This window comes from Triturus cristatus, chromosome 4_1, assembly GCF_964204655.1.
Source record: "Triturus cristatus chromosome 4_1, aTriCri1.1, whole genome shotgun sequence".
NCBI lineage: Eukaryota > Metazoa > Chordata > Amphibia > Caudata > Salamandridae > Triturus > Triturus cristatus.
In genome coordinates, this window is record NC_140585.1 from 842,958,630 (window position 1) to 843,030,718 (window position 72,089).

Here is a 72,089-nt window from a genome sequence, read left to right on the forward strand (position 1 = left end):
TTGGTGGCCAGATGTCTGCGGATCTCTCCCCACCCCGTCAAGTCAGCTAAAAACCTTGGAGTCATCTTTGAGAATACTTTGAGTTTCGATGCATGTCAGTCCCATTACTAGGACTTGTTTTTACATCATTAGCACCCTGAAAAAGATTTTCTATACATTCCTTCAGAACTGCCCCAGACAGTCACTATCGCCCTTGGCACTTCACAGTTGTACTATTGCAATGCACTTTACCTTAACATCCGTAGTTCCTCCCTGAACAAACTTCAGGTCGTACAGAATGCGGCAGCTCACCTCATTCTGAACATTTCAAAATAGCAGCCGATTAGAGGCGGTATTTGTTCCCTTCGTTGGCTCCCTATCAGGAGGCAAATTTCTTTTGAGGCCCTTTGTTTAGTTTTTAACACTCTTCATCACAAGGGCCCTAGTCAAATTAATGCTCTTTTTCACTGGTACACTTCCGGCAGACTACTTAGATCTTCATGCTGTAAAAAAACTCAGGATCCCCAGGTTTCTAAAGACTAGATGGGGTGGGCGCTCTTTTTCAGTGGCCACCTCCAAATTGTAGAACATTCTGCCCACCTATATCTCAGAAGCAGATTCCATCATGTCCTTTAAAAAACATCTGAAAACCTGGCTTTTCTCACTTTAGATTCCTTGGGCCTCATTTATGAGGTTTTGACATAGGGCTGCACCCCAGGCCTTCCTGCTGTGCTGCCTTGCAGCAAAAGAAAAGGGCAGGAATGTGCCGTATCTTCCTGTCCTTTTCCCCTGCACTGGTACACAATGGGGTGTCATGCACCAACGCAGGCACCTTTGCACCATGGTGCTAGGGTGCCTGCATTGTGGGGATGATTATAACAATCACAAGAGGATTTTTCCTCTTTCTATGTGTCCAGTAGAATGCAGCACAAATATAAAAAGGAAAAGCGAGAAGAAATAAAGAAATTTCTCCTTGTTGTGCCTCCTTTACGCCTCCCCTGTGGAGGCACACATTTTTGGCGCTGCCACAGATTTACAATTTGTCGTAAATCTGGGGCAGTGTCAAAAAGCCATGGATGCTGCTGGGAATGCCCCCAGCAACACCCATTCCTTACACACCTCTATAATGTAGAAAACTGTGTTAAAGTGAACGATATTTACGAGGCAGCATTAAGCAAAAAAATAGTGGCTTAGTGCTGCCCCGTAAAAATGGAGCAGGCTCCTGCCCCACGGAACGTGACAAAAAGTGACATTTCGATGGCGCAAGGGGCCTTGTTTCTTGGCAGCGCTGCTCTTGCCTACTCATCTGTCGTGCTATAGCACTTTGGCACCTTCGGGTTTTAGTGCACTCTATAACTTTTGTCCTATCCTATCCTACATTGTCTTCTATTTCATTTACAACATAACTCAAGTACTCTCAAGTCACGTGCATCAGCGAGGCCTTCAATTCAATCCTGACTTTTTCTAAGACTTTCAATTTTGCTTTTATCATTCTAACAATAGGCTCAAATATCCCAGCATGTAAAGTGCTGTAAGATATGACCTGGAGTCCACCAGGTAGGTGTGTACTAATAATGGATGCTCCAATAGCATACATTCAATTATGACGTGGTAATAACTGATGTTGTTCGCTTTATAAACTCTCTGAAGGATTAAGGGATTGGCCAACATGTGGAGATTTAAGCCTGTGAAAGTCATATTACAGACATCTACTGAACAGCTACATGAGCCTACAGAGTTATCTTACTACATATAGCAGGCAGAATAATAAATGCATTCCCAAATGTATTTGGCATGTCTATAAAGAGATGCTATGACTTCCTCAGATGAGGACTATAATGATTTGTGTACTGCACTCTAGCTAGGCACCTCAGTCATGTGAGCCTTCCATTAATCAAAATAAAATGTTGAAATACTTGATTCTGTAATTTGTTTTGCATTTTTAGCAAAATTAAGAGGAAATTGTGCTGTACAATAAATGCAATAATGAAATAATTTTTCCAAACTGTTCTTGGGGAAAGAATCGTCTATCCTTCTGTGAGAAAGATGAGTTCACTTGCTTGCCGCAACCCAGCTTTGGCCATTGTCCATGCAGGCCGTGCGCAGAAATGGAGGGGGGATCTCGGAGCCCTCCTAAGAAATATTTTGGGCATCTCCACTTTTTTTTTTGCAAATTAAAAACTGACCACAGGGCTCATGGCTTTCTTGCCAAACATGGTGGCAGCGGATTGCTGAACTTCATCAGTAAACAGAGCAATTTACTTCTAACGAGCCACTGTTAATCTGCACTTTAATGCTCAAGACATTTCTTCATGCTCCACAATATCTGAACAACATTTTGAGCTGGCAGTTATCATTGCTGAGAGTTCCTGTAAGATGTGAGTGGCCACCATTTCATTAGCGCGTCGTTCGCATTGTCAGCCCTCTAATATTTCATCTCACTGTGTTTGGGCTAATGTCCTAGCCATATCTCATTGTGCCCTAAGAACTGGTGCTGCATTTGCCTTCAGCTTTATGCCCCCTGAAGACTGTTTTTATGATTTGGCATTGCAGAAGTGAATGTCTGCGTGCCACTTGTTATTCACATTTTTATTATCTATACAATTCGCCTTTTTCAACGTGCTGCCTACTTGCCAGAATTTTAAATGTATTACTTCCTAATACATAATAAAATGGAGTGACTTTCTTTTGCTGCATTTTTATTCTGCTTCCTTTCTGCAGTTGCTATATCTGTCCACCTCAGTTCCTCAATTCATTGATGGATTAAAGATTACCTAGTGTTTCCTTTCATCCTTGGGTTTTACTAGTGAACTGAACTTTGTGCCATTGTCAACATTTAGGTTTTGAAGTCACTGCACTATGTCTTATTTGCCAATTTATTTATATACATCATCATCACAGTGGATTGGTAGGATTAGACAATTCCAGAAGATTCCACATCATTCCATGCACTGTGTCATAATGGCCGGGATCTACTTGCATCTTCTAAATCTACTTCTTCAGGCATGAAACCAAAAAGGGCAAAGAATGATCCTCCATCTCCCATTATATCTTCTCATAATCCTGTTTTGGACATTATTCTTGATGAAGTGCAATGTCTTAAGCCTTTCACGAGTGCCACTAATGAAAAGCTTCAATAAATGGAGGACTGGTGGATCGCTATGGCGGGAAAGTTGTTTGAAATGGAACAGCATGGTAGCGATCTTCAAGATGTAGTCACCAAGTTTCTTTGCTAGAGCAAGAAATCTAAAAACTTAAACTCCAAACTGAAGACCTTAAAAATAGAAACAGAAGGAATAATATTTGCTTATATGGATTACCAGAGAGTCTTGAAGGGCCTGATAATCTTGCCTTCTTTAAGAAATGCGTGCTCAAACTTTTGGGTATTCAGGATACTCAGTTACTTAATATTCAATAGACACATTGCATGGGTCGTCCTCTACTTCACTCTACTAGACCTAGAGATATCACAATGCTATCTTTGGAATTCACAGACGTGATGCATGTCTTGAAAGCCGCTAAAGAAAAACTTTGCCTTGTTTTGCCCGGCCATAATATTTTCATATCTCAAGACCTCTCTAATGCTACAAACACCAGAAGAACAGAACTTCTTGCCCTTCTACCTCAAATGAGACAGTTAAATATTTGCTATGACATTCTACATCATTGTTTCTGTAAAATTACCTATGAAAACACTTCAAGATTCTTTGACGATACTGTTAAACTGAAATCGTTTATTCAGAGTATTTCGTCTCGTACTAAGGATTCTACTGTTCAATGTTCTTAACAATTTTGTTATGATCATGTTTTTCTCATTTTCATTTTTTTTTTCCTAAGTATATGGCTTCTTTTAATATATTTTTTGTCTCTCTGCTTTTGTTCTTGTTTTGGGTGCTGGCATGTCTCATGCTCACTCTTCATCCTCTTCGCCTTGGATCTGGATCGCTATCCTTAGTCTGCCTCTTCATCATACTATCTATATTCTATTTCTTCTTCCTATTCTCTCACTCTTTTTCTTGTTATTATGAGAGTGCTTATTTGTTTTTTTATTGTTATTATGTTTACATTGCTTGTATGTTATGTAAATAAATGGTGTATTTTTATTTCCTTTCGTTTTTTGCAGCTTGTCATCTATGTTCTTCTTTTCCTACTCCTAATCCCCAATATATTTAACGTTGTTTCGTGGAACGTTCGTGGTTTGAGACATCCAGTCAAAAGACAAAAGGTACTCTCATCTGTCAAAATGTAATTCACATGTTATTTTTTTTACAGGAAACGCATTGTAATGATGTTGAATCACTTAAACTAAAACAGCAGTGGGTAGGCCAGATTGTTTCTTTTCCAGCCGTTGACTGCAAAGGTGGTGTTGCCATTATTTTTTATAAATCGTTACAGGCAGAGCTAGTGTCAACTCAGTGTGACACTGAAGGACGATATGTACTGGTTAATGTTATAATTCATAGCTAACAGATTTCTTCATTTAATATCTATAGTCCTGTCAAGCCTGATCCTCATTTTTGCTATAACATTAAAATAAAATTGGCATCCAATCATAAACCCACAATTATTTTAGCAGGACATTCTAATCGATGGTTTGATCCTTTTACTGATAGGAAATCAAAATGCAAATATAATCTGGGTAAATCGCATAAAGCATTTCTATCACCCATTACCACTCGTCCATTATTTGATGTCTGGAAAACTTGTAACCCTGATACTTGTGAATTTACATTTTCTCTACTGTACATCATACCATGTCCATAATTGATTAAACTTTCGTACTGAGTCCATACTTCCTTCTATTCAATCCTCAGAAATTGGCTCCATTTTTATTGAAAAACATGCCCCTGTTTTATCTTCTTTTGATTAATCTCTCAATAAATTTAAAACTGTTTGTTGGAGATTCAACACTCCCTTCTATCAGACAATAGTTTCATTACAGAAACCACTGCTGTCAAAGCTTCCTTTCAGTCCTTTACTATAGCTTAATCAGCTAAAATGAAAAAAAGCTAGTAAATTCCCAATTCACTACATTACTGCAATAAGTTAAAACACTTGAACATACTTACTTTACCTCTAAATCTTCCTATGTTTTACATGGACTGATTACACACAAGTCTACCCTAAATAAACGTGCCACCACTGATGCCTTTAATATTCCACTTAAAGTTAAATCAAAATATCACAGAGGTCAAAATAAAGTGGGTAAAATGTTGGCTAATTATTTTAAAATTGAATCTGAGCGTAAAAATATTGGACTCATTCGTAATGAACTCACCGTTAACATTGATATCTAAGATTTTTAGGTCGAGCCTGGGAAATGCATATGCTGCTCTACGAGACATGCTGTATTTATGTATGGACTAGAAGCTCTGCCCATTTTCCGCCCATCTTTTCAATTGGCTCCTGCTACTGTCCTTTCTAAATGGTTGCTTTGGTTCATGAATAGGCTTAGTAGTCCCTCCTTAGTACCGCCGTTTCTACATTTGTAACCTCCCATGGGGACTGACACTTTTACTTGTGTTGTTACACAGCGTGTTTTATTTACAGTCTGTGAGCACTATTTTCTTTCATGATTTTCTCCTATTACAGGCACGACAGGCTTTCCAGCAAGGGTGCCCACTTTGCCTCTGGGTGCCGCACTTCGGGTTTCAGCAAGGCGCCTGCTTTTACATTTTTACAACCAACGGCACCTTTTTCATCTACGTTAATTTTTTATTTTTTTTAGCAGCACACATTTAGTATAGCAGTTGCACACCTTTTATTTCCTCTGGCCTTTCTTTATGCGGGCTCGCCGCATTTAATCTTTTTTGTTTGAAAAGCGCACCATGTCATGCTTTCGCTTTAATGGTGGCCACGCCCCTTTCTTTAGTCGCTACTCATTGTATTCAGCTTATTGTCAAGCTCAATACAGTGGGCTGCGCCTAAAGTGAAAGCACATCATGGGGTGCTTTAAAAGAAAAAAAAAATTGTGAAGGTTACAAACAAATGCTTTTATTTGTGAAAGCGCCCTATGCCACGCGTTCACTTTAATGTTGGGTGCGCCCCTTTCTTTAGACACAACTCATCGTATTCACTTTGTCGGTGCCGCTTGCACAGCTGGAACCACCCTTTAACACACAGGCCTCCCCCACTACAGCATTTCCCTCCCACATCCCTTCCTTTTCAATGTGTGCTTTGAGTGAGGCAGCAACAGGCACTGACATCCGGGATACAAAAATACTTATTAACAAGCATTTGCATTGCAATAGGTCTAACATTTGCGAGAGTTTGAGCTATTGGCATTGTAAATGACAATGCCTTTTATTAGGTAAATAAAAGTCCTTGTCATTACAATGCCAATAGCTTAAAATAGGTCTCGCATTTGCTAGAGTTTGAGCTATTGGCATTGTAAATGACAATGCCTTTTATTTATGTGTTGGTTTTCAAAACAGATAAATAAAAGGCATTTTCATTTACAAAGCCAATAGCTTAAACTCTCGCAAATGTGAGACCTATTGCATTGCCAATGCTTGTTATATTTATGTCTTCCAAGATTACTACAAATCATTGAATACAGAAGACACCAATCCCTCAAAACATGATATAAAGACTTTTTTAATGGTCTTCCTAATCCTCCTTCCATCCCTGATATTTAAACCATTAGAAGCTGACATGACTCTTCAAGAAAATATAGATGTGGCAAATCCTTCTTTTCTTTTAAATTCAAAGGCTAGTGGCTCTTTCCTGGAAGCCTTGATTTTGACCATCCATAAACCAGATATGGATTTATAAAAACTATCATCCTATTTCATTAATTAACTATGATTGCAAAATATTTGCCAAACTTCTAGCATCTCAACTTGAAAATGTTGTTCCCCTTCTTGTCCATTCTGATCAATCTGGTTTTATTAAGGGTATTCTTGCTGCGGATAATGCCAGAATGTTCTCTTGCATTTTGTAAGAAATATCACTCCCCCTTGCGGTCTTATCTCTTGATGCTGAAAAGGCATTTGACCGCATTAATTGGCAATTTTTGTTTACTACTCTGCACTCGCCTGTCTTCGGCCGTAAATTTATTTCATTCATAAAATTATCCTACTCTGACCCTATTGCCAGTGTTTATGTCAATGGAACGTTTTTCCCCTTATTTTAATTTACATAGAGGTACCAGAAAAGGGTGTCCCCTCTCCCCTTTGCTTTTTACTGTTTGTTTAGAACCCAGAACGCATTCGTTGTAGCACAATTATCTCTGGGTTCAAACATAATTCCTTTGAAACTAAGCTAAAGGCTTATGCTCGCGATGTTTTGATATACATGTCTAATCCCCTGTCCTCCTTAAATCCTTTTTTTACAAGAGATCAATTTTATATTCCAACATCTCTGGTTATAAACTAAACTTCTCCAAAACAGAACTTTTACTTCCCTGTCTTATCAATATATGTTTGCTATCAAGTACCTGGATATTGTTTTTCTAGTATTATTACCAGCATAATTTGCCACAATTGTAATACGTTAAAGCTTAAAATTCAGAAATTACTCAAAAATTACTTGGCCTCCCCTTCATATATCATGGTGGACTAAATTAGATACCCACAAGAAGATGATCGTGCCACATGCCACACGTTCTTTATAAACTTTCTATGTCACTTTGTGGAAATGTGGATTTTCCTGATCAGTTATGTCCCCTATCTTGGACCCCAACGGTTCTATATGCATGTTACAAGTACATGTATGTTCCCTCCAGTTCCAGTTTCTAAGACGCAAACATATGTGTGTCTACCGTCAACATGTTCTCTGTCAGATCCGCCATCAATGGGCTGGATATTCGATTCCTAAGTATAAAAGGCCACCGACTTTATATGGCTAAGTTACTTCATCTTTACAGTTCAGGCGAGTAGGCCCGATTCTGTCCTCAAAGCCTTTCCCTGCTCTCTGTCTCTGACAGCTTCAGCTTGAGCTCGCATCTGTATCCATGAACTTTGTCCTACTCCCTGTGCAGCTAACGGTGCCTGCCTCGGCTAGTTTTCGCCTGTCTACCAAGAAGTTGTATTTCACCTTCGAATTATCTATTTTGCTCTTCAGCCGATGCATTCCTGTCCAGTGATTTAGGTAAACATTTCCTTTAGCTCACAAGCAAAGGACTCAGCCTTTCCGTCCTCCTGCAAGTGATTCATAGCCCTGTTGCCATGGAAAGTTTTCTGCCCCTCGCATCTCATATAGACACTTAGACGCTTGTACACGCACACAGTCAGTATAGAATAGATTCTGTCCGAGAGTCTCTTCCTTGTGGATAACATAGTTCTTTAAACATAGGATGTTAGATATGATTTGGGATTAGGATGACTTGACCCCAGACTTCTCGTCTCCACATGTAGAGCTAAATGTCAAGTCCCCTTCACCCCCTAGTTGCACGTCAATTACACGTCATGCTGCCGCGCGCGCATCTATGCCAAGTATTATCTTATAGATCCACCTATGTCTGATAATTCTAACCAATCATGTTTCTTTTATTCCTTATTACGCCTAGTTTCGATTATGTCACTGTCACGTCATTTTTCTTATCAAATGTTACGCCTTCTACATTCGTTTCATTGTAATGTACTTATTATAAAAATACATGTCTGTTAATAAATTATTGTACTTCACTTCCTGAACCTTCGTGGTGACGGAACCTGAGGGCCGCGACTCGAGTCGGCCATTTTGAATGGAATAAAGCCCATTAGAAACCTCTTATACCACGGATTCTGCCTCTTGTTATTTTGAGCTATTTATTTTAATTTAAGATTCCGCATGAAATTCAGTCCGGTAATATTTATTTTATTTACCACATAATGGCGCCCGAACAGGGACACTTTCTCATCTCACGCGCCGGCGGTGCGTTGCAGGCCCGGTCTCCTGCCACAGCTGGACGGACCATAAACGCGTACCAGCAGGATTTCCTGTAAGCTCCCTCCGGTCAAGCGGGGGCGACTGAGGCTGCGATCAACCCAGACGAGGCGGTGAGAAGTGCGAAGTATCCCGACCAGAGCCTAGCTGAGAGAGCAAGATCCGAGGTATACAGAGGCCCACCAGGTTTTCCGAAATTCCGACGTCCAGAGGGTCCGATGTCCGCAGTTATCGAGTCCTGTCCATTCTCTGAGGCCTTCCGTTTCAAGGAGCTACTCGGTGAGTACCATCGCCGGGGAGGCGTGTTGACGCGCACATAGGTTGTGCCGGTCAAGACGGATTTGGGTACACAAATCCGGTCTGCACTGTTTAGCAGTGTATATGTACTGTTTAGCAGTATATCAAGTATTCCGAAGTATTCAGTTATTGTCAAGAATTCAGCGTGGTGATTAGTTAAGCAGACTGTCATCATTGTCGATCATTGTTATAATGTTTAATGTTTAATGTTTAAAGTATTCAGAAAATGTCTTGCATATTGTGGTATGAATGACTGTTCATTGTTCACTGTTCATTATTGTGTTTCTCGTATTAAGTAAGTTCAAGAGTAAGTATCAGATCAGTTGTCAATATGCCGCTCTTCTCGAAGTTAAGACAGATTACTACCAGAAAAGGGGTGCTTGAAGAAGCAGTTCCTATTCCTCCTAGAGACACTCCAGGACATTTCATGTACCATAAACATGGCTTAGATGCCATATTGTTTCTTGATCTATGGGCAGATTATACCAAAGGATTACCGGAAAGTCAAAGGTGGCCCATAGCGGGAACCTGGGATGCAGAGTGCATCATGAAAGTGGAGGAAGAGTTATGGAAAAGAAAGGTCAGACAGTCACAGAAAGACGCTGTTGAGTTATGGCGTAAAGAATCTCATAGACGAACAGAAAAAGCACGTAGACAAGAAGAGAGGAGTAAAGAAAGTTCAAATAAAGTTCAAGAAAATCTATTAATTGAGGAAGGTATCCGAGTGAAATCAGAACAAGTAAATAGACAAAGAAATGCTCTTATGAATGGTATGTATCCCCTTCTAGCCGAAGGACTACCTAAGGCTGTTACGGAGGTGCCAAAAGACTTGCCACCCCCATTATTTCCAATTAAGGTACATCCAAAGGGGCATCCCAGAACCGCAGAAGATGTTTTTCTTTCCTCATATCTAGACGATGCAGCCCCCGAGTATGCTAACGCCACACCACATAGAACGTCTGGCGGAGGGGTCCAACGTCAGGATCAGGTATCTGTCCCCGTGCAACAGCAAGTCCCGATACAAGCTTCGGCAAGCACATCTGTTTCCGCATCTGTCTCCGCAGTCGACTCTACAGGGGTATCGACACCCATAGTTGCTGTGTCACGTTCGACGAACCCATTCACACCCGACGCCCCAGATGGGGCCACGGGAGGTGCTAGCAGTACTTTTACACCACCTAGAATAAATAAACTTGTCTTTCAAGAGTCAGCGCATTCACGTACACCTAAATTCGTAAGTGAACGTACGCTTAAGGAACTCCTTGTAAATTGTAGATATGACCCAGTGGTTGGTAAAGAGGACGAAATGGTCCTGGCATCATTACGTATCAGACGAGCCGCAGAGTATTTAGCAAGGTTACCAGGAATGACTACGCATCTGGATAACATATATCATTTTGTTCAAACAGGACGAGATCCAGGATGTATTAACAGAGCTATGGAATTCCAGAAAGTAGAGATACAGGGGGAACTGTTACGTTTCCTCATAAACTGTGTGATCAGAAATCAAGACCGTCCGGGGGTAGACCCGAATGCAATGCTTATTCTTACAAGATGGAGTCAGAATATATCAGAAGGGAGACACGATAAGCAAAATTGTATAATAGCCATGTGCCGAAAAATACGTAAAGAAATAGAGCGTATTCATGAAGAGAGATTGGGAACAGACGAGTTTGAGCAAGACGAAGTGTCCGAATCAGGGAACTCCGCAAGACAGTCAGAGACCATAGCCTATGTAGGCAAAGGAAGATACTGTGAAAATACTAGATGTTTTTCTGATCCCATACACCCTGTATGTCCAAATAATAGCAGAACGTATCCGACGCCTGTAATAAATCTGAAATCTCCTGAACATTTGTTTCAAGCCGCAGATAAAATACTACGAGAACGAAGAGGTTACCACCTCCTCGATTCCATGGATGAGCAAGAATTAGCCAGATCAGCCGTTCATTGGATTGACAGTCCTGAAAAATACGGTGATGAGACCGTAGCACACACGTTTTTTAACCTCAGTACAGATGAACAACGTTTAGCTGGAATATATATGATTCGGCAACTCCTCATATTATATAAGAGCCAACATGCTGACCCTGGTCCTTTACCTGATATATTAACGGAACTACTCACGAACAGATGGAGAGGTTCTAGTAACAAGCTAATTAAAGAGATATTAGTGTCACGTAAGCAGTATGTCCTTTTTGTAAGTCCGGATTCTCTCTCGCTGCCCCACAGAGAAAGAACGCCGTACTATATGGATAGACAAAATCCTTTACGAGAAGTGCACCCAATAAAAGGCGAAGACAATGAGTTTCACCGTGTATTTGTTTACACACCCATATCAAAAATGGAATTATTAGAAATGAAGAAAGTAGTACCTAGTCATGACAAAGACCCAGCGGGTTTCCACCGAGAAATTAAAGACATGTTACTGATGGGAGAGTACACCTTTCCTGATATTATGACGATATTAAAGGTGCTTTTGCCTGCTGGCATATATGAAAAACTGAAAGAAAAAGAGTGGGAAGTGGGAGACCAAAAGATAGACTGGACAGCATTAGCAGAGGAAGAAAGGGGCCGAGCTGCAGGTTCAGGGCTCGGGGATAAAGTTAAACTATTACCAGGTTTACTAGTACAGGTACTGCCACGTTTATTAACTACAAAAAAGGAAGATTGGGGTGCAATCACAGCCTGTAAACAAAAGCAAGATGAAGACACAAGCGATTATTATGCTCGATTTGAAAAATGTTTTGGTATAAATAGTGGTATAAAAGCAAGTAGTGACTCATATCCACATTTATTTGTGACAAAATTAGTGGAAAATGCATTGCCCCCAGTGAAGAATAGAATACTGAAATTCGAGAGTACCTGGCAAAGTAACACTCCGTCGCAAATGCTACAAATGTTACAGTATCATCACAATAGAATTAGGGATGAACAAGAACACGAGCATAGACGCATGAAGGATACAAAAATGAAAATGCTAGTTTCTCAGACAGTACCAGCAGATGGTCACAAAAAGGGTGTGACACATTCTGGTGATTCTGCAGTTCCTGTAAAAGGAACCTGCAATTACTGTAAACAACTAGGCCATTATGTACATGATTGTCAAGTCCTGAAACGAAATATAGCTATAGGTATTGCAAAAGAGAGACCACGATTAGTTAGACAAGATCAGGATGAAAAAGGAGCTATGCAGCATGGACAGTCCGTGCCAGTTCAGCAACAGTCTATGCCAGCCTCACAGCAACCCATACAGTTTGTGCCAGCTGCACCACCGTTGCCTGCTACTGCCACACAAACCACAACACAACAAATGTATCAGACTGCACAGTATGAATACCCTGAGTATCAGCGTTACGCATGAACCAGCCTAGAGAGGGAAGTTGACTTACCGCTTATCGAGATTCCGGTAGATCAAGAAGGACCTTATGTACATAGTGAATTATTAGGTCAAGATAGAAAATTCTTACTCGATACAGGGGCAAGTCGAACAACCATAAAACGTAGTGAGGTTCCAGGGGCACCCCTCTCAGGCTCTCAAAATGTTTCCCTTGGTTTTTCAGGAAAACCTATTGTTAATGAAGTATCACAGCCTCTACCACTTACGATAGGACCTTTGACACGAATTACAGATTTATTGCTTACTAAATCATGCCCAGAAAATTTGTTAGGAATTAAAACTCTGAAAGCACTAGGAGCCATAATATGTTGTTCTCCGGAAGGAGTAAGGTTGTTTTTGCGTGATTTTAAAGGTCACTATGTGTCTAGAGACATGGATCCCCGACTACAGATTTTACCAGCACATCTATGGGCACAAGGCCCTACGGATGTTGGCTGCATGAACATTACACCCTATCGAGTTACATTGAAAGCAGGAGTGGTACTACCACGAATGCGACAATACAAGTTACCGCATGATGCTGTAGTGGCTTTGTTGAAAATCATTGATGAACTAATTGCCCAGGGAGTAGTTGTAGAAACAGACTCCAATGTATGTAATTCACCGATAATTCCGATTCTTAAACGAACTGATCCTACTGCTTCACCAGTGTACCGATTGGTTATTGATTTGCGTGAACTAAACAAGTGTATTGTACCACAATTCCCTGTGGTCCCTGATATATCATCATTGTTGACAGCAATTGATTCCGAAGCAACATTTTTTACTGTAATTGATCTCAAGAATGCCTTTTTCAGCGTCCCAATAGATCCGGAAAGCCAATACTTGTTCGGATTCAGTTTAAATGGGCGCAGCTTTAAATTCTCACGCGCTCCCCAAGGATTTACAGAAAGCCCCAGCATCTACAGCCAAGCACTGAAACGAGAACTTGACAGTATACACATGCCAGTCAATACTGCACTGCTTCAATATGTCGATGATCTGCTGATCACCGCGAGAAGCGAGCCAGAATGTGAAAAGGCTTCTCTGACAGTTTTACATTTCCTAGCCGACAAGGGGCACAAAGTGTCCCCTTCTAAGCTGCAATTCTGTGTTCAGCGAGTTATTTATCTTGGTCACTCGCTGTCCAAGGAGGGAAGGCAGCTTACACCCGATCGCATCCAGTTAATTGCTAATATGTCAATACCCCAGACACAAAAGGAGGTGCGGGCTTTCATAGGCCTCACTTCATATTGTAGGCAGTGGATCCCTCAGTACGCATTTCTAGCAAAACCACTCATTCAGTTAACCACACAGGAGGCAGCCACATCGACTGTTCTCCCTTGGACTCAGGAACATACACAAGCTTTTGAAAGCCTAAAGGAAGCTTTATGTCAAGCACCTGTTTTAGCAACACCATGTTATAGCAAACCTTTTACACTCTTTGTTACAGAACGCGAAGGTACTGCCTTGTCAGTACTCACTCAGGATCAAGCAGGATCACGCAAGCCATGTGCTTATTTTTCCAGTACATTAGATCCCGTAGCTCAGGCTTTGCCTGCATGTCTGAAATCAGTGGCAGCGACAGCTTTAGCAATCAGACAAAGCGATGCCATAGTATTAGGACACCCATTGACAGTTCAAGTACCACATGCAGTAGAGGTTCTTGTGAACCGAACACAAACGCAACACTTGACCATAGCAAGACTTACCGGTTATGAACTAACATTGTTTCAACCACACATAGAGATCCGACGGTGTAATACATTGAATCCTGCTACATTATTACCTGTAATTGGAACAGACCCACTAGCTCATGATTGTGTTGAAATCATTGAAATAAAGACGAAACCTAGACAAGACTTGACAGACGTTCCATTGTTAGATCCAGACCTGACGTTGTATGTAGACGGATCATGCATGAGAGCAAGTACAGGAGATTTAGTGGCCGCGTATGCAGTCACAACAGACACTGAAGTTATTGAGACACATTGTATAGATACTCTGTCAGCCCAAGCAGCAGAACTTATTGCTCTAACGCAAGCCTGTATTCAAGCCACAAATAAGAAAGTTAATATATACACTGACTCACGTTATGCATTCGGAGTTGTACACGACTTCGGTGTGCTGTGGCGAGAGAGAGGTTATCTAACGTCCCATGGTGCCCATATTCAGCACGGACCCCTCATTCATGCCTTGTTAGACGCAATACATCTACCCACTGCTATATCGATTATGAAATGTAAAGCACACACGAAGGTTACTGATACCATTTCTCAAGGCAATGATTTAGCTGACAGAACAGCTAAACAGACTGCTCAGAATCGCACATTAGACATGACAAAGCCAATAGTTCAGACACCAACACAGTGTATGACAATTAAGGATCCCACACTTGACGTAATTGACATACAGACACATGCCACAGCAGAAGAAATAAAGAAATGGACTGAACTAGGAGGGATCCAGACAGATCAAGGATGGATGACGAAGGAGAAATCTGTATGGTTTCTCCCCGATTCCATGGTTCAAGCCATTATAGCTACAGTTCACAGTCCAGCACATTTAGGAGAGAAGGCTATGCTAGACAGCATTCAGCACATTTGGTTCAACAAACATTTACGAGCAGCAGCTAAACAAAAAGTTCGTACCTGTATGATATGTTGTCAGTTTAATCCAGGAAAGAGTGTTCCCGTAGAGCAGGGTGGATTTCAGCCTCCTGATCATCCTTTTGAAGTCCTCCAGATGGATTATATTCAGATGAAACGTTGTCGAGGATTCAAATATGTCCTTGTAGTTGTCTGCGCTCTCTCTCGTTGGACAGAGGCGTATCCCGTATCAGATTACACTGCCTCGACTACTGCCAAGCAGCTAGTTCGAGAATTCTTCCCACGGTACGGTTTACCACGTGTTGTATATTCAGATAACGGTCAGCCTTTTTCATCCGAATTAATGAAACATGTCTCACTCCTGTTGGGATATCAGTGGAAATTCCACTGTGTCCGACACCCCGAAGCAGCAGGTCTCGTAGAAAGACATAACCAGACACTGAAAATCAGACTGTCCAAAATATGTAGAGAGAAAGGTGTCGACTGGATAGTAGCATTACCAGTTGCACTCTTTTACATGAGAATGGTAGCACACTCTAGAACAGGGCTATCCCCGTATGAGGTGATCTTTGGTAGACCGCCGAATATGTGGGGGACGCCTATACCACGTAAAATAACTGATGTTGACTGTAATATGCTGACAGATTACCTGGCTTCCTTGATGTCTGCACTACAATCTTCTCGTTCACAGGTAGCTGCAGCCTTTCCCGACAACACTGAGGCGAAACCCCATGACGTTGTTCCGGGTAATCTTGTCTTTGTGAGAAATTTCGACAGGAAGAGTCAATTGGAGCCCAGGTGGAAAGCACCCAAGTTGGTCCTGTTGACCACAAGAACAGCCGTGAAGATCGAGGGACGAAAAGGGTGGATTCATTCCAGTCACGTAAAAAAATTTCATGGACTACCTTCAGATATAGACACTGTGCCCTGCACTCCCTCACAGACTGATTCAAAACTTCCTTTTGTTGAACTGAATGACTCTCAGTGCTATAAACAGAAACTCAGGTCCAGATCTAAACTGTCGGACGATTTGATTGTTTAAGTCCTCTCCAAGGTGAAGCGGTTGAATCTGTCCCGACATGTACCCCTTAGGTCTGAATCATGTAGAGTCCAGAATCATAATGAAACGACATGCTTATTGTAAATTACTGCGTAACCACTGTATTGTGACATTATTAATTTTGTTTTTATTGAGTTTTTTAATAGTTACTGCAAGTATATTGTTGCATATGTATTATCCTGTTTCTAAACGTGTTTTCAATATAACTGATGAACATTCTTTTAGTGACCTACCGCCACATGAATTATCCTATAGACTTGCGCTGCGCAATAACACATTCATTAGTATGTTACATCATTCCCATCAGACTAGTAATGCGACCAATTGTTGGGTGTGTGGCCGACTCCCTCCCTATCAGAATAACAAAGGAGTTCTGCCTTTCTTTCCACATCCGTTCACACACAATGGCTCCTGTGGAGCATGGTTTAGTTTATTAAATTCCATAGACCCAGACACAGCAGTTTATCAACAACATTGGATATGGGGAAATCTGAATCTAGTTTTATTCAAAGTCTGTCACCCTAATAAGGAGGGTCACCTCAGTAGAACAGGAACTGATCTAGAAAATGAAGTGTATAAATTAGGTAATTTTACACCTAATCTTATGATTTTGAATGTCAAATCCGAAGTTGAACTAATTCTGCCCACTATGTCAGTATTTCCAGTTAAGGGTGAATTATGTGTTAGAAAAGTTGGTTCCAAACACATGGGCCATAGCCAATGCGTTACTACAGTAGAATATAGTGATCAAGGTAAATCTTCATTTAGAGCTTCTCGCCATTCCTACTTCATATGTGGTCAGACTGCATATATGCGTCTGCCTCTAGATTGGGATGGTACCTGTTACATAGCATTCCTTTTGCCACCTGTTTTCCTAGCTCCCCCTGATTATTATCGAAATGTTCATTTAGTACACAATAGAGAGCAAAGAGATCTCCCAGTTGTCGATTATACTGAGACATCATGGGACAAGTATGTAGATTTCAATAAAGGTATCTTTCCCTATATAGGTACTATATCAAATAGTAAGCTGATACGCAGACTCACCAAGACTCTTGAAGCTGTAGTAAACGAGACTATAGCCGCCCTAGGCAATCTGACAGAGGAACAATCAGTGATGAGAATTGTTGTTCTCCAGAATCGTCTTGTCCTTGACGTCATCCTGGCCGATAGGGGCGGAGCTTGCAGGGTCATCGGATCCAGCTGCTGCATATTCATACCAGAAAATTCGCCATCTGTATATAAAGCTATAACACGCCTTCATAAGATTGTAAGCCAGATACACGAGAATCCAGGCACTTGGACGTGGTCCGGGTGGTTTAGGAGTGTGATATCAGCCTGGGGATGGAGAGTTCTATCCTTCCTAGGTATTGGCCTTCTTATGCTCTTCAGTTGTTGTCTATGCCTGCAATGTGGACCAGCGATTTGTGGTCTGTGTGCCACATCGTGTATCCCACATCAAGGTTTTCGCTCGAGATCCCGGAAGAAGAAAGAAGAAGAAATGATGCTCCATGAGCAAATCAATGGAATGATGAAGATTGATGTCTCGTGAAGGGCAAGAAGGGGACAAGGAGGGAATGTGGAAATGTGGATTTTCCTGATCAGTTATGTCCCCTATCTTGGACCCCAACGGTTCTATATGCATGTTACAAGTACATGTATGTTCCCTCCAGTTCCAGTTTCTAAGACGCAAACATATGTGTGTCTACCGTCAACATGTTCTCTGTCAGATCCGCCATCAATGGGCTGGATATTCGATTCCTAAGTATAAAAGGCCACCGACTTTATATGGCTAAGTTACTTCATCTTTACAGTTCAGGCGAGTAGGCCCGATTCTGTCCTCAAAGCCTTTCCCTGCTCTCTGTCTCTGACAGCTTCAGCTTGAGCTCGCATCTGTATCCATGAACTTTGTCCTACTCCCTGTGCAGCTAACGGTGCCTGCCTCGGCTAGTTTTCGCCTGTCTACCAAGAAGTTGTATTTCACCTTCGAATTATCTATTTTGCTCTTCAGCCGATGCATTCCTGTCCAGTGATTTAGGTAAACATTTCCTTTAGCTCACAAGCAAAGGACTCAGCCTTTCCGTCCTCATGCAAGTGATTCATAGCCCTGTTGCCATGGAAAGTTTTCTGCCCCTCGCATCTCATATAGACACTTAGACGCTTGTACACGCACACAGTCAGTATAGAATAGATTCTGTCCGAGAGTCTCTTCCTTGTGGATAACATAGTTCTTTAAACATAGGATGTTAGATATGATTTGGGATTAGGATGACTTGACCCCAGACTTCTCGTCTCCACATGTAGAGCTAAATGTCAAGTCCCCTTCACCCCCTAGTTGCACGTCAATTACACGTCATGCTGCCGCGCGCGCATCTATGCCAAGTATTATCTTATAGATCCACCTATGTCTGATAATTCTAACCAATCATGTTTCTTTTATTCCTTATTACGCCTAGTTTCGATTATGTCACTGTCACGTCATTTTTCTTATCAAATGTTACGCCTTCTACATTCGTTTCATTGTAATGTACTTATTATAAAAATACATGTCTGTTAATAAATTATTGTACTTCACTTCCTGAACCTTCGTGGTGACGGAACCTGAGGGCCGCGACTCGAGTCGGCCATTTTGAATGGAATAAAGCCCATTAGAAACCTCTTATACCACGGATTCTGCCTCTTGTTATTTTGAGCTATTTATTTTAATTTAAGATTCCGCATGAAATTCAGTCCGGTAATATTTATTTTATTTACCACAACTTTTCAAAATACCCAAAGGTTACTTTTCCAGATTAATTATATTTGTACCACATTCCTCTGGAATAACAAGCATTCACATGTTGCCTTGTCTAAACTTAAACGTGGAAAGAATGAAGGAGGCATCTATTTCCCTGATTTTATTTTCATTTAATTATATCACTCTGCTTTTTGAATTCGACAATTTTATGCCTCAATTAAAGACTTTGAAAACTCTTCTATACCACAATGGATTATATTTGAACGCTCCTTATTTAAGAATTTCTCATTTAATGTTGTAGTTTACATATCTAATAGCACTTTTATTTCTAAAAACCCCAATTTTAAAAGGCTCCGAACATTTGTTGCATAAAATATTTGCAGTGTTTTCTAGCCTCTTCCATTTGGTATAATAAGTTTATAAAATTTTGTTGCAAATCGTTTTATTTTAAACATTGGAAAGAGAAGGGTTTTCTATTTGTTCATCAACTGGTAAGGCATAATTCTGTTATACCTTTTCCCCAACTATAAACACAATATAACTTACCAAGCTATTTTTTACAGGAATATAACCTAATATCTCTGTTCTCAAATCCTTTTTAATGGCTAATAATTTTCCTCCTGACCCTGCACCATACACACCCTTGACACCATAACAAAATATTTATCATGATTTCACTCCCAAAGTTGTTTATATATGCAAAATGTTATTATTACCTGCTTCTGTATGATTAAAATATTCTATTGAATTATTACAGGAAAATTGCCCTTCTGTGTCGTTCCCTGTTCATCTATATGATAAAATATGGCTTAAAGTGTTAAAGACCTACAAAGCTGCACGTATCACACAATCTCTATTTTTTGTTTAGAATTGAGCTGTTTTTACACATGAATATATCTCTAAATTTGATCCAACCACTTCTCCATTATGTTGGTCCTGTTCTACATCTAATGGTACTTTAACTCATTTACTCTATTTACTATTGCTCTTATGTGTTTAATTTTTGGAACGTTATTTGGTGAAAATGTTAAAAAAAAATCTTCCAATGTAATATACAACTATCAATTCAAAATATTTTCTTTGGCTCTATGTCACCTGACTTTGATCATATTTCACACAAAGCTATTTTGTTTGATCTTTTTATTTCACTAGCTTTTAAGGTTATACTCTCCTTTTGGAAAGCTACTTCTAAATTAGCTGTATCAACATGGTGGAATACTATTTGTGATGAACATAGAATATCCAATGTTTCTTCATTACCGTAATGCCAGAAGATTAAATTGGATCTATATTTGTTACACTTTAGTGCATATCTATCCTCTCACTCACCAGCATCTTAATTCTCATATTTCTTCTTCTCTCTTTATTTCTATCTTTCCTCTCCTTTCTCTTCCTACTGCCTCCCCTTTTTCTTCTCTCTACTTTATTCCCCATTTTATTTAAACTGATATGGCTATGATATACTCATACGTTTCTTTAATTGGTTCTAACTTACTTAGTAATTGTAATACTCTGTAAATTCTATTGCTAATGTTTTACACATACTATGTATATTGTTATTAATTTGTGAATCTTCAAATAAAAAATATGTAAATAAAAGAAACTGAACTGACCACAGCTACTTACAAAGGTGACAAATAGAAGATCAAATCAGTTTTGTGAAGACCATCACTCCATTACTTGTGTATAAAACGTTTGTGCTGAAAGCTGAGTAAAGTGTGTTAAGGCTGATCTATAAGTAATAGCAGGATCCTGCTGTGTTGCTCTAGATGCAGTAGCATGAGGTGGAGCACATTTTAGCACATGCCGTCAGCCATCACAAGGAGTGAACTGATCACAAGATAAGGGGTACATGCTATTCCCAGAACTATTTTTTAAAAAAGATAGAGGGACTTAGTCATGCCACCAATTTTCCATGGCATCAGAATAGGTGAGTATATTTTAGCTTGATCCACAGAGTAAAGAGCATTTTGGAAATAATGAAGAGAAAGACACAATTCTTCATTCTAAACTAATATTTAAACATGATGAACTTCTCATTTAAAATAGTGAGCAACATTCGTTCCTCACCATCTCGCTAGATAAGGCATTCCTTTATAATGACTATTATCTTTTCAGATATGATAATGACATATATATTATGTTATCGGCATTTGTATAGTACATATCCATCATTGGTGTCTCTATGTTGCAGTATGAGCTCTCAAAGATGTGTGAAATGTTGCAGTCGTATGAGGGTGTTACACGGTGAAAGCTGTCAAACTGGTGGAAGATCTTACGAGAATACTACTAAAAACAGGTGGAAAACACAGAAGATATTTATGCCGAAACCAGACGTCAGATCAACAGAATTTAATCTAGTTTATTCTCAAATAAGGGAAAAAATATTATGAAAACAAAAAGCAGTTCTTTACACTAGCAGTAAATAAATTTTTACAACCATTCAGTCTGTATAATAAGATGAAATAAATCTACAGCTTCGTTATTTTGGTGCTTAGAATTATACATACGAACGACAATTACAGGGACTTGTTCACAATGCTGTCAGGCCTGGTGCACACCCTTGTGGCAATATCGGCTTGGTAACACATCTTTCCTGGGACCGATAGTACTTCCTCCACAGAGGCCTGTGGCCTGGATGAATGATGAAGTTTACAACTTTTAATGCATGAAACACCTTCCTCCTTCGAAGAACGACAACATTGCCGGCCTTGCCCGCAACCTTGTGGGGAACGTGCCTCCTCTTCCAGCTCTGGCTTTTCTGAGCTACGTTGCTTGTAACCTTTCCCTGTCGTCCATATTCACTCCTGAACAGCTGCCCAACAGGCAATAAAGTCTTCATAAGATGTACAGAATTTCTTACAGTTTAAGTTATATGCAATGTTGAGCATTTTTTCACAGCACTAAAGACCCTGGGAATTAGGGCACATGAGTCAAAATTGCTTATTCACAAAATGGGATCCGGCTCCAACAGATGACAATGCAGGCATCATAGAGAGTTCCTTTCCATGGTGAAATAAAAAATGGCCACCTTTGCATCAGTCTCCAAACGAGTGGTCCATGGTTTAGCCATTATGATGCCGCTCCTGCGAAAATGCAAGCATAACTGGAGGACTTACGAGGAGTTTATGTCTTGTTTTTTGGACACACTGAACCGTTGGCCCCTGATGGAGCCTAGCCCATGGCGGTGACCATACTGGAAGGGTGGTGAGGTCCAAAGGAAAGGCTGGAGGAGGGATGCATGGGTGTGGGGGTACTCAGCATGTGGCCCGAGTGGCTGAACGGTGGTATGTGACTCAACGACGACATATGTCTGGAGAGGGTGGCTGGGCTGAAAGAACTGCTCTTGGGGTAGTCGTCGAGGCCATCATGGATCTTTTTGCACTTCTTGGACTTGCTAGACATTTTTCGGTTTCTCGTCTGGATGCCTTCTTTCTTCATAGTCAAGGGTCTGTTAATCTAAACAAAAAGCCATTATTTTTTTTGTGCTTTCGCTGTTGTTTCTCAATATCAATGCCCACCCATTACTCATTTCAAAGCATTCATAATTTATCATATCCACTGCTGTCCTACGTAATGGAATCCTGGCACATGGAAGAAGAGCAGAACTGACATCTGAGACACACAAGGATGGCATGGATTACGTATACTACCTCCCTTAAGGAAAGCGGCACATGGGGATCTGCCCACCATCAGTCATAACAAAAGTGTGTATACACAGTCTTGGCAACATTGTTTCTATGGCTAAAACAAATGGTAACTTACAACAGACAATCGAGACAGTCATTATAAGGCTACAAGCAGTTATGAACAATCAGAAAGTAGCAACCAAGGAACTTCGAGTCCATGTATTAAAAAATGATGCCATGAAGGTAGACACCTGTTCACTTTTTTTTAAATAATCTGTTGTGCAGCTGTTAAAGAATGGCAACCATTTTAGCTCAAATCTGCCAATTTTACCTAAAGAGAGTGTTAAACTGATTCCACGCAGCTGGTTCTGGGTTTCTTTGCCTGTTTAACAGGACATTATTTTACGTGCAGGTTTTGTTAATCTTTGCAAGAAACTCCAACTATTGAAACATCTTCTTTGCTTGGGGGGCCGAGTTTAATGCAGGCAGCAGATGCCAATATAAAGCAAACCTCAATTCACCTCCACTTGAGAGCAGTCCAATAAACTGGGCGAATCATTTGGGGGGCTTTGGGCTGCCTGACGCATCCTCAAACTCCTTTTTATCCAATGATTCCGACACCGAAGTGGCGCAGCCAAACAGGAGAGGGGTTTCAGTGTAAATAGCAGATGCTCAAGTCTTTTAACTGAAGGTTGGGTTTGAGAACTACAAACGCTTGCAATCTTTGAGAAAAATATGTTAGCAGATGACCATGATTGAACTGTGCGCTTTAATACGAATGTGAGTTTGTTAGATTTTTCATTGTCTTTTTTATTTATTTACATTTTTAGTCATTTTCCACTATTTATTTTTTTTACTTTTTTTGTATTATTTATACATATTTCGTGATTGTGTATTTGAAAGACAATGTAAATAATTATGCATAACTGTACTAGATGTTTATTGTGTCAACTTGTGTTTAATAAAATAAATATCGGTGGGTAAAAACTGACGAAAAAGGAGCAGAGTAGGTTGACCTGTCCTTATCTGAATCAACGCCTGTGACATTTCACCTCCAACCCTCAGACAGAGAGAGGAGTCAGCAGAGCTCAAGCGAGTTATATACCGGGCTGTAATTTAAAGGCACGATGGGGCACAGTGAAATGATGAAGTGTTCTTGTTTCTTCCACAAAAAGGCAGGCTGCACAAATATTGATGCAGTTATCGCATAGGTGTCCGGAAATCCGTAATTTCCCATGGGAATGTGGCCAAAGGAGGAGGAGCATTTCTCTTCTCCGCGGTGCTTTTTTTTGCCGTGCAGCGCGTGCTGTGGCGTCTTCGTAGACTGCGTCAACAGACGGGAGTTCGTGTGAAACGTCCCGATATCTAAAAGCGCGATGATCACGTTTCAAGGGGTGCAATCATTCTCTTGGGATTTTTCCCCTGGCGTGTTCGCCAGTTTTCTGTAAATCTCTGCCGCAGTGTCAGTGCGTGTTGCTGCTAAAAGGATCCGGTGGCCCGTAATTCTCCTTTCACCCTGGAGCTGGGGTGCCAGAACTGCCTGTGCAGCGCTTCCGAGCCAGGGGTCCTGACCCAGCAGAAAAGCCCTCACACTTCTAGGAGTGCGGGTGAAAGGAGGGGGGGGGGGGTGCCTCCACTGACAGCTGTCCACTCCAGGCAGAGAGCACAGCGCTGGAAGCCTGTCACCTCACACACTCTCATAGACCCCTCCAGCACATTAGCTGATTAAATTAGACTGGCGCCGGCCACATAACAATTAACACATTCTTGCCGACCCCCCTTGTATAAACTGACAACCGAGGTGGCCTCGGTTTGCAGGAGATAATCCGATCCGAGCACATATTTTAGAGAGTTTCTGAACTTTTAGTCGTTACATTCCAGACCAGGGGATGTCTTATAGCGCAGAGGATGGCTATATGGGCAGAATTCGGTGATGTCATTACAGGAGGCCAAAGAGCTTAGGGAAATCACCTGAGGGATCGAATGCGCCGCCTCAAGTCTCAGTGATCGAGTGGTATCACAATAAGGGATCAAAAGAATCCACTGTGATTCCAGCGAGAGACTAGCAAGGCTCAATAATATCACACGTCTTCTCACTGATATTGCACTTACGGTCGATGGCATCACATCAGAGTTCGCTAATAGTATAGTATAGGCCATCAGAGCTCAGTGCTAGCACAACAGTCAACTTCACTATAGCTCTTAGCGGTGTCAGAATGTGTCAGAGATGTGACATCCCGTGACACTCAGGAATCTCACAGTAGTTTCCACTGGTATCACAATGCAGGACAATGACACCACAGGAGGACTCAGTGATGGCACAATAGGACTCTAATAACGAACAGCAGGGTTTACTGATCACACAATAGGTTTCAATCACTTAACAATAGTATTAAGTGACATCATAATAATGGACTAATACATCACCATGGAGGTCAGTGACGCAATGGTCTGGCTCGAGCACAGGACCCGAGCTCTGTGGGGCATCAAAGTGAGGCTCAGTGGCAATACCACTGAAAACAGTGACGTCTCTATGGTGAAACTGTAGCACATCTCTGCAAGGCTCAGTGATGACAAAAAATGGGTTAATTTCATCATACTTGGATGCAGCCATATCCCAATGAGGGCCAGTTATATCGCAACAGCACCCTGTGATGTCACAACAAATGTCAATTACATCACAGGAGGAGTGAGTGATATCACAAAAGGGGTCAAGCACATTAGCTTGGACATAGTGATAGCACACTAAGGGACAAATATATAATAACAGTACTCAGTGATGTACCAATAGGCGTTGAACAAATCACCTTGCGATTCAGTGACACTACAATACAGATCAGTAAGTTAAGAATAAGATAGCACAAAAGGGCAGCGACATCACATTAGGACATCACATACAGTGACATCAAATAGGACTTAATAACATCACAAAGGGACTCATTAGAAAATACTACTTTTTCTTGCAGTTTTTTATTTCTATTTTATTTCTATTTTAGTTAATCATCGACTGCATTTTAACTTTGACTTTATAATCAGCACTTTAAATCTCTGCAAAGCTCTGCAAAGTTTAATGTACTGTAGGGCCTACATTATTGGAAATTCCCATAATATCAGACGAGGTTACAAGTCAAACATGCCATTGTATGGCTAGAGACTATATTGTGAATTAGTGAAACAAAATTCCATACCCACTGACTTAATGGCTTTTATATCTGACCTCTAATATATGCACATCTGTCCTATGACATTTGAAAATGCTGATCCAACATGTGCGTGTAACCTTCAAGTTACAGCTGCATATCTCAACAGACAACTTTAATTGTTGATAAGTTGGTGATAAAAAGAATATCACTCAATTTGATGACAGCAATTTCTTGTTATTTACAATTATGCAAGAAGGTAACAGCAACCGCTACATATATACAATTAAGGAACTTTAAGATCTTAGAAAGAAAGTGAAAGATTGTGTTAGCAGTTGACATTTGGGCTAAGCTATCAAGCTATGGATTAGACGTAGATCAGCCTGATATACTGATGGCCATTTGGCTAAGGATGAATATATATATACATACATATATATATACATATGGATAAACAAAGTGCCCGAAAGCTTCAGGAAGGCACTCCGCTTGAAGTCGACCATCCGGCCTGCATTCTTTCTTTCCTCGACCACCCACGAGATATTTCCTGCCTGACGCGTTTCGATGCATGAGCATCTTAATCATAGGCTGCACACAACTTCGGCTGGAAAGAGCTCAACCTTTTTATTCATTTGCGCATGCGTTAATTAATTAATTGCCCTGAGTGGGTGTATGCTTAGTGCATTTAGTTCAGTGCATGCTGGGCATTATAGTTCCCTCGTTGGGCCTCAATATTCCCTGAGTGGGTATCTTGCCGAAATTGTAAAATAAAGCACATTAATTCCTTTGTAGGACTCCGGGCATCGTGAAAAGCAACTTTTCCTTAGACCTCAAGCGCTGCATGGCAATTGAACAGTTCATGAATAAAAAGGTTGAGCTCTTTCCAGCCGAAGTTGTGTGCAGCCTATGATTAAGATGCTCATGCATCGAAACGCGTCAGGCAGGAAATATCTCGTGGGTGGTCGAGGAAAGAAAGAATGCAGGCCGGATGGTCGACTTCAAGCGGAGTGCCTTCCTGAAGCTTTCGGGCACTTTGTTTATCCATATATATATATATATAAATATATATATATATATATATATATATATATATATGTGCTTTCTTCAGTGCCAGGAATTATCAGGAGGTGTAAACGCCATCGTGAATTTAAATGTCCTGCCACAAGTTAATTGGTTGTGGCCCGCTCCGCCCCAAAGTCAGTGCTTTCGCTCACCAATTGCTGCTCACTTATTGTGTGTGAACTACAAGTCCCACAGACGCCATCACAGACTTCATGGCCCCACTGGCCAGTCAGTCCAAACACTTCATCTTCCTCAGAGACCTCAACTTTCACCTGGACGACCCTACAGACACTAACTCCGCCAACCTCCTGGAATGAATGGACAACATCAGCCTCACCCTGCGGATCAAAGACCTCATACACAGAACAGTACACACACAGGACCATATCTTAACGTCCAGAAACAGAGTCAAATACAGCCACACCACGGAACTCACCTGGTCCAACCACTCCATCATCCACTTCACAATCACAGGATCACACCACCCCCAACCCTCCCAGAACCTCATTACGAAGCTGGAGCACAGTGGCACAGGCCCAGTGGATGGAAGCCCTCAGCACCACCCAACCCAACGTCGCAACCAACCTGGAACAGGCAGTCATATCTTCAACACGTGGATCACCAACGCCGCCGACCTAGTCTCCCCATCAACCAGCCAAAACCCACAGATCCACCAAACAAGCCAGCTGGTACACACCAAAACTCATCACTATGAAAAACAGCGGCAAACTACTGGAGAGAGTATACCAGCATAAACGATACAGACCGAGCCACCTTCGAGTCAGCCCTCAAAAAACACCACCAATGGCTCAAAGAAATGAAAAAGGACACCCTTGCAGACCACATCAAGGATAATACCAACCACGCCAATAAACTCTTCACCATTGTCAGGAAGTTCTCCTGCCCAAAAGCCACCGTGAATATTATCCTTCCCTCAAAGGAACTGTGCGACGCTCTAGCAAATCACTTCCACCATCCATAAACTACAGGAACTTTGACCCTCAACCCACCGACCTCCTCAGCCTCCTCACTCCAACACAGGCCCCGACCAACATCTCACCACACCAGACACCACTGCCATCATGAACTCTATCCCCTCGGAAGCACCCACTGACCTATGCCCCCACTGCCTCTTCAACCTAAGAAACAACGAGATCAGCCAACAACTCACCACCATCTTCAACACATCCATTGCTACAGCCACCTTACACGACACATGGAAAAATGCAGAGGTCAGACCTCTTCTCAAGAAACACCGCACACCCCAACGAACTCCAGAACTCCCGCTCCATCTCACTGCTCCTGTTTACCGCTGAAGTCCTAGAGAAGTCTATCAACAGACTACTCACCGAACACCTGGAGAGAAACAAGTTGCTAGAGACCTTCCAATACAGTTTCTGGGCCAGCCACAGCACCGAGACCACCCAGATCACTGCAATGGATGACATCTGCACCGTACACAACAGAGGAGAATTGGCGGCCCTGATCCTCCTCGACCTCTCCGCAGCTTTCAATACCATCTCCCGCCACTGCACCAGATTGGAATCCAGGGAGATGCACTCAGATGGATAGCATAATTCCTCTCAGGATGCATGTAGAGAATCCACTTACCGCTCTTCACCTCAGAACCCACAAGCACCATTTGCGGCGTCCCTCAAGGCTCAAGCCTCAGCCCCTCCCTCTTCAACACCTACATGATGCCTCGAGCAGACTTCCTCAGAACCCGCAATATGAACATCATATCGTACGCTGACGACACCCAGCTCATTATCTCACTCTCAGCGGACCCCTCACCACCAAGACCAATTTCCACAACTGCATAAATACCATCCCAGCCTGGATGAGGGACAACTGTCTGAAGCTCAACACAGACAAAACCGAAGTGCTGATCATTGGCAACCATGCCTCTCTCTGGAACGACACCTGGTGGCCTACTGATCTCGGATCCACCCCCACACCAAAAGACCATGCCCACCTCAGCATCATCCTGGTCAGCAAACTCACAATGAAACAAGAGATCAACACAGTCTTCTGTGCCTGCTTCCCCACTCTCTGCATGCCCTGAAGAATCTTTAAATGGCTCCCCATAAGCATGAGAAAAACTGTCATGCAAGTCCTAATCACCAACCGTCTGGTGTACAGCTATGCCCTGTACTCAGGAAACACCGCAGATTTCATGAGAAACCTCCAGACAATACCGAATTCTGCGGCAAGATTGATCCTCAACCTGTCTAAACGGACCCACATCATCCAACACTTGAGGAACCTCCACTGGCTGACCTTCCTGAAAAGATGCCAATTTGAGCTACTGACACATGCCTACAAAGCCCTTCATGACTAAGGACCAGGATCCAGGAACCACCGCCTGAACTTCCATCAACTACCCAGAAACCTTCGCTCTACCTCCCTTGCCCTGGCATGGACACCACGCATCCACCGTAGCCCCAGCAGAGGCTGCTCCTTCTCCCACCTAGCCACCAAGTCCTGGAACGCCCTCCCTCTCCACCTCCGAACATAACTCTAGCTAAAAGACTTCAGGAAGAGACTCAAGACCTGGCTGCTTGACTAGCCCAGCAACCCTGCACCTGGATACCCTCACTAGTGTTAAGCAGCGCTCTGCAAGTACTGACTGATTGATTGATTGATTGATTGATTGATTGATTGATTGATTGATTGATTGATCCAGACAAAGATGGGCGCAGAGTCTGTGATTCATCATGGATCACTGTGTTTGCTCCTTGTTAGTTTGACATGGAATGACATCCACTCGCAAGGCCACTAAGTTTCTGCAAGACTCTGCTCTGCCGGTTTATGTATTTTCCAGCTTTTCCTGTCATTTTTATCAAAACTGGAACAACCACAGAAGTAAGCCCCAAGTAACTGAGAACCCGCCTAGTTCACTTTGCTAGATGTTGCATTTTGCACTTGAACTAGAATACAACTTAAAATTCTGAGTTGGAGTATTCATTTTGCACTGTGAAATTCCACTCCCCCCACCATAAGTGGGCCACTATTCCTATATCTGCTTTCCCCTGATTCTGGAACACCAGACCTGATTTTACCAGGCGGTAATACCGCATGTAAAAATCACACAGCTTTGACTGCAGCAGCAGCAGTCAAGTTTCAGTCGCCGCTTTTTATTCCTGGCAGGGATAGCATACAATCGTCCCGACTTCTAGCGCTTACCTTTCATTTCTTTCCCCTACTCTCCGTCGCCTCCTCACCTCCCCACCCCAACGTGAGGCAGAAGTATACATTTACCACCTGCGCCAGGCAGACAGATGGAGAACGTATGTGTTAAACTTCACGAAACTGTGAATTCCGTATGTTTCGTTTTTACGACTGGCAAATCCGACCCCACATGGTAATTCTTCATCCATTGGAGTTTAAAATGTAATTGCAGGGTACTGAGGTGGATCTACCTCACACCAACAGTAAATTAAAATATACAGTTCAACTTGAAATGATGGCCTTACAGTAGGGAATGCAACATTCATAATTCATGACAATTATTTCATGTCCATGATTAACTTTACATAAATCACAGGAATGACGTAATTCAGGTTAATTTGTAATTTTCATGCATTTTTAAACTAATCGGAAGCCTAGAAAAATATTACTTTTTACATATAATGTAAAAACACATAACAATTAGCATGTGTATTATGGTGAGGTCTCACGTTTTTATTATAATTCTGTTTTTTTAACATTTCCGTCTGTATTTATCCATATTAATTTTTTGTTCATTGTATTGGTATACACATCTATTATTTGGGGGGGAAATGAAGATCCAATTACAATATCTGCGTATTCATTTAACTGATAAATGTACATTCGGAACTTTCACCTGCGGAATTTTGGTCATATGAAGAAGTCACGAACAGCACAAAAACATCTGTAAACAACATTTTACAAACACATATCAGCTACAACTCTAAGCCGCTTTTTTGTAACTGCTTATGATGTAATGTGCACGAATATTGGAATGAAAGTCATGATTCACAGCATGGAGAGTCTCCTAAATATGGTTTTCTTTCTGTAATTCTTCTGTTTTAAAAACAGCGAAACACGTTGTTTTCTGTCTGTAATCATGTAGAAATCAGTAGCAGAGAAAATTGTGAGGTTTAGGTATGGTCCAGTAATATTGCTTTGAATTTATGGCTGCATTTCAAACAACTCGACCTGTGACGTCATGGTGTATCATCGTGTAACCAGAACGCACTAGTGCCATTATTGCATCATAATATACATACATGATGCGTGGTGTAAAACACTACTCATGAATGTACCGTGGATAAACATGGACCGACAATAAATATGAACTAACTATATATATATATATATATATATATATATATATATATATATATATATATATATATATATATATATATATATATATATATATGCGAAAAACAACACCGCCCCACTCCTTTGCTCTCTGCAGTGCGGGTGCGCCAATTGCGCGGGCGATAGCGCAAATAATTCCTGCCAAACACCACGTCTCTGGAAATATATATATATATGGATGAACGGCTGGATGGATGTATAGATAGGAGGGTAAATGGGTATGTAGCCATATACACAGATTAATGGGTGGGTGGATGAGTGGAGAGATGTGGCTGCTGAAATGGGATGGATACGGGAAACGCCAAATTAATGAAACCAGCCCCTAGTAATTATTGATCACTCACATCCCTAACAATTAACACCCTTGAATACTACTGTCTATTTCATCTAATTTTGCTCTCAATGTACATTACGTGGAAAGGAGAAATGTTGACCAACTGAGGATCACTTGTCAAAGGGAGGCTAAAAACACGAATCCACAAAAAACAGAACCTGCAAAAATCAAGGGTTGTTACTTTGAGACTAGGCTACCTACATTGAGACAGACAGGCTGATGGACCTACATAGGAAGCAATGGAGAACTGGCCTACTTTTGCCACTTGGACAACAGGACATGAAGATGTAGAAAGAGAGAGACAATGAGCAAGACAAGACACACAGGCAATGCCTACTTATTTGTAAAGGCAACTTGAAGGCTATTCAATTATTTGTAAGTTATTCTATTATCAACTTATTTTGCTCAATGGCTCAGTTAAGATGCTACCATAATGAAGGCAGAGGTTTGAGTGCCTTGGATTTCAAAACATGTCCAACAATGCATTAAAAAACATCATGGATTTATTAAAATTTGGAGTTATACTATTCTATATATTATGAGCTTATAATACATTGGAGCCTGCAATTCCTGTATAAAAGTGTGTCTCTAATTGCCATATTACAACAGACTTGTGACATCCCTAGTCGCCTGTAATAAAGTAATGATGTAACTACTCAAGTAATAACTAATTACTGTTGAGTTCTGACATCATAACGCTTACCACCAGAGCCTTCGGTCGAGGGGAAAGACAGATCATATTTAACATTTTAGCAAATGAAAACAAAGCATGGTTTTTACTTCTTCTGCTTTATTTTTGTAGATGAACAATGATAAGCAGAAAGTAGAAATCTATGGCAACATGTTTACGGGAAAAATTGAATCCCTCTACATCAGAGGTCTTCAAACTGGAGGGCAGGCCCCCCTTGGGGGACCTTAAGTGATCTCAGGGGGGGCACCAGTTTCTGGCGAAGAGAAGCATCATGTTTTGTTTTAAGTGGTTAAAAACATGAGTGGCAGTAAGTTGACTTGTAATGGGCAATCACTAACAACTGTTGTAATTTATATGCTGACTGGGAGTATGTGTAAAAAGAGTTACGATAGCTTAACTACAATGTTTAAATATGTTTGGACATATTTAAACACTGCCAATTTAGCAGAATGCAGAATAATTGTGGAAAAATTGAGGGGGTGTCCAAGGATTTTTTTTTTTTTTTTTTGCAATGGGGGGGGGAGCAGCATTAATAAGTTTGAAGACCACTGCTCTGAGAAGTGTACTGAACTGATACCAATATCTTTTTGTAACAACAATCCAGATGTTTTTTGGTGTGTTTAATTTTGTACTAAATATTCAAACTTTATTCTTCATATTTACAGGCATCTTAGCTCCTTCATATGAAAAAGGATCACTCCAAGGGTATAAGTGATTTGTGGGAAGGGCTATGGTGTGACCAAGTGCAATAAGGAATAATGTACCACCTTCTGTATAATATAAGGTATTGCAAGTCACCTCAGAGTTCCATGACCTTATAAAGGAACTCCTACTCAGTGACTTGCATTATCCTTATAATGTGCAGCAAGGGGTACTTTATCTTGTATACTACATAAAGAATGTTATCATTACTGTTATTAATATTATTTATGTACTGTGTTTGTAATTATTACTATTACTTATTATGATTATTCTAGTTGTTGTTATTTTGTTTGTAGCACCGCTGAAAAACAGTAGCTATTACTATTAATCACCTCAATGTTACACATTTTATAGGCATCAGAAGGATGAAAAGCTGTTTGAGCCAGCCAGCATTTTTCCTCTAGTCCACGCCCAATGGCCAAGAGTTGGAATTACACTTACATTGTGCAGTTTGTAGTAAAGTCCACAGGCGTTGCAGACAGGATCCCCGTTGGCATTTCTCCTCCACAGGGTGGTGGTGGTCGTCTGACAGTTGGCACAGGAAGTGCCTGCTCTTCTAGCTGCAGACTGCGAGTGAAAAACACAAACATTTCAAATATGCAGAGTGGAGGCATTAATGTAAATAGAAACAAACGCCAAAGCACAAACACTAACCCACAATTCGGATGCCTGCTTCTTCCTACTAATATGCATCCTTAAGCACACAGGAAATTGCTACTTTATCATATCTACTTTGCTGGTAGAGCGATATTAGAATTGTTATCTTTATATATTTAGTAATGTGGTCATTATTATAACTACTATTAGTATCATATAATTAGTAGTGTTACTGTTCTTATTGGTGTTTTTTGGTATTACAAACTTCACGAATGTGTCTTCAAATAAAACAAAGAGAAAACCAAAAAGCCAAGAAAACTCTCTTTTAGATGTAAAACTTTCTAAGATGTACAAGTAATAGTGTTTTTACTGTCTTGAGGCGTAATGCTCAAGTGCACTGATGTGAAAACGCTTTCTACCAACGCTCGTTCCGTGTATGTGTCTTTCAGCCTTTTGTTGAGAATCATGGAGTTAAATATGTTGCCGTGTTAAAACAAGAATAAGCGTTGAGGTGAATGGTGATGATTTTGTCACCTATAAAATTAATAACGCATATAAAAAATTCTGCCAGAAGTGCAACGCCCTGTAAATCAGCTAACTACTACCAAATATATAATGACGTACGGAATGTTAAGTATCAACGAAGAATTTATTTGGAAGCTTTGAGACTGAGTAAATTAATGTACTAAGAAAGTCTGGCATATGAGTTGGTAATGTAGATAAAAAGTGCTTATTTCTAAACAGCGTCTAGACATTATTTAAATGTACAATGTACTAGGTAAGAGCAATTACTATAAAGAGCGTCTGTGAACTATTTTTGCATTTTGGTAGCTGTATAAAGAACAAGTGTTACTATTGCTCAATCAGGGCTCACGATGCCCACATTGGAGGACTGAAAGGCTGAGTCAGCCTTGCTGGCATCCTAGCCTGTGCCCTGGGGATTGCCAAGGTCCCTGCAGCAGATGCATTAACCTGCTGTGTTAGCACACCGACTCCAAAGATCCCAATGTGGCCAACAAACTTGGGCTGTTTTAGTTAACTCTGGAAAACAGATTCCAAATAGGAATAAGATAGACGTGTGGAAGTCCCTGGGACGGCACTGGAATGCGTTTTTGTACAAACTTTGATGTTCAGAGTTGGGTGGGCTTCCCTGGCTCGTAGCAAGTGACAGCATCACGCCGATGTCTCACCGAGTGATGCGAGGGGCACTGCGCCTCAAGCAGACTGTTTATTGTAGCTCAGGATGCGTTTTAATTGTGATTACTTTTATACTTTGCAGCTCGCCGCCAGAAAAGGGGGTTCCCCATCCACGTACTTTGTGCTTCTGAATAAAAGAGCCCTTAATGGCTCTGCAGGGGAGACAGGCCTTCGGCGTGCACGACTTATCTGCAGCGCTCAGACATCCGGCAGCCTTTTCCTAGGAAGTTTGTCTTTCCCATTAAGAGAGGGAAAGCGAGCTTGAGAAGCCAGAAATGGAGGCCCTGGCAGAACTTCCCTCGCTAGAAAGACTTTTCCTTTTACTAATGAGGGTGTGAAAGATGTCAGTCCCATGAGTGGGCAGTAGGCACCAGGGCCAGAGCTGTCTGAAGAAGCTGGGACAGCTCTGTCCGGAGGGTGAGGCCTACACGGACTAACTTCACTGTAGCGTCTGACATCCTCCCGTTACAACAGGTTAGTCCACACATTTTATTTATTTTAATTCGTATTGTATTGTAGCTGGTGTTTTTGTAAAGTACTAGCCCTGCTTTAAAGGGATCAAGAAGAGTGGGAGCGATATGAAGCAGCGAAACATATTGAGAACATGTGTGCGAGCCCATATCAAAATCTAGACAGACTTCCATGTCAGAATATTTGTGTGTGTGTGTGTGTGTTTATCATTCCAGTAATACACAGTACGGATTTACATTGATGTGAAAAACACATATTTATTTTTGTTTTTTATCGCTTAAGACACATTGTGAAATAATACATAAAGAGTCTTATACATCTTAAAGTCCTGTAATGTCATATAGTGGTTTTGGAGACATTTATAAACCAATCTGTTTTCATTCTTGGGTACATGTGTTTTTCCTAAAAGTCCTACCTAGACATTGCAGTTTTGTATTTGTGTTTATTGGGGCACCAGTAGCCCTCATAACAGCGGTGCTGTAAATGGCGCCAAGCATGAATAAGGACAATTTGGGTGGGAGTGCAGAGGTAGATCAATTTTATACGTGATGGTTTGAGAAATGAGATACACACTGGTACTTCAGTGCCCCCCTCTTAGAACTGAGACTTCTATATAGATGTTGGCATTTATTCTATAACACAACCGGGTTTATTAACTGCAGCACAAGAATATGAATTACAAATGTGAACACCCATTTCAAGTAACATATATAAGAAGTAGCGTGTATAATTGTATTGAAATAAGTCCTGTCTGGAGTCAACAGCTATATAAGTTCCCCAGAAATCAAACAAATCTAAAACGTGTAGATTCATGCAGAGACAGAGGAATCCTTTTTCAAGCATTAAAGACCTGCTTGTGCTGTGCGGGGGAGACTTACACAGCACCTATGAATCTCAAAGAGCGCTTAATCAAGAACTTTGCACATTTACAGATAGGAACTCCTTAGGTCTGTGCCTATGCGGTCTTACCCTGAAAAACATTGTTCATATTCTTCTGACCTGACCTAATCTCCCACCTACCATTGCTCATCCCCAAAAAATATTTTCAGTGATGGCCGCCCTCCGTCCCACGATTATATGAAAATGGAAATAAATAACTAGTGATGGTTCTATAACCTTAGCAGGCACATTGATAGAAACGTGCATTATGGAACCGATAGTGTCTGTTCGGTCTTACTTGAAAACACTTCTTCGGTTGACTATAACAAGTCTTTTGACTGGGCTGCCAAATCCCCGGAGAAAGCTTCCCTTCCTGAGCTGAGGAAATTAAAGAAAGAAAGAAAAAAGCGTTGGTGCGTTGGGTCAGAAGGAGCTACTTACCAGCCTCCGCTTGGGCTTGATGAGGGGCCGGTTCTGGCCATTCATTTTATGGTAGAGCCCGCATGCGTTACACAGGTAGTGCCCCGTGCCGTCTCTCCTCCACAGGGGTGTGGACGTGGCCCCGCAGTTTACACACTCCCTGCCTTCTGAAAACAAGAGGGCACATAGTTCACTTTAGGGACCACAGACTGACCACCAGCTACCTCCACTTGGGCTTATACATGCTATTGCTGGGCCAGCCAGCATAGTGTAGAATGCAACCCAATTCCAACCAGCAGTCACACATTCAGCCACACACCAGCTAGTTTTTCTTCATGTGTTTAGACACTGTAAAGTAGATTCAGACACCTATTAGAAGCAGTGAAACATCCTCGTGCATTTCTCTTAACATGTCTTGATACACCTCTCATCCACAAAGGCCTTGATGGTACCCTCCAGTATAAACACTCTATGCCATCTAAAATCTAAAGGGCAAAAGTATAACTATGGGAGCAGCTGCTCCCCACCAGCCACCTCGCAGTGGTTGGAGGCTACGAAGGATGTCCTGAATTGTATATGTTAATGGTCAATCAATTTATCGTTTGTTGATAGGGGATTGCGGCCAAACAGAAACAAAATAAAATCCACATTTGATCAAGACTGGCTATAAAAACAATAACTAAAACTTCCTCAACTGTGTGTTCCCGTGATTTATTTTATTTCCCTCAATTCATTCATAAATGTGTCAAGAAGCCATTAGATCAAAGAAATATAAATCTAAGAACAAGCAACATTTTTGAAAATGCTAATTTCTGAAACTAAGTCCTTTTCAAAATCTGAATCCGCTCTTAATGGTTAGACTTGTGACTAGAAATATAAACAAGTATTCAATTGAAGCTGAATATCTGAATGTTTAAATCAGCCCCACTGGGTACCTATTTAAAGGCAGTCTTCGATACACCCCTACCTAGCTGAGCATAGATCCTGAATTCACAGAACCAGACAAAGATAATCAATTAATCCATCCATTGAACAATCTCCATAGTCACTAGTGTGGGGCAGGGAAAACCTGAGGGCCTCTGAATGGTACTGGGTGAATCTGACTTTATTGAATATACAGAGCATTTTTGTGGTGTTGCTGATTATCTGTGCACATGTAGTCAATTTATGTTGATTCCCCAACGCCTAACCATATCGCTTTTACATTGTGGTCGTTTCCACAGGACTGTGTCTTCGCTATGAGGTAAGTTACAAGTATTTGGTGGTAGAGCTGAGGGAACACCAAGGAAGATTTTGTGGGTGTGCCCGCTGTTCAAAAACCACCCTCCACCAATATTCCCGATTCAGAGGGTTCCACAAGTATCCGTTCAATTACAAAGGGTGCATTTGGAGCAGAAGCCAAGCTGGAATGTATATTGATTTGTCTTGGCATCGGGCACCCTCCAAGCGAAGTAGCTGGTTGCTAGAGAGAATCCTAGCTTTTTGTTTAATGCTGTACAACTACAGAATAGTGCATTCGTGGGCAAATTGTCCAGTAAGATGATAATCAAATGATGCCACCTGGAAATATAATAGGAAGCTCTTGCAATCTGGAATACAAGGTGGTGCATGGGCCCAGCCCACCCATAGGCAACACCTTTGGAGTTCATGCCAGGCTGGCATCTGCTAATCTGCACCTAGGAGTGGTTCTTAAAAAGACTCAGTGCCTTGTAGTTAATTGAATGTTATTACAAAAGGGTGTTGGTTCAAGAGCTGCATCATGTGGGCAAATTGATCTATGATAAAGCAAGCTGGCTGCGAAACAGTGTCTCCTGCGGTGGCCTTGTAGCATCTCCATGATTCTAAACAAAAGTGGCAAAACATTTGTTAGCAGACCACACAGAAAAACGTCATGCTGTTATGGCATCTGCAGCTCTTCAGTGGCTTTCAGGGCACTTCTTGGGCGACGACAGTCAATAAAACTACTTGTGGCGTAAAATGCGGTGCACTTTTAAGTGTTTCTTGTTGGCACCAACATGTTTCCCTCTCTTGGGGTTGCACTGTTAGGTGTTGTCACAAAATGAGTATGCCTAATCTACTCTGCAGCAAGCGGATGCAGCATTTCCTTTTGAAAACACATTTAACTCTATAGAAGCGGAGCAGCCTCCCGACCCCTTGTGACATCACAATGTGTTTTAGACTTTTGTGGCATATACAAGGGTCACTTTTGTCAGTGTACCTACTGGTGTCCATCAGTGTGTTTATGATGCCATCAGGATGCCTCCAGCAGTGGGGGGGGAGTGATATTGAGGACTTAATCGCTCGGGCCAATAGGTAAATGTTACCTTGCAAAATAGTTAGATTACCAGAACATAGACAGCATCTTTTTGAACAACCACACCTGCTCGCAGTAGATCCTTGCACTTGTTCTGTATGTGATTTGTTACAACCATTGCGTCAGGTAGGGATTCACTTGTCTGTGGATCCAAATTAGAGATGGCAATTTATGCTTTTAACTGAATTAGTTATTTTTCTTTATCAGCAACATGTATTAGCAATTGGCACCAACAAGGAAATACCCCAATTATCTAAAGAAGATGGCAAAGTCTCTTAAGAGTGGTTACAAAAGACCCTGCTTCTAGCAGCCCTGTCCTTCAGCATGCTCACTGCTGAGGTGGAAGGGCCAGATGTATTTGGACTCTGCTTTGAAGAAAGGTTTCCTTAGGTTTCCATGAGAGACACCTGCACTGGCACCTGCTTCACAGTATGTGGAAAAGATGCTGGTCACGCTAGCAGTTACAACCAGTCTAACAAATACTGAGTATTCTTTACTTCCCTATCTGGCAGGTACAACTGAGGAATTCAGACTGCAGGGTTAAGGGGACTGCGAGCGGGAATACAGAGACTGATAATAAAAATTCAGAATAACAAGGGAGTACTATATAATGCTACCGTTACTACTACTGATAATGATACTTGCTATTTTACGGCTTCTTATTTTTTTCCTTCTTTCTCTTTTTCATAGGGACAGGGCAGTTTTATTTTTTATTATATTTTTTCCCTTGCTTGTTTTCTACGGATTTTGCCTGTGCTTCATCACATTTTGCTACGATATTTTATATTGATAATTTCATGTTTTTGTGTAGTTTTACTTTATGGCATACAATGCCCTTTTCCCCTTTCTGTGTCGAGCGTTACATCTTTTAAAAATACCACAAAAAACTACTACAAATAAAGCAAACACCAGTATTATTATTATTATTGTTGTTGTTGTGTTGTTGTTTGTTGTTATTGATATTTTAATAGTAATATCCGTGATAATACAGTCGATTATCCCTGATAATAATAAAACGATACATGTTATAATACATTTTTTAATTGCAGATCATCCTAAAAAACGATTGTAAAAGCACGCTAGAATCGACCTGGAAGGAGGAATGCAGCTAGTTAAGCAGGCACACCGCCTAACTTTATTAAATGAATCTGCGGCTTTCTCGGAGCTGAGCAGAATTCCTCCTCGAGCAGTTTGAAGGTGTGTGAAAGCCCCTCGTGCCTGCATTCATGTGCTCAACTCAGGGCATTAACTTCCATCTACCTTTGTCTCATTTAGTCCTGTCAGAAAAAAACGACAGGTTGACTTTTCACAATAACTGTCCCCGTTGGCAGAAACTGCCATTTTAGGAGCATTACTAATTTGTGGTAAAGACATTCCTTCATCCCACAGCCGAGGGAAAACCAGTTTCTCTTCTCTTCAAATCTTCGAACTAGGAAAATGTGTCTTTTTCCACCTCAACCCCTCGCTTGAGGTTATTTTCTTGCAATCATGACTTGCAAACACTATAAACCTTCAGAAATGTGACTCAAAAATACTCTATCGACGCAGCAATAGCAGAGACTTAATACCTGGGGCTGGTATGGAGGGGTCGCAGTTTTCTAATTCTCATATGTTGTGGAGAGGCAAGAGACTTGGAGCCTCCGCTCTCCCCCGAAGAATACCTACCTACCACCTCCCAGTTGCAGGACTTAAAATGAGCCCTTCATTCCTAGTAGTAAACACAGAAATATGAACGCAGACAGCCCTAATTTGGCAACCCAAGTGAAGAGTAAGACACAACTTCTCACAGAAAAGGCATGGTCCGCCGGGCCCGAACAGTCGATGGAAACTGTGTCAGATGGGACCACGGCCTGATTTCCATAGCATATGTCCACCAAAGCATGAAACTCCTTCTCATCAAGTGTCGTCCATTTCAGAGATAATTGTATTGTTATTATCCATTTCAAGGAGATTTGGAGTCAAGTACTTTTGTCGTAAGGGAGGCTGGTGTGAAAGAGGGACATATGCACAGGTCCTGAGAGACAAGGGGTTTTCAGTCTGCAGGAAATGCATTGCACAGGGCAGGCCAGAGCCTGGTTTCTTTACAGTGCATGCAGGCCTGGCTTTGGAAGGGACGAGCGGTCATTGAGAGGGGACAGGATGTTCCAAGCATGTGCCTCTCTAGGCCTAGCCACGAGTGCATACACTGCACAGGCTCCCTTACTGAGTTGGGGGTCACTCAAGCTAACAAAATTAAGATCATATCCTGAGAGTACTTAATGGTAGAGGACAACTCTGTCTAAAGAGAAATATTGGGGCTTGACAAATCTGCTTCTGCAGTCCACCAAAAGAGACTAGGCCCCAAAATGAGTGGTGGAGTAGCCTAAAGAAACTGAGAGAAATCAACAGAGGCATAGATGTCCGAAAATCAAGCTGGTTCTGATGCACGTAGGACTTCGAAGACCAGTGGTGCAAGATTGTGGAAGGATCTGCTTGCTCCTTGAGGCCCAAACAGAGTCACTCGAAGGATAGAAAAGACCCTTGTGGAAACAGTTCAATAGTGCAGTATCCCTTTTCTCACAATTGGCACTTACAGCACAGTGGCCTTCTGACATGGCCTGTGGGGCTCATGCTAGGGTGTAAGCCAATGGTTCCCAACCTGTGGTCCGGGGACCCCTGGGGCCCCCAAAGCTTCATCAGGGGATCTGTGATTACTTAGAAAATTAAATATTAAGAGATTAATTAAGTGTATATAAATAAAGAAGTTAAATGTACCACTGGACATTTTTAAATGTACTTTATATGTGAAGGAATTTGAAATTGGAGACTAAAAATTAAATTAGTATCCTCAGACTGATTTGTGCGAGCAGTCTAAGTGCATCAAAAAGAATATAGTATGGATGAGTGGCCTCAATTGAATTTAGAAAAGCTCCATCATAGTAAAATAAAGATTTGTTTTTTTTTTTTTAATATCTATGTGTTTGCGTTTTAAATTAAATGCATCATCATTTGTGTATTTGTTTGAATGGTTTTTTTCTCTTTTGTTTTGTGGTTCAAATAATCGAGAATGCTTAGGCTGGACCCTCGGCTAGCAGTAATGACTCAGTGGGGGTCCTATATTCCAATAATGATTCAGGGGGCCCCCGGAAGTTATAAGGTTGAACGCCACTGGTGTAAGCAATACAACTCTCATTACGTCGCACAACAGTTTGCTGTCTCTGAACTGTTGTTAGGTCTGGGCAAGGAGGCCCCAGCCTGCCTGGTGGTCTTTCGTTTCTACGCAGGCCAATGGACTATAGGTGTTAAGAAAAAAGCATTAGCACAAACAAATCAGCATGGAAAGGGAAAACTCATAACTGTGACCACTCCATCTTTTCATATAATCCATTATTTTGGCAGTACCAGCCTGGCCTGTCTACCACTCCAGTATCATGTATTTTACTGTACTGTATTGCATTGTGTTTAGAACTGTATGGTGCTGTACTGTGTTATATTTCTTTTTATTGCAATGTGTCGAGCTGTAGTGCTGTGCTCTGTGTGGGACAGCTGATTTCAGATCCTTTATACTGAACTCATGTCTGAGTTTTGCTGCCCACTGGTAGCTCAGTTGGTCGAGTCTACTATGTGTACAACCCATAGGCCACACACTGAAGAATCTCATGCCCCTGCTCTTAATAACCTGAGTAAGCAGCAAGGAGTTGGGTATGGTTACCACACTATGCCGAAGCACCAAATGGAAAAATCAGTTTGTGCCGTTCTGTACGTAAGGGTCAATATAATATTATTCTGCTCCCGTGGGGTGATGTCACTGGCGGAATTTCCACTTCCAACACATGATGGTAAAATGTCTGCATTATTGGGGATGATGTCTCTGCATTATGCAGAAGGGTGCAGGGCCGACTTTATACAAATTATACAATGGCAGCATTGGGCTGGGGGTGCAGCACCACATTCTACAAAAGGAACTGCTCCCAGTATAACACAGCGAGTCCAGTGCCTTACAAATGGCGCAGTGTCGGAATTATGCTCATGGTGGGGTCATCATTATGAAGAAGGCGAGTGCCAGCATCAGGCAGTGTGCAGTGCCAGAATTATGCCTGGAATGCTGTGCCTACATTATACTGTAGAAGTCAAGCCATCACCATACACACGGTGCCATGACAGTTTTGAGCAGAGGTGCAGTGCCCGCAATATGCCAAGCATTCAGTACCAGCTTTATGAAGGGTGCACTTCCAGAGGTATAGGCAGGGTGCAGTTCTAGCATTATGCAGACAACACAGCAGTAACATCATGGATGTACTAAGTGTATTTTTTTAGCAAACATTAAAGGCATACAATCCCTAAGACATTTCAACGTATTCCACCCTTCGAAGTGAATCTCACATGATAAGACGGGAGTGGAGAAAAACACTTCCTGTTTACAGGGCTTTGCATACTCCTGAAAAGCAAAGTGCGCTCAAGGCTTCTAGAAAGTTCTCAAAGTGTTTCCTACTTGTCTATAACTGTAACATAATAGGGGAGTAGCTACCACTGGTGCAGCAGGAGCAGGGACACCAAAGCCCAGAGCCCTGAGGGGCAAATGGAACCCTGACAATGCCGTATTTTACTTCCCCAACGGAAGCCACAGGGGACATTTTCCTTATTTGCACCAGGTCCCATTGCATCTTTGCTAAGCTAATGCTTATGCAGGAGTGGAAAGCGCACCCGTCCCCTGATTCCATCAGAGAAGATGAAAGTGTTCTGCTGTCAATTAGAAGTGTGCACCTTTATTTTGTAGAAGGTTTATGTATTGAAAGCAGGAGTTGCTTAAAAAAATAATAAAAGATTTGAAGGAGACACAAAAAAAGCAGCTTGGGGTATAAAACATGTTGTGGCTAACTGACTGCAACGTTTGCCTGGTTTTAACTGTGTGAGTTTATAGACTATCTCTGTTAGCACGAGATGGTGGTGTGGTCGCACTTCTTGCTTTGAGTGCCTCCCCCTCACTCCGGGTGGTGACAGGAGCCACAAGCCTGACACAGTTGTTAACCACGGGCATCACGTGCATCACAGCATGCAATGTGTCAACTTTTACGTGAATGGAGTTTAGAGACGCTCTGCTGTGCCCAGGCTAAAGTCAAACTCTTTGGCTTAAACTCGCACAGCCTGCTCCAGTCCAGTCCTCAGTCCCTATCTCACATGATCAGCTCAAGGGCAGTCCTGTTCTCAGAAGTCATCCCGGCCTAAAACCGCAGTCTGCTCCGGGCCAGTCTGTTTGCAGCTGCGACCTCTACGCTGAACCTACACAGCCTTCCGAAGGCCTGGGCTGGAAGTGCCGATGACGTTCGCGCCCGAGCGCCTCGATCCCTATTTGCAATAAATGTAAGCACAGCCTATAAACAAAATAAGGGCAAAATACAACGTACAGAAATCCAAAGCAACGAAGCTAGGGGATGCTCTCCATGCTCCATGGCTCAAATCAAGGCCTTAGTAGATGCGTCACGAGTGCTACAATGTAATATTATTATTATCAATACTACTACTCAGCATTATCCGCGAAATCGTAATATGTTTTGTTGCTATAATAATGCTAATAACAATAATGTAGATGCAAAAATCGTGTTAATTTTATTACTGTTACTATTGTTATTATTATTGTTGTTGTTATTATTACTACGGTTATATTATTGTTATATGTTATATTAGTGCTGTTAGTGCTCGTTCTGCTACACTAGCTGTTGCTACTGGGCGTATTATTACTATAGGCATTATTACTATTATCAATAATGAGCATTACTCTCAACATCCAAATGTGTATCGATGCTATAATGATACTGCTACTAATTAAAATGTGGCAGTAATAGTGATGTTATTAATGAGGATTATTACAATTATTATTAAATAACTATGCATTATTATGATGATATTATTAGTATCGTTATCATTATTATTGCTGCTATGTCTTGTTGCTAGTTCAGCCGGTGGCAGCAGTATAGTTTGAGGGTTGCCTGGTGTGTTGAATGATGCCACACACCCCACACGCGGCTGCTGCTGTTTCTACCCTTTCTCCCTCCTCTCGAAGCCGTGAAAGAGTCCTCGTGCACCAGCCCCTCTTGTCACTAATGTCACGAGCCCGTCAAAACCTTCCTCCCTCGCCCTCCTCATCCCGCGCTCCCTGCACACCCCACCGCCCCGCTCCGGCCCCGTCCGCGGTGGAGAGAGCTGCGGAGCGACTGATAAACAGCGAGCGCTGCGGCCTCCTTCTGCGAACCGCAGCGCCTCGCGGGGAGAGCAACCGCGCGGCGAAGCAGCGGCCTCTTTCCACCAACTGTCGGGTGCCGCCTGAGGAGCGACCTGACGTGGCGGCGCAGAGGCCGACGGCGCGCACGCGACGCCCTCCCCAGAGAGGGGGCGCCGCTCTCACCTGGGCAGAGGCCGACGCCGACGGCGCGCACGCGACGCCCTCCCTCCTTCCCTCCCCAGAGAGGGGGCGCCGCTCTCACCTGGGCAGCTTCTGTCGGGCTCAGGAAATACCTCCGAGTCAAAGCTGGCACAGGGGCTCCCGGAGACGCATTTCTGCTAAGAACCACTCTATATTATTATTATTATCATCATCGTCATTGCTGTACCTGCAACTTTTAATATTTAAAATAATATTAACAATAATAATATCATTAGGAGTAGTAATACTACAACTGCGAAGGTTTGCGTAGTTTAGACAGGTAGCTTGGCCACGGAAAGAGAGGTAATTTCGGTCTTGGTAAACCCGATGCGGAAATTGAAGGTGGATGTGCAAAACAAGCTCATAATAAAGTGCTAATCCGTTTGGCATTTTCGATTCTCCTTTGTTTACGTCGGTGGTATGCCTTCGTGTTTTACATTAAATGTAGGCAGTTTTCTTGGTCTCAACCCATGAGTTCTCCGGTGTCTGCCTTTCATTTTTTAATCATTGCTTTGTTCATTCAGTTGTGTTCTGCTGCCAGAATGCTGCACGGAAAGAGACTGGATTATCTCTGACTTTTAAGGAATTATGGTCAAGTGCAGGTTTATCAAGCCAGAGCCCCAGCCTAGCTGGCTGTTTGCCAGAAGGATGCCAGAGGTGTGCAGTACATCCATTGCAAACTGTCACCGTGGAGCAGTGCATTCACCAACCGGGTGCCGGGGGGGGGGGGGGGGGCTTGTTTACATGGGCAGTTTTTTTCTTCAGAGAGGTTGGAAGAACTGTCTGTTTGCCACAGAAACGGAAGAACCGTGCAGTCTCTTTATCAAAGGGATTTAAGAGCTGTGCCGTATATTTATTTATCAAAGAAATGGGAGACCAGTGGAGTGTGTTTACCAAAGGAAGTGCTGAGCAGTACAAGGGGTTTACGAAAGACATGTCGGAGCTGTGCAGAGTCTTTCCCAGAGTGTGGCAGCCTGTGCACTGGGCTGACCAGAGAAGGACGAGCCGTGCAGCGTGCCGATGGGGCCGAATTCCTCGGCAATAGTCAGATCCTGTGTCCCTGTACAGACAGCTCTGCCCCCGAACTGATATCTAGTCACAACATCTGAAGCCGTATGAGCCGCTGGAAGGAAGGGGCTTTTAGTTTCTCTGTGTGTTTGTGGGGGGGTGGCCGGGTTAGAAATGATGTAGAGAGTAGCACTGGAGATGTATACACAGTTATGGTAACAGATACCACGGGCGCCCCTTTTATCTGTGAGAGTGGGCTGCAGTGTGCCAATACTGCAGTTTCTCACCAGCATCACCGACCATCTTGACCCTACCAGCTGCCCCTCTGCCTACCGGCTAATTTGTCTACCTCTCTCCTCTCATGATCTCTCTGCTCTTCTGCCCTGCAGCTCACACTCTCCGGCTTCTGTTTGCCTGGCCTCCTCTCTGTGTCCTTCTTTGCATCTTTCTAGCAGTGGGGTCACGAGACCTAATGCAAGCGAGGAAAACAAATGCGCTCCCCACCTCCTGGTGCGGCAGTAAAAGACAGCCACATTTGGGGTGAATTGGGCCCTTCACACCTCTTGCCCCGGTGCCACTGTACCTGCTACAAGAATTGTACATACCTTCTACTACCCCACACCGATCCCACATATAGTTGTTTTTATCTACCTAGTTACCTCGTGTGTTTTTTTCTGTAGCTCACTGCCTTTCTACTTCACTTTTTTTGTTGTTCCATTGTCTCTCCCTCACCGTTCTCTGCCTAGCTGCTTCGCAACCTTATTACACGACTCGGGGTCAATGATGCATGCCCTTGCCATCTCTGAAGTGCCGGCATCGGCCCATGCTTCGAGAGGGCCTACTTTCGTGAAATGTTATGGACCGCTCGTCAAACCATGCAGCGCAGGCCCACCATTTTGTGACACACGCTGATCTCACTTCCCGTCTAACCCTCAAGCTATTTTACTCCACTACTACTTTAACTCACACAGCTTTCACCTCACCGACCGCCGAGGCCCCTGCCCACCCGCACCCCCTCTGCTCCGAGGCACAGAATACCGTGCAGGTCGCTCTCTTTCTCTCTCACCGCATCCGGACTACATTAAAGTTCCTGGCGCTGGATAAACAATGCAACTGTCGCGTGCAGCAGTCTGAAATAATTGGATTAGCTCAAACATATCTAAACTGCGACGGCCCCGGGTCAGACAGTCACCCTGCGAAAGCCTCCCCATGTCTGCTCTCGCCCCAGGCCTGGGGAGAGAGTCAGGGGACGGGGCTGTGAGATAGCCCTTGCCTCCCTCCGGCCGAACCGTGCGGCAATGTGAGGGGCGCGTGTAGCACGGAAGATTCACCAGTGGAAAAGACCGTGCAACGGAGACGAGTGTATCTCACCAACGCGGGCCCCTGCGGTGCAGGGAGGCTCCCAACGTCTCGGGGGGGGCTCCCATTCAGCCCAAGGCCAATGAATATATGAGAGATATGGGAACCATGGGGCCCCACTCCTCACATTCTGCAGGGGAGGGCATTATTTGGGGTTACGTCACTGCTTACTATTGATGTGTGTCCGTGTTTATTAACAGTTAAATTAGTCAGATGGGCGGTGCCAATGCGTAGAAAGATATTAGAATGTTTATTAATAGTTGAATTAGTCAGATGGGCGGTGCCAACGCGTAGAAAGATATTAGAAGGGTCCACCGTGCAGCCTTAACTATAATTTCCCAGTTTCCTACCCGGGAAGGTATATATGCTACGTGGCGCTGTGTTGCATTCATTTGTGTATATCCCACCATCCGTAGGCCTTAAAGCTGTTTAGGATGTGCTGGGCCAATTCACGGATGCTTTTTCGGGACTAGTGGAGTCAGGGTGTGTTAAGAGCATGACGTGGGCCTTTGAAAAGGCTGCACTTCAGTAACACGATCGATACGCTGCGATTGGTCCGATTTTAAACCACACAGGGTCCCAGATCTGCCGGTCGGAAAAAGGCCGAGGGCAGTGGTTTTCTGCGAAGTCGAGATTGGCCGGTCGCTGAGAAGAATACTGCGCAGCGCAGGGCGCGCAGCTGTGCCCCCGCCTGCGGTCAGGGCCTCCTTCGTGCCACGGGGCAGCGTGGAAAGCGCAGGGAGCACGCTGGGTTACAGCATTCAAACACAATGCCACTGAGCGGCCTCCCTTTCCTCCTATAGGATACAGGCGTGCAATGAGGCAGAAATCCACAAAATGGCAAAGCGCCTTTCGTTAGATGTGGCCCAAACATGTTAATGGAATAAGGTTTGTGGGTTGGAATGAGTGGGGGTAGTGTGTGCGTGTGCACGCACGCCTTTGTGGTTGAGTGCGTGTATCCGTCTGTGTGAACTGTAAAATATACCTGACTGACTTTAAATCCATCTGTGTTTGCTTGCCTGCCTTCATGTCACCGTCTACCCCCACATATTTGAAACACCACCAAAGGTGCAGGAGGGGCTTAGACTGACAATCAGTTCCTCACCTGTATTTAAGCTGAAATGGACAGTATTAGGCACACCGCCATGCTTAATGTGTATTAAGAGACCACTCTGAGACCCCACACTGATGTAAGGACACTGAATGTGCATGAAGGTTTTCTATGTGTGTCAGGTTAGCTACATTTGCAGAAGGATGCAGGCTGTTTGGGTTGGGTCAGGGTAGTAGTCACCCCTATGGGCCAGGGTGGCCACCCCTACCGCCCATTCTTAGGTACCCATAGTTCAGAGTACTGGGGTTTACAACACCTAGTCCAGGGACGACCTGGCCTATGGGCTATCAGGCAATGCCCAATGGGCTGATCTGACAGGTCAGTGTGTGAGCCGTTTTTTGGCTCTTTTATGGTCTACTGGGCCGGTTCGTACTGTTGATTTGCCCAGTTTACAAACAAGGCCCACACCTCTGACTGTCTAATTCACTAAAGGTAGTGGCTACTTTTATTTTGATGCCCAGGCCTATTTTCTGTTCCAGTTCGATCTTGACCTAAGCTCCCATGTTTCTATCACACCATCATTTGAGGTCCATACCCAATTTTTAAGGAATTTATATCCCCCACTTTTTAACTTTCAGTCACTCAGGTTCCTGAGTTACATTTAATCCTTTTGTGCTTCAACGCCATTTCTCCTGCTTTCCATTGCCAGCCTCTTGCATTCTAATTTAAAGCCCAGTAGACTCTTGAGTTATTCAGTTTTGAGGTTAACCTGCCCAGTCTCTTATGTATGTTTCCATATCTCTTCCATTTTATAGGTTCCAATCAGCCAAGCTTTTTGGATTCCTGACATGGATCCGAATAAAGGGCTCCTAGCATGGCAAGGGTTTTCATCACCCACTATCTAGCTAGTTTACTGTGTTCCTGTCAGTGAGTACCCTGGGTTCAAATCCTAGTTCCATAGATGTATTGTCTTATGGAGACATTAGTTCTTATCCCCAAGTCATTTGGGTTTCTACCAGTTAGTCTCAAGTCCATACACTCCCCTTCTTGGATTCATATCACCAACCTATTCAGGATTTTAGTTCATATCTTAGGTTTCAACCACTCATTCTGCTGGGTTCACCTCACTGAGTATGTAGTCTAATTTGCACCCTGGATAATTTCCTACTTTCCATATTCCCACAAGTGCATCTTCACGTTTCCATCCACAACTACACCAATAACCAGATTCCTACCTGTACTTGATCGTGTCTTGGGCCTTGATTTGCAGCCGAAGCCATTGGGTGAGCCTCCCAGAAGGCTGCTGGGTGGGAAGAGGCCTGAGCCGTACTCCGGCACGTAGGACATAGAGGGGTAACTGCTGATGGAATGATGCGCCGAGCCGCCCCCCAGTTGTGCCATGCTGCTCCGGGGGTGAGAGGACTCCAGCTTCATGCTCTCAGCCAGTGACACTTGGTACTTTATGCAGTCCTTCTCCTCCTGGCCCCTGGAGAGGCCGGAGCCAGGGGTGGGTAGTGAGGGGTCAGGGGAGACATCTTTGGGCGGCGTGGGCGGGAAGGTGAACAGGTGGGGGCTAGAATGACCCCCTGACAAGGATGAAGACGAAGTGGGAGGGTAGACTGAGAGAGATCCCGGTGAACCGTGGTGGATGGAAGTCTTGGAGAAGGGGCTCAGGTTCCAGGGGGAAGCGCTGTGATGGCCCCCCAGGGTCTTACCCCCATCAAGCCAGGGGATGGATCCATGGAGCAGAGGTGGGCGGCAAACTTGACCTCCTGGAAGAGGGGAAAAAACAATTAAAATTACAAACAAACATGATTACTGCCATTAGCTTCCTAAAGACATGCTGCAGAAAACATCCATATTATCTACAATAACTAGTTTTTCAGTTTATTACTATTTTTATTATTATTTTTGTTGGCTTGCATTTATAAGCAGAATAGCATTTTAATAATGTAGGGATTTACATGATTGAAGGCATTATACAGGTCTATATTTAAGCAAACAAATACATAACGTATGTATATATAAAACAAAATGACCCATAAAATGTAGATGTGTTTTAGAAAACTATTCACAGGAGATACTATTCAATAAAGACATGGATAAGAAGAATTAAAGTCCTGAGGACGAGTCCAAAGGCCTGGTGTATCAATTCAGTATCTATGGGAAAATATGTTACTACATAAGGACCTTAGTCCGTCTTTTATAATTTCTTAAACCTACTCAATATTGCACCTTAGAGGCACTGGCCATGTTCCTTTCTAGACAGTTAACTACGATAGTGCACGCATTCTGAATATTTCTATTATTGCTGGAACGAATAAACCACTATTTCGTTTACAACCGGAGGCAATTCACAACAAAAACTGTATCCTTTGCATGCACTGCAAAATCAAATGTTTCCATATTCAATGTCAGAATAATTTAAAATCGACTCCTCTGTAAGGAACTTTATGGATAAGCGAAGCACAACCGATGTCTGTATCTGAATATGTAATCACTGCATGCTGGCTTCTTTTATTCACAGAAGTATCGCACATTTTACAGGGCAGAGTGTGGCAAAAAGAACATCTCTCCCAAAAACGTATCACGTGTCCTGGAGATGTACGCTCTGGCCCTGTTCATTCAGAAAAATAATCTGACCCATAACTGTTACGTAAAGTGCCGTGCACAAAAGTGTCACTTGGGGGTGTATCGGTCGAGCTTTTAAGACGTATTAGGACAAGACGGGTTGATGAAAAGTAAAAATAAAAAAAATCCAAAGGGTGATTTTAACTGGAAATGCTGTGGCCAGCTTCCGGAAAGAGCGTGAGGTGTATGACGATGACCCTGCGTACACCCACCAGAAGGTGCGGCGCGCTATTTTCAGAAAGGGGAAGCGGGCTGTGAAGGTGCGTGGGTGGGGTGGGGGGGGGGGGGTTCAAGGACAAGCAGCGGTTTATCACCTGCTCCAGGAAGCGGTAAGGGTGCGTTTCTGGAGAGGCCATCTCTCGATGACATTTCCACTTTCTGCTGATGCTGGTAAAATCTAAAAATGCATTTTGCACAATTATGTCTTTCAAGTGAGCAGGTCAAATGATAAAGTACTAACCCATCCAACCACGCAAGACACATGAATAAACGCACTGAAAGGGTGTTATTTCGAGCTTTGCGTCTGCTCGTGCATTAACTGCAGTTGTCCTGTTATTTAAATTTAAATGTACCTTTACCGCATCTGCACATCAGATGACACCTTCGGCAGTCTTTCGAACAGCGGTAAAAGGCCTTGCGTAAACAGACGAAAACAGCTACTATGCTGGGGGAATTGCACGTCACGTGCGTACATTTACGTGTACGTGCGAGCTTCTTTGCGTGACCCACAATAACAATGTCATTTGCTGATCGGACATGAGATTTATGCATGAGTTAGGAAGAATGTGTCGTACTCAGGTTTGAATATTTCTGTGGTATCTCCGCATTCCGCGCTATGAGATGAAAACTGATTAAGGCGCATTCCGGTGACAAATGAGAATGGGGAAAGAAACATTTGGTGCCCCAGTGAAGTTCAGCGTCCACCAGCGAACAGTGCAACGGAGAAAAGGGTGAAATATGGCGAATAGGAAAGATGGAGGGGGGGGAGGGGCTCAAAATCTTGGAATATGGTATACATAGTCTGCTATAGTGAGGTGAAATTATTCAGTGCTAAATCTACCAGAGTAGCCGCTGGAACGGAACTATGAAAATGTGCTCAATACTGTAGGCCTTACCTTAAAAAACCTATCTCCTTAAGGTATATTCATACTGTTTGTGAATAACAGCACTCTAATCACTGCTTAGCATGAGACGAAGCTTCACATAGGAGGAGGGAAACTTACCATCTTATATACAATTTATATATATGTTCGCTACTTATGTTGTAAATTGTTTTGAGATTATCTAATATACGTTTGTTGCATGACGTACCTACACCTTTAAATGCATGCCTATATAGGTAAATATGTGTGTGTTTATATATATAGATATATGTGTGTTTATATATATTATATATATATAGATATAGATATAGATCGTAAGATCACCTGCACACGAACTGCAATGCTTGTTTACAAATATACAAATACAGTGAATTATTGTGCAACTAAAATGATGTACACAGGATGTGCTTTTCTTATAAAGTGCGTTTACGCGTTGATGGACTGAAGACGCCTTTTGATAAATTCTTCGTATGCTTTAGATAATGGTTCCCTGAGTGTTTATCGTCATGTAACACGCTAAATCTGCCCACTTCATAAGCCCGGGTTTGATTCTTCTTACGGGAGCCCTGGCTTCACGCCCTCCAGTCCTGCGCCGGCCACCGTACTGTGCACGTCGACAGGGAGAGCCGGGCTGTCCCTTCGCTTTGACAGGCGGACAAGCCCTGGCTGCACCACCGCTCCTACAGCCCTGGCCGCCCCCTTCTAAAGCCCCCAGACGTCCAAACCACAAGTGGCGCCTTTCTCTCAGCTGAGGGGCTTGGCGGGAAGGTGTGCAGTACTGAACTGGTATCCCCCTTCCATACCTCGCAGACTACAGACCCAGGGGTCTCTGATGGACAGGCACGGGGAACAAGACATCATTTCCCCAAACACCACAGAATTGGCTCTACACCTACCACAAGTCAAATCCCCCCCCTGACAGGGCCTGCCTTGAAGTAAATGTTCCTCATTTCAGACTTTTGTGAGGAGACAACATTCTGCTTACGTGTACAATACGTCGCCCTTAAATTGGGCATTTTCTACATAAGACATTATCCATAATTGTATGTGTGCTAGCTTTCTCCTATTTGCCCACTTTCTAGTTTTCCCATGCTACAATAAACACTTAGGCCGGAAATATTCCCTAAAACGTCGCGGCTTTAAATGGCCGGCACCTCTGTCGAGAGTCTTTCCAAATAGCTGCGAGATTTTGACGGGGTCTTTCTCGGTTATTTCAATGGTTTTCTGGGAGCTCACACCATACTGCCATATATTAATGCGTTGTTTTCACATCTATTGCGTATTTTTAATAACGTGTATGATCCCACACCAGGTGCGGCGTTTTTATGCGGTATGACGTGTCTCTGTTGTGCGGCAGCGTCTATCGAATGCTTCCCCTCACCTTTTACAGAGACAGTTTCTGCTCAGTCTGCACCTTTTCATGTGGGGGTCACTAACGTATGACTTTTTTGGCACATTTTAAGGGGTTGCATGGCACACATATCAGGCCCAAACAGGGCGCACACTGCCCTGTTAAGTGTGCGGGGACATCTGTCACCATTTCCCAGGGCTCGCAGGGACATGGACCCTGGGCAGGATGCCAGCCCAGTAGGACTTTCTGAGGCGGGCTTGTCGGGGTCTGGGCGCCTGGCCCACGATAGATTTCAGCGCGAACATGACCCCTATGTACCCTTTTCAGTGTCTCCAGTGATGTTCGGCCCCCAGAGAGGATTGCTTCACTCCTCTGCAGTGACATTCACCTAAAGCCCCATGTTGCCACAAGGTCCCCCTGGCAGGCAGGAGTTTGTGCGGACATCCATGGAGCACCCCACAATGGTACTGGGTTTTCGCCGATATGCAAACCCTTAACGTGCAACAAGGTCAAAAGACAAGGATTTGACGAGACGGACAACCCCAGATGCTGCTGGCGGTCTGCTCTCTTTGGCAAGACGTTGTAGGGGCCTTCTCACATCTGTCACGGTTTGTAGGGACACAACTATTAACTCGGGCCGGGTTTATTGGGGGGCTGCCACTGCTTAAAACACAAAGTGTGGATCGTGCCTGATAGCGCGGGGCAAGCAGGACACCAGAATTAATAGCGTCACGGATTCTGTGAAAGGCGGGGGGCGGGGTGGGGGATTGGGGGGGGGGGGGGCACGACCATAGGGACTCTTCATAGGGACTCTTTTTGAAGAGGCACCCTCTCCTGTTTGTTGTCGGGTGTGCCGATCCGTTCTGCTGCCGCACAGGTGATTTCCAGGGCTATATCAACTACAGCGGTGTCCAGGTTTGCAGGGCGCAGGCCCCTCCAGGACACGGTTCGATTTACAGGGTCCTTTCCAACAAAAGTGCTGGCAGAACGTGCACCTACACCGCGACACATTTTGCCCCGATTTTGTAGAAATACATCGCACTAAAAGCCACACAGGATTTGCAGTGCCCACCATCAGAAATTGACCCGGTGTGTCAGCGCTTGCTACAAGTGCAGGTTCCATTTCCCACGGGCACGACAATGCGCGCCAAGTGTCGCAGTGCCCACATCTCCAGGGTCACCTAAGGACTTTCGAGTACTGATGTGCACACCTGCCCCGGCCTTTTAATGCCTCGCGCTGATTGCAGGGTCCCACCGATCTCTGCTTCTCTAATACTTGTGAGAATCTACAGAGCTCGTCTGCCCCCTAATAGCACCCCGGGTGAGGGTGTGCCACGCATACTCAACCTCGGCTACCTTACTTCTCCCAGCGACAACAGAGCGGTGCCCTCTAACACCTCCCACGCACTGCCGTGCCCACCTAGCACTTGTTTACGAATGATATCAGGACGTACAGGACCCTTAGGGCTGGTCCCCCAAACTCCCTAACGTGTGCTGTACCAAGCGCAGTATTATACCTTCCAGTGTCCACCTTACACCGGTACCCCAATTCCTGTCAGGGTGTGCGGTGCCCACTTACCGCCTCACAGGTCTTCAGTAAGCACCTACCACCTTGCTGGGTCTGCGGAGCTCACCTGTCAATGCTGCCATCCATCAGTGTATGCTGTGCCAACCCACCACCTCGCAGGACTGCCATAGCTCCCACCTCTCAGGGGGCGCAGTGACACCTGGCTAGTTCTTCCCAGGTCTTCATACCCATAGTACCTCTCAGGTCTGCTGCGCCCACCCGCCACCTTTCGGGGTCTGCAGCACTCGGTGCCACCTTCCAGGCCCAACTACCTCTCTGGGTGTGCAGAGCTCACCTCCAGGCACTGTAGCGCCTCTTTCCGCTGCACTCACCGTGGTGTGCCGGCGGGTACCGCTGTACCGTGGCCCTCACCGAGTTGCCGTAGTAGGACGGGACGTGGTTGCCCTGGCCGTCGATGTTGAAGAGTACGTCCACTTCCTCGGGCAGCGCGTACTGCGAGGGGTCCATGTAGGAGTGGCCCAGCCCATGGTGGTGGGAGTCCGGATGCTGCACCCCGGGGTGGTGGTGGTGGCTCACCCACCGCGGCTGGTCCGTCGTAACTTCCATCATTTGCAAACAACTGTGCCGGCTCAACTAACTTCAGAAAATGCTCACAAAAAGAGAAGAAGATGAAAAGCTCCGGCCCAAAACAGCGAAACAAATCCAAAGCTGCTGTCGGTTCTTCTGTCAGAACTCTGTAAAAAATACAATAAAGGTTTTTAAGTGTCAAGAAGGAAAGCGAAACAACTTCTACCTACGTTCAAATTACTAAATCAAAATTAGTCAAAGAAATACTCGAGCGAGGCGAGGTACGCGTTGCACAGCCAAAAAGAATGATTTTCATTTAATTCATGCAATTGTGATAAAAGGGACGCGGGGTCGCACGGGCACATACTTTGCGTGCTCCTGCGCTGGCAGTCGCACCTGGGGCTGCAGTGTGAGCCGAGGTTTGGGAGCACTGACCTGATTCAAAGTGTCCCTGGGCTCTGCCGCTGGGGGCTGTGTGACAGCAGTGGCCCTGGTCGGAGGGGGTTGGCGTGTTTTGAGTTCCCCTCCTCCCTGAGTTTTTTTTTTTTTTTTGTTACACTGAAGGCATTCTTCCTGCAGGCAGCGGGATGGCGCCAGGAGGCTCAGTGCTCGCAGACAGCTGTGGCGCGACGCAACTTAAAGAGGGTCGGCTGTCATCGGCCTGGGAGGGCGGAGCCATGCAGAAGGGGCGGGATGTGGGGCGGAGGGGCGGGGCCAGGGAAGAGGCGGTGACTGGGACCTTGGGAAGCGCGAGTTCCAGAGAAGGAAGTACATGTGGAGTGAATGGTTGTTGAGGGATTGGGAAAGTAGAAGTAATTTAGGGTCTCGGTAGGAGGGATGTGCAAATGGTAGAAGTGTATAAACGTGACTGGATGTTGTACAGAGGTTAGAGTAGAAAGGATTCGAGGGACTGGCAACGAGGATCTAGTAGTAAAGCGGAAGTGCTGTGATGTGAGGTACTGAGAAGGTAAGACAGAAAGTGTAGGAGGTGATGAGGTATCGAAGAGGCGGAGTGAGTAAGTGTAAGGCATTGGCACGAACACAGGGTGTTTAGGCGAAAAGCAGAGATGTCAAAAGCCCTTTCCACCCACCATCTTGCAGCTCAGACATGCTCTTTAACTAGGGTGGTGGCACGACACTCATTCTGTCCTCGTCACAGAGTAAGCGATGTGCCCAAGAAAAAACTGCGCGCCGTACTCTAACAATCTTCTAACCCTCCTACTCCAACTCATACACGTGCGCCCACCTCTGCGTCGGACAGTGCGCGCCTCACAGACAAGGCAAGTTGCATGTCACAACAAGTTATTTAAGCGCAATTGAAATGCCCCCTCGTCACGCATGGATCACACGCCTTAAACACGCATTAGCGAAATGGCGAGGGGCTCATCTTCCCATTCAATATTCTAAGAGTGGGGAAATAACTTAAGAGGTTTAGACCCAAGGCGGACTTCAGAGGATGTCGTCTGTGTATATATTTATTTGAACCTCTGTGTGCCCGAAGCGGAGTCCCAGGTCACGCATTTCTCTCCGTTTGCAGTGCAGTTTAAGGCAGAGACCCGAGTTGAATGAAGCGTGGATGTCTGAGCTCCACGCCCTGCAGTGTCACAGATCAGCAACCACCACTGCTGGCGGAAGCACTGTTTACTAAAGAGTCTTAAGACATGGCTGTCCCTGGTCTTCATCAAACATCTCTAACTGTTCTTCCTGTCCAAGCCACACTGACTGTGTGAGGGGAACGCACCAACTGCCGAAGTGTAAATTGGAAATACGAATTCATTCAGAGTAGGATAAGTTTTTTGGGGGCCGTAGAATTGCATTTAGACAGTGATTGATGAGCAGCTACAGAGGCCTGGCCCACAGCCCTGCGCTGTAAGGTTTTCTGATTGGCTCGAAATAGACCAATCATAATAATCCTCCAACCCTCCCGCTGCAGGTTTGTTGAAAGCGACAGGAGGTGCTGGCCACGCCCTCCCATGAGTTTACTAACTCAGTTGCAGCCCCTGGTGGATGCGAGTGGGAGTGCACGGGCTCTCAGCAGCAGGTTTGTACCGTGGCTAGCAAAATACAAGTTAGCCAGCCAGACCAAATCGTGGACAATATCAATCTACGGAGAAATAAACACATTCTGTATTAAAGTATGAGACATCCGTACTCTGTGTTTAGGTAAAGCGCGCAATAAAACGTGCTCTTCGAAGTAACTTTTAGGTTCATAAATATGAGCTTTTCTTGCTGTTTACATTTTCTCTACTTTTCCTTTTTTTCTCCGCTTTACTTTTTTGTTTACTTAGTACATCACTAACTATTTACTCATTTTGTGTGTATTAATTTATATCTGAAGTCCTTCCTCTTGTTTCCTTTCTTCGGCATTTGTATTAGTTATGCAATTGTATTTGAAGTTTTCTCTTTTCACCGAATTCTACTTATTACGTATGTTTCAACTGCCCATCCTTGTTTTCTTGATAGAATGTCTAATATATTATATATATATATATATATATATATATATATATATATATATATATATATATATATATATATATATATATACACACCTTTTCACCGAATTCTATTTTTTATGCATGTTTCAACTGCTCCATCCATGTTTTCTTGATTGAATTTCAAATATATATCTATATATATATATATAGATATATCTATATCTATATAGATATATATATACATATATATCTTGCCTTTTATATTAGTTTTTCACATTATGACGCATTGTTTTTTTATTTTCTAATGTCGTTTTCTTAAGTACTTTTATGGTTATGCCACTCTTTCTCCTATACGCGCTCTTTTCTCTTCCTTTCTATTTCCCTCGCGTTCTCTCTTGCTTTCTACTTCGCCTTCTCTGTCCTACCACTACTTGTCTGTCTTTTTTTCGCATGTCACCTGTCTTCATCTTTGCACGGGTTCTTTCTAATCGAAATAAAATAAGCTGATATTTTTTTGATACCGAGAATCTGTTTAGTAGGCATGCTACTGCAAAACCCATAAAGCCGCCTCCCACCAGCGTGCTTTCGTCTTGCCAGGAACATATACTTGTTTAGCTTCACTTTGAGTTGATTTTAATCGGCAGGTGGTATATACAGGCGATTGCTGCTTCAAATCCCAATGTCATATTTTCTGACATCGCTTAATATTGTTTTTGACTGTTCCTGTTTTTGTAAATACGTAAATGTTTATGTGGCGATTGTTTTGGGCCCAAGATCACACATTTCGGCCAGTCCTGGAAGCCGAATTCAGGTGCTCTGTCTCAGCACTGTGGCAGTTTTTGTCCGTGATAACATCTCCCGGGCGCTTCCCTCTCCACGGCTTGGTTGATGAGCCACCGAAGGAGTGCGTATACGCCGTGGTTGGTATCGGAGTTCCCGCCTCGTGACAAAGTGTCTGCGTGTACAACGACAACACGCGCGGGTCCTCCTCTCTGCACCGCACAGCAGCTTCAATAGGTACGAATTTGGGAGCAGGGAGAGTCCCATTCTCCAGATTTACAAACCTACGTCAGACTTCAGTTCTCTCATTTCTTTGCTGCTGGAGCCTGCGATGCGTTTCACTGGGCAGATTGATGTATTCATTGCTGTAAGCGTGCTTGTCTTATAATACGCGAACACGACGAGACGTAGTTGTTACGTTTGTAAGCTAAGACGTAACGGGTACCACAGAAGAAACCGTGGCAGTTAGGCGTCACTGAATATGAGCACTTGAACTGTGGGATGTATGCTATGCTAAGGTTTCAGGAGCGGCATATCACATTACTCACGCCTAGTATAACCTCTCCATGCCTCACGTCCGCAGCGATCGAAGCCGGAAATAGCATGTTTTTTTTAATACCGAATTTAATGGTGCCCAATTTATCGACCTCGGAAGACTGAAAGACTGGCCTGACATCGTAAGGGACCCAACTCAGAACCTGTAGACAAATTATCAGCGATGGAAGTTAACTCACCAAGCGGCATGGCATAAATGCCCGTGGGGTGGACTAAAGGGAGTGTGAGGAACAAACGGTGACGATTCAGTGTGGAATAAATAAGCCCTAGCTTCCACCTTAATAGCACAACGACCTTGCTCCCCAGAGCGCCCACAAGAAAAGGTCGTGGTAAGTGTGCGCATCCCTCCTTTCTTTTACAGGCAGTTTGAAAACTTGTGCCGATGTTTTCCATGCTTTTATTCTTTAAATGTTTCTGGTGAAAACATTATTCTTTAATACCAAATTAAACCTCGCATTCATACATAAAAAAATGCCATTTCACCTAGTTGATGCCCAGCTGGCACGTGTTTTGCTCTGCCGTGTAGGCGTGTAATCTGTTTGGAGGCAATGCCCTTTTATCTTTGCCAGTGCAATCACTCGATCATGGCCTGGTGGATATCTGTAGCGGCAGCGCCTTTTTCGTTCAGATGTTTACAGTAGCGGCCACTCTGAATGTATCGGTCCGTGCAACCAGCGAGTGGGGAAGTTCTTTCATAGAACTGAACCTTCAGAACAGAGTGCGGCTGGTTCCGCTTTTCACAAATCTTTGTGAATACCCCGAGTAGTGTGGTCAACCCCAGAGGACATTACCCAGCGCCTGAATCAAACATTTACGAAGAGAAATACAGAGCGCTTCTGCCACTTGGACAGTAACAACGCCTCCTCTTCCCACTGGTGTCATCCAGAGAACAAGCATTGGCATAGCCAATAGGTCTCGCTTTTGGGACCTTATAAGTGTTTAGCTAGAGATATTGACTTTGCCTATGTGTTTATTCTATGCTGATGCGATGGGATACCTTAATGATCCAAGCATTTCCTGAAGAAAACGTATGCATAACTTGTAGTGCTTACACATTTAATTCATCCATAGTTTAATTAATTGGTTAAAACATACGTTATGTCCTTCACGTTCCTTTGAAGAATGTTGAATGAAGCTCAATGCAAAACACAAATGTGAGAATAAATATTTTGGGAAATATGGAAAAAGGGAAATTCATTACCTCTTCCCACAGGAAGTAAACAGATCAAACAGGTGAGATAGAAAACACTCTAATAGAATCAGGTGCCATACACAATTGGGAACACAAATCAAAGCGGACGGGATGTTCAGTAATTTCGTGATCTCAATACTCGAGCAACACCAGATTGTATTTATGGTAAAACCCAGAACTTAAGCAGGACACCCCCAAGTAGAACACCCCCACCCCAAAAGGTGAAACCGCATAATGAGAAAAACTAGGTATTAGCTAGTCGTCTTGGCTCGGTAACTACTTCAATGAGATTAATCCATTACACAGATATCATAAATTTCATAAAAACAAGCACCGGCAACATAGCAAGCATACGGTTGATGTAATTCTCCAAAGCCAACGTCATCGTCTTCCAGGAAAAAAATGAACCCATAAACAAAAATACAAAGTTTGAACTGCAACGCGAATCGCAACGTGCACGAAAAATGCACTGAAACAAACGTCCACAAGACCTGCGTGTTCCGGTCTAAAACCAGGGCAGTGACCACGTCCCAAAAGGTGGCCATGATAGAGTCAGGCAACCCCGGCCTTACACTGATGTTAGTATGGAAACAGAAAGGAGCGGCGTAAAGCTTTGAACAAATAACATGACGAATAGCTATATAGGAATCGCTAAAAAGGCAAACCCAAGTTGCAACACCATTTTGTTGCATAATATACAATATAAAATCATTCTTACGAAAGAATTAGGAGTCTGGTTGATGAAAATCTCTACATTGTGTTTTTTTCTGTATGTAGTAAAAAGTAATTACAGCAAAAGATTCGTATATTGAAATAAGTGGAGAAGGCACAAGTTCTCAAGTGTCTCGTTTATTTTAGGTTATGTCTTAGGTAAATTATGTTTGTACATTTTCATTGTAATTTATGCGTTTGTCGTTGAATGCTGGCGAAAGCTCTATTTTTCTGCCATGTACGCTCTAATTACCTAGTTTAAAATTGGTTCGTCACTAGGCCACTTGTTTCATTTCCGGGTTAAAGTTAATAGAGGCTATTATAACGGAAGCAAACTGGTAGTGGGAAGCCGGTCTTTGCTGATCGAAGCTTTCTCTGCTACACTTAGCTTCGTATTTTTAAGTTATATACTACTCCTATAAGACCATTTGCATATATCATAAACTCGTCCCTGGGAGTTCGGAGCTGTAGGCATTTTGTTGCAGCACCTCTGCGAAGCTGTATTTTCGTCAGCAGTCGAAGTGCATTAAAAAACAAGCATTGGCCACGCGCGCCCGAGCGGCCGCAAGACGCGATATGTGGTGGCGGAGGGGGAGAAGCGGGAGCTGTGTGCGCGCGTGCACTAAAAGAAAAAAAATTACGCGAGTGGTGCGCGCGCGATGGCATCTCTGCTCATGCATGTGCACGTAACCGCACGCTCCATGCCAGCAAAAAGCATGTGGTAGGACTTTTCAAAGCCCACTACTAAATGTCTTGCAGAGCAGCGCATGCGCTGGCTCAGGCGAGACCTAAAAATCAATATGTGGATTAATGCAAAAGTACCTTCGCCGTCCTCCTCCTCCAAAATAAAACATCTGAAAAATAGCCAGAGGGGTTCTGAGCTGCCCACTCCAAAACGCCCCCAACAAAAGCCCTGTGTAAATATCTGCTGGATTCTGGCCTCCTGTCGACTCCAAGAGTTCTCAGTTTCAAAGGCAGTTTTGGTGTAGGTTGCTGGGGTGTGGGAGGCGCTGCCGACCCACGAGGTGCTGAGGCTCGACCGCCCCACCAGGGCTCCAGGGGCATGTCACCAGTCTCCAGGGGCATACTCTGCACTGGTGGCAAGAGACACCATGGACCAGTCCTGAAAGACTCATGTTCTGCCCTGTGGGTTTAGTTAACATGCGCGGATGCTTCTAGTGCCCATCCTGTGCTGGTCACAGACTCATCAGGATAGACCCCCAGTCTTCACATTTGACTTTAGTCACTATGCACTGGTGCTGTTCAAGTCATATCCTGCAGTGGCATCTCTAGTTCTCATGCACCGAAGTTGTTGATATCATGTTCTAAACTGGTGGATGCAAATGCCATTCACTGGTCCTGTTAATGTTCATTCATGCATTGGTGGCTTGGGATGCCATGGAGTGGTGCTGTTGAGGTCATTCTGCACTGGTAACTGAGATGCTGTTGGTACAGGAATGTCCCCTCCATGGTACACAGGAATTCTTCCCTGCTCCTTCCGCCCAATTGCATGAGAATCGGGTATCAGACTTTATTTTGGCCCTGGTGTCACGTTAGTCTAGCGCGTGTGCTGATGCCTAGGGCTGTCTCTGACAATGCATGGTTCAGGACATGTCCTGTGACCTGTAGGGGCACACCAAGCATATTCTTATGGTTGACAAAGGACTATTGTCCCTGTCTTGGGATGAACACATAACGCGGTGGTGGCAGCATACCATGTTTTGTGAATCCATTGTGTGACTAAATCTTTTTGTGTCCATAAGAAGGAGGCCTATTGGTCTACCTTGTGTAAAGTTCCTCTGTTATGTGAAACCTAAAACCTCAAAACATAATATGCAGGTAATGCATGCGGGGTATTAAGATTGTGCATGTTTGTGTGTGAGTCTGAGTACTGAAGCCAGTGATGTCCATTTTGGATTCCCCTTGTTTAAGTTTGTCACAAGATGGAGGATGAGAACAGATTCACCAGACAGTGGAAATGTAGTGCCTAGATTTCTGTGGTGGGAGGGTAGAGATCCAAAAACTGAAGTGAGGACGATGGAGACAGGGCTACCTCTGGATATTCTATGAAGACTTTGTTAGTGAGAGGCTGCTGATAAGTTCTTCCTGGGCACTGTGATTTGGTAGAAGTAGGGATGAAGGGCAGGACTTACATTTCTGTTGCTCAAGATGAGGACGTTTCTAGACAAGACCTGCCTTTTTTTCTGTCCCTTATTACTGCTTCAGGGATGCTAATAACAGCTAGGTGCAGAAAGACGACACTTTATCGTGAACCTTTTGTTGGTGCTGCTGCTCAAGACACACCAGAGTGTCACCTGCTGTGAGGAGCATCACTTAACACAAAGGTCGAGCCTGAAGAGCAGCCTGAGATGGACACTTGAAACAGAACCACACCAAACCACATGCCCTAACTAGAACATGTTATTAAAAGTTGGATCCAAGCCAGCCCATTTTGTTACAGTTCCAAGTTCTTCACAAGCAAGGAAGGAGTGCCCTGCAGAGTGTTTGAAGGACTGCTTTGTGACCAGGGCTGGTCTCTGCCTGACAGACAATCTTCCCAAAGTGTGAGAACATCACTTGAAGTCTACACTTTCTGCCAAAAAAGTTATGGGTCTGCTGAGTGCCTAAAGTCATGTCTACTGGCTGAGAGATGGAAGGAGTCTGTCTGGCCTTACAGGAGGAGACTGTCCAGGAGGAGTCCAGCATGTTTCTAGCACCCAGACACAGCGTACTGTCAGGAGTGTACATTAGGGGTGATCCATTCTGCAAGGGGGCCCCCAGGACTCCCTCTGCAGTTTCCTGTCGAGAGCTGCACCCAAAAGACAACTTCAATACCACCATCCGTGCACCCTCTGATGGCTATTGTTGGCCATGATTTGATCTTGCAGCTTCTGACGGCATCAGAAGCTGCAACACTGTTGAGGGAGATATGATCAGCCTGCGACAGCTGCCACTTTTAGGAGCACACATCTGCAGATGCCTGACAGAAGAAGGGTCGCAATTACCACACTGTGGGGCCTATGCATCAACAATGCCATTTGCGATTCCTTATTAGCGAAAAATAAGGAATCGCTAATAAGGAATAGCAAAAGGCTATGCATGTAGGAATCGCTATTCAAATAGCGATTCCTTCATATTCCTTATTACCGAATCGGTAATACCGAATCGGTAATAAGGAATACCTACCCATTCATTCCTATGGGCTTGGAGGCCCATAGGAATGAATGTAAAGCCAGTCTGTATTAGCGATTCGGTATTACCGAATCGCTAATAGCGGGAGCACTTTCAAGGGTGCCAGGGTGTCAAAAGGACACCCTGTTGCACCCCTGAAAATGATATGTGCACATATGTTGCACACACACATGCTCTAAGGGCATGTGTGTGCGCAACATGAAACTTTGAAAAATGCACAAAAGTGCATTTTTCAAAGTTTTTGCAAATTACCATGCAGTTCATCTTCATGGTAATTTGCTCCCCCTATTAGCGAATTCGCTAATTTTTTAACTTTGATGCATTGCATTTAAGGAATCTCACTTTGGGATTCCTTAAATGCAATCGCTATTTAAGGAATCGGTATTTAAGGAATCCCTATTTAAAGAATCGCTATTTAAGGATTCCTTAAATAGCGATTTCTGCTTTTGGGTTGATGCATTGGGATTGGGTATTTTTTACTTAATACCGGGAGCTATTACCGAATCGGTATTTTACCGACTGGATTTTGGGTTGATGCATGAGGCTGAATATAATTTATTTCCACTGCCCAGAAGAAGGTCACAACTAGGCGAAAATTAAAATTATGCAGCATAATTTGGGGAATTTTTTGTTGCGCTTGTTACATTAAATTCTTAGGTTCAATCATGCCATCATGCCACTTTGTGTAATTACGTGCCATTCATGATAAAAAATGGCTGCGAATGTCATGTCGCAGTAACCCGCTGTAAAAATTTACAGGAGCAAGAGAACATGAGCGGATGTTATTCACGGTGCTCTTGTTTAAATGCATCCTTGTGCTAAAAATTGATGTGAGGATGCATTTTGTGCTGAATAAAGCAAAATGGCAGATTTGCATTTTGAGTAGTTATGTATTTTGTGCAATTGTGGTTTGATTCTGCATAATTATGTAAAACCAAATTAGCCACATTTTGCACACATCATAACTGCCTTTCTGTAGGATCCGCATACATTGGCTCAGATGAGGGTCGCAACTTTCAAAGGCACCAGGATCGCTATGTGAGGCCATGCAAGCACGGGTGGCACTCAACTTCTAGCCTCAACCATGAAAACGGCAACAAGCAAGTACTGCAGATCCCCACCTGTGGTCAGGACAGAGAACTGCAACACACTGTCTCGAGAACAAGCAATTGGGACTGATTCTGCCCACAACCACAAACGGGGTAAGATCAAAGGGACTAATTGCACCTTAAACCTATATAGCAAGTTAGCTGCACTTGAGCTTAATTCATGCCTCTGCTGGAGCCTGCTGGAGGACCACAGCAAATAGGGTAATCCGGGCAGCAATTGAGCATTGAGTAGGGAATGGGAGTAGTGCCAAAGTTGGGAGGGATAATTTTTATTTGCAAATTGGATTGTGTAGTGTTTAGTTGTGGTCTGTGGTTTAAAGTACTTTTACAAAAACACAGCTCTAGGCTTGACCGTGGGTTATTATGTCTTATGGTGTTGAGTTCTGAGCTTTTGTCACCACGCTCCCTGAAATACCTGTGACAGCTCACCCTCGCTACCCTGAGAGTCAAGAGCTAAAAGGGTTGAATGTGGCCCAGTTTATAGAGTGATAACGGAAGAGGTCCCAGGACCCCAGTAGCTAATGAGCTCAATCACCACAGTAGCCTCTGTCTGCCCTGTGGCTCCTCAACAGGGTCTGGCAGATGCCATGCAGTGGTGCTGTTAAAGCAATGTGCTGCTCTAGTGGCTTGACATACCATGCACTGGTGCTTTTGGACTCCGAAAAAGTAACCTCTAAACACCCAACATTATTCTAAGTAAATGTGCTCCTATACAGTGAGCTGGAAATGCCAAAGCCTGAAGCCAGCAGGAATTGGTCATGTCACAGCTTTCCCATGTGATTGGCTCTCAAATGGCCCTCAAAAAACATCTTGAGGGTGTCTTTTGTGGCTCCTGTTAAGGAACACACATTGCATTGTCTACATGGGAAGTGTCCCACTACTGGAGGAAGATTCCATAGCGTTTTTTGTGGGATGGCTGTAGTTTATTTGGGGTCTAGTGTGGATGAGCATGTCCTTTAGGTTAGCTGTACTTCTGTAAGCAAACATAGGGGGAGGTATAATAAGGTGTCCAGTTTGTAAGATTGTCCAGTGTTTTTTGACAATTTTTTAAATCATGTTGGACTCTGGTGTGAAGGTCGTGACACACATCAGTATGTCAGACTGGGGTTTTTCAGGGGGTTCCAGTAGAGCCTATCTGTTATTGTAACATGTGCGTTTTTGTGCAGTTTTCATACATTTTGCCAAATAATCGTGCTTCTCCAACTTGTCTGCTAGATCTTTAGCTTGCTCTATATAGTTACTAGTCTCACTGCAGTTACAGCGGAGTCTTAGAAATAGCCCATGAAGTAAATTATCCTACAGGGCCTTCAGGTGGTGGCTCCCGTAAAGGAGCAGGATCTGACTATCAGTAGGTTTTTTGAAAGTCTTAGGGGTATATTCACAAGAACGTGTGATAACTACCGCAAAAGTAGCGTAACGCAACTTTCAATATCGCAGCCTATCGAGGGAAAATAACCACGTGGCGGTAGCATGCAATAGTCACCAGAAAACCCGTCAAATCTCCGTGTGAAAATAAATGTGATACCTGAACGCAAAAAAACATGCGATGAGGCCAACCGCGTCCGAAAAGTAGCGAAAACCTGCCACAGGCCTGCAAATCCCACGCACCTGGCAGAACAATGCACCATAAAAACCACAGGAAATAACACACCCAAAACAATCCAAAGCGCGTAGCAACATGGATGCACCCTGACAGCGCAGCGGCCAACTCGAACTCCACAACCCCCACAGACTACCAGCAAGGAACAACGGGGTCAGGGAAGGCCAAGGAGAAGAGGGAGAGGAAGACAGGGTGCAGACCGCAGGAAAACAAGACCAGCGTCACAGAGGTGACAGACCATTACCAGCATCTGACCCACTAGCAGACCACCTGGATTGCTGAGGAGGCCAATCCAGGAGGCCAATAGGCACCGGCATGACGTGACTACCTAAACCAGGCACAAACCCGCTGCCAACAGGAAGGCAGCAACGGCGACAGGAGGTGGCAGTCCAGTGCCACCTGAGCAGCTGAAGGAAACCCAATCCACAGTCAGCACACTGCAGCACACACACATAGCACGAACAGCACACCCACATTGATGACAACGAGGAACAACGCGCATAGCCGACACTGTAGAACAGAGGACACAACTGGCTCCGCACATGCACAGAAACATGCCTACTACATCTGACGGAGCCGGAAACTGTGTAATGTAAATGTACGCGTACGACATCACATCCGTCATGTAGACCAATTGTACACTGTGCCACAGAAGAATCTAGCACCCCCAAACACTTACAATGTACATTGGCATACAGTTTGTATGCAAACCTGCACAATGCGCCAACATTCATGTCAACGCAAAGTCAATACGCACCTCCCCTTCACATCGCAGAGGGGCACACTACACCATCAGCAGAGCACAGAATACAACACATCAGTGATGCCGGAGAGGACCACCACACCGCCGATACCGACGCCCTACAACAGCACATGGATATCCCACGCAACCCCCCATCAGGACAGCCAAGCTACTCAGAGGAGAACACCAAGCCTGCAACAGACCACACAGGAAGCACCCACAAGCACAGCTGGCCCGCAACACTTCACCCACCAACACATCGCACCCCAATGCCATGTTCCTGCATGCCGGAAAGGAGGTGGCCCAACAGGTGTGGGTGGGGGCCGAACCCATGGAATGCGAACCAGGAAACATCCATCACCCTTCAGGGGCCACCAACACCCCACTAAGGAGACCCACACTGCCATAGAGACACATGCAGTTGCACATTCACAGTACAGAACCACGGACAGGGGCGCTTAAACTGCAGCCACACACCCATGTTGGTTCTGCGTACGACGACCCTGGCCACTCCCCGCACGAATTGAGTGGGTGACGACAAAGCTACATGTCCAAGCTCCAACCCGCTGCCTGCAGTGACATGTCTGCATCTGATGTGCACAGTACAGCATAATGTCCTAGGGCCCAGGGCCCTCATACATACAATAAGACCCCAGGGACACACGTAGATATCATGTCGAACTGGCTACGGGCACGTGTGCCCGGCCCCCTTATTTGCAGGGCCACATGTGGAGTGACGCCTGTGCTGTATGTGTGTGGGGTGAGTGTAAGCCAGTCTGCACGGAATGCTTGGTGCTGGCAACAACTTGAACATTGGACACCTGTGCAACGGAAACAGATAGCACATGCATAACAGAGTGAACTGCACAGCAACATGGTGAGTGTCGGAGTAAGGACAGAGGTCCCCCAATATTCAATCAGGAGGTTCCATGAGTTGCAGTGCACTGAGGTAGGGGCACTAGAGATGAGCGCGCTCATGTGAAGAAATTGCTAGGATTGTGTCTCTTCGGGTTAGTCCTGATGCAGATGCAGTGGGGTGTGTTACACCTGCAACAACTTCCTCAGTAAACGTCCCAGGTCTCCCACACTGCCTGAGGTGACTGTTGCGTCCACAGTCCACAGCGCAATACCCGGTAACGGTTCCGGGTGTGTGGCTCGACTACCACCTCCAGTCTGCATTCCTGCCTTGGGGATGTTGCCTCCTACCCACCCATTTGTCTGTGCCATCTCCCATACGCACACTTGACACATCTTCCCCATCATATTCCCAGGTCTTCCACACTGCATGAGGTGACATAGCTGTGCAACATCTACACAGCACAAAACTCAATCACTAACGGACAATGGCTTGCGGTGCACTGAGTCACTGGCACCTGGAGTGCTGAGCAGGGTATCAGTCCGATGATGGCATCCATGACAGGTCTGATCAACTCCGTAGGTCTGTCAGGACCACTGTATCAACTCTGGCAGATGGTGTTTGGAGGTGGTCCTTGCGGTGGTGGCGTGTGCCTCCTGCGGTGATGCGAAATCCGGGCCGGCCCGGACCCGAATCTATGTGTGTGCCCTGGTGGCCAGCAGTTGAGGCCGGAGGCTGCGGACAGCGCGGGCCACAGACAGATGGCGTTGATGACCCCAAGGCCAACGCTTCAGGGGCCATCCAATATCTCATAAGAAGGGGTCCCGGACCTGACCAGCACAGAGTTAGTGGCCCCGGATGCACAGCGGCCGGCACAGGCACCCAGCCACGGGACGATGACTTGCGGCGCATTCAGATGGGCCATGCGACCTGAGCGGATCACCATCAATGTCCGAGGTGTATGTTGTGGAGGGTATCGGGGGACAGTGGAAGGTGTCCTCCAGGGCATGACGCCGAAAGGTTTGATTTTATCCGGAAGCAGCAAATGGAGAAGTGGAATGCGACAGCCTCGTTGCCACCACCAATTCGGTACCAGCTACATGAGGATGAAAACTGCCCCCAGTCCATAGACTTAGATGCCACCAAAGTTAGACCAGTGAGTGTCCATGATTGTCGGGGAACAGACTTAGTGGCACTGGGGCTGAGAGGGGATGCTGTCTGCGATGATGTCGGTACACTGTTTTGAACTCAGCCATTGCAAAATGAAGAGTCTGTGACCTACTGGACCGCACTGTAGGCCGGAGGCAGCGGTCAGCAGTTGGCCCACAGCCACGTGTCAATGGCTGGTGAGGCCCAGAGTTAGTGAGACAAGGACAGTTGTCGGTAGTGTTCGATCACCTCCTTAATGATGATCTTATTCCCTCTGGAATGCAACGCATCATCCTCTTACGCCACTCCATGCTTGCGATGAAATGTATTCTTTGCCTTTTGAATAACCGATGTTCAGTTCCAAATCTGTGACCCACTCATGCACAGCATAGGCCGAGTGGTTGTGATGCCATGCACAGACTTGTTGGCACCACATCAAAGGGGGTATAGTGACTTGTCCAATGCCTTAAATGGTGTTCACTGCCATGGTGTAATCAAGACTCAGCAGGACCATTCACCGAGTGTCGCCGGCATAAGTTGGATGGCCCCACCGGCCTTCGTAGTTCAGGTTCAGTGGCACCAGTGTTCAGACACCTCCGTGTATGTGACCCTGGTTTCGTCCGGACTGGTGTGGACTCTGCCATTCATGATGTGCGCCTAGGTGCTGCATGTGAGACCTACTGGTCAGCAGGGTAGTCCTGCTCCCTCATCCACGTATCGCCGGCTGAACAGGGTTAGTGGCACCATGTGTCGCCGGCTGGCGTTGAACAGGGTTAGTGGCACCACGTGTCGCCGGCTGGTGTTGAACATGGTTAGTGGCACCACGTGTCGCAGGCTGGCGTTGTTCAGGGTTAGTGGCACCACGTGTCGCAAGAAGCCCATATGGAACTATGCCTTACTGATTGAAGGGAGTCTGGTGCGGTTGCCTGTGGCCCGGATTTGGGGTCACTGCCATTCATGACTCAGGACACAGTTTCACACATGGGGCCTACTGGGCCGAGGAGTAGGCCTGAGGCGGCAGTAGAGTACGTCAAAGAAAAAGGACTAAAGCGGGCCCGTGTCGTGAAGGCCATGATAGTCTGAGGAGTCCGCCAAGGTCGCGGGATTTGGGCCTGGAGCTTGCGCCAGAACGTGGTGGGCCCTACTTGACTCACGCCGGTGTCGGCAGGTGATCAGTGAGGCCTGGCTGCGCAGGGGCAGGCCTGATGGGTTCGTGGTCCGGCAGGCGCACAGCGTCGCAGGCAACTCCGCTCTAAAGTGCAGTTTTGGCCTCGTGGTGGGGTGAGAGGTGCCGCCCTGGCAGAGACGTTGGGCTTTTCGGAAGAGGACCACACCCAGGGCTATGTGCTTCTTATTCACACCCCTACTCTGGCGTGGCATACGCTGGGCCATCCCACTCCGATCATGCTTGGGGGGGGAGTAACAGGCAAGATTTCCGTGAGGTCCTGTGGTGTCTGCTTCCAGCTTGCTGCTCAGCCAGTGTATGGTGTAGAATGTTAGCACGAGTGTATGATGTCATAGAGTGTTGTATGCATGCATGAATGTCAGAACAGGTCCCCCACTGGCTGTGGTGACATAGTTGCGTCCACTGTCCACTACACTCAATACACCAAAGGTGTACGTCGCCATGGATATGGGTGTGTGCTGCATACTGCGGTCTATCCAGCACATCTCCGCCACTCTTGGCAATGTGTACTTTCCCAATCGTTGTACTACTGCATCCTTCTCAAATGCCTGTTTGTCACCTCTCCCCACATTCGGCTGTTGTGTGGCTGAGGTGCCATGCCGTTGCCGGCTCATGTTCACGGCTTGGCCAGGTAACCATTGTGAGTTGTTCTGTCATGTCTCGTGGGTGGGCATGTTGTTGTGCATGTTGGTTGTGATTTTGTGACGTGTGCATTGCCAGAGTTGTGATTTACATGGTTGTGGAGTTGAGGTGAGTGGGGTGTTCATTTGGAACTTGCCAAGGGGCAGTGCATTTCCCTTGTTGCCATCCTGGGTATGCTGGTTTGTGATGGACGGTCAGAGGATGAAGATATCATGCACACTGGC

The 72,089-nt window shown here is 44.2% G+C and overlaps 1 protein-coding gene across 6 annotated transcripts; it reads right to left on the reverse strand.

The window, feature by feature from the left end:
• Positions 1-21,266: 21,266 nt before the first annotated feature.
• Positions 21,267-56,336, reverse strand: GATA3 (GATA binding protein 3). Of its 6 annotated transcripts, none has more exons than XM_085653527.1 (6): positions 56,149-56,336; positions 55,518-55,880; positions 49,769-50,305; positions 36,423-36,568; positions 33,279-33,404; positions 21,267-22,388 (listed from the first exon to the last, which is right to left on the reverse strand). In XM_085653527.1, the coding sequence occupies exons 2-6, from the start codon at positions 55,753-55,755 to the stop codon at positions 22,104-22,106; spliced, it is 1,332 nt and encodes a 443-aa protein (XP_085509653.1). In that variant the 5' UTR covers positions 55,756-55,880; positions 56,149-56,336; the 3' UTR covers positions 21,267-22,103. The 6 variants fall into 6 exon arrangements, with proteins under 6 accessions (XP_085509653.1, XP_085509654.1, XP_085509656.1 ...); XM_085653528.1 differs by having other exon boundaries at positions 36,423-36,565; positions 56,149-56,324; XM_085653530.1 differs by having other exon boundaries at positions 21,267-22,380; positions 56,149-56,324.
• Positions 56,337-72,089: the final 15,753 nt, after the last annotated feature.

Bases quoted from the DNA above. Each gene is read 5' to 3' on its own strand.
- GATA3 (XM_085653527.1), bottom strand. From the start codon at position 55,755: ATGATGGAAGTTACGACGGACCAGCCGCGGTGGGTGAGCCACCACCAC. The intron at 36,569-49,768 runs GTAGGAATCTGG...TCTTGTTTTCAG, and splicing joins CAAGACACGATCAAGTACAG to AAGGCAGGGAGTGTGTAAAC. The intron at 22,389-33,278 runs GTAAGTGTAATT...CTTTTTGTTTAG, and splicing joins TTTACTACAAACTGCACAAT to ATTAACAGACCCTTGACTAT.